The following is a 68,791-nucleotide window of genomic DNA, read 5'->3' as shown; positions in this document are numbered from 1 at the left end:
GGAGTTATTTTATAGTTAACATGTGACTGCATGTCCCGTCACATCATTAGAAGATGGAGACCACAAACGAACTGGCTTCAAGCTTTCCTTCTCTTCGGATGACAATCTCCTAGTTCACAGATCACAAACCACCAATGGATTGTCACATGGACGAATGTGAATCATCAGGAAAGATTTTACCGAATACCGTCCAGTATCGAAGGTCACATAGAACGCTGATTGGAAACTCAAGAACTCCCAACTAAAATTTCACCTTTAATTAACTATTTTGACGATTTCTTAGGTTTGAGCTTTATAGTGAAGAAACACTTCAACATTTCGAACTTATACTTTTTCACATCACGTTCTTCCTGAGTTTCAAAAAGCACACCGTGAGTATCCTTGATCTGCAGGGTAGAGGACCATGTTTTTCTTAATTGCTGAAATTCATTTGATGCAATTTCGCAGTGAACATGTAAACAGTTTCTAGTATCATGTCATTATTTGTGGTGTTAATACGTTCTTTTCTGAATTTGATACAATCTTCAAGGAAATAGGTATAGCGATAACTTTCTGATGGACGGTTATAAAGAAACAAGGAATCCAGTATTTACAATGAAAGGGAAATAAAACCCTTTATATATTTTTATGATTTTTTAAGGGTTCTTGGACGTCAATAGGCTACCAAAATATGCAAAAAACAGGAATTCATACCAGCTTACACACACCCAACTGACTATAGAGTTATGTTTGACCCGAACGCCCTTCGATTACTAGGAAAGCGTGCAAACTAGCGAGTGTAATAAGGTGGTCTGCATGAATATTTGGGCTGCTTGTTCCTAACATCTAGGTATTTTAACAAGTCATCTGTTTTTCGTTTGTTTTAACACATCATTATACCTACTAGTCTCATAATCTATTCAGGTGCGCTTGTGAAAAGTTTACGACATTTCGCTGTACAAGTTACAAAACAGTCCAATCAGAGGCATCATGAATGCTGGTAACATCCATCGAAAATAATATACATTAATCGGATGACTTTTCCTGAATTGCTAACATTTGACTGGCCGCCACTCAATATTTATCGCACGGATTGACCAAGAAATAAGTGACGGAAACTTGTTGAAATACATTGCACTAGGAATTCTAGATTGTACCGAAAATATGATATTGAATAAAGCCGCCAATAATAATAAAGCTAGAAAAAGGAAGAACAATGGAAAAGGGCGAGGCTCTAATTTATGATCGAGCCGATCAGAAGCGTTTGAGAGAGTTCAAGGTCACGGCGCTAACTTTAGTACTTAGTGCTAACGTATGATCGGTTCACAAGGAATTTTGTACAAAACATGATAATTGAGCGGCTATAACAAATAAAACGGCGAGATTATAATTTGTGGACGAACCAATCAGGTATAAGATAACAGATCCCAGATTTTGGCGCAAAAGCCTTACATCCATTTGGCTAAATAGATTTTTGGCATTATAGCTGATGTCATTTCGTGATGAAAACCCTATATATAATTCCTAGCTAAGGCAAATTATGACAATTGTTGAGAACTGGATAACAAAAGCACCCGTAACACTGGCTGCAGCCAGGTACTACAATATATACGGATGATTGGAGAGCATACAGCCTCGTACACAGGTTTGGTTATGTGCGTCGTGTCGTTACCCACAAGTGGAACTTTGTATACTCGACAACCGAATTGCACACAAACAATACTGAGGATATGTGTTCGAGGCTGAAAGAGTTTTTGAGACCTTATCATGGCTCTAGAGGCCGACTATTCTTTAGCCATGTAGATGATTTCCTTCACTGCATGCATTACGATTTTAGAACCTCTGAACCTCTTTCTAATCTTGGCAAGTTTTTGAACCACATATGAGAAGTGTATCTACTTTAATTTATTGGTTTTATATAATACATTTTCACTCTGTACTGACTGTTTGTTGATTGGATGACATTTCTCAAGGTCACTTACAATTCTTTCAAAGGTCGTCCATAAAATATTGTCTCGCCTGGAAAAGAACTGGTAACTCAGCAGGTACATAAAATGCACTTACTTTTATTAAGGAGAACAATGGTCAACAATTAGCAATAACGTTAAATATTTCAGTTGTGAAAATTAGAACGACACAAGTAAACGAACAATATTGTTTCCAATTAGATAATAATCAATTTTTACTCCAATATACATGAATATTTATATGGGTCTATGAAAGAGTTAAACCGATTAAGACAAATTATGAGTGAATTAATACAATAATTAGACGATATCACAGGTAAAATGTACAAATTGATGGTAAAAACATAGGTTTACTAGTAGTGATATGAACAACGAAATAACAGAAGCTCTAGTCAGTTGGTCAACACAGGGATTAGGTCGAACTTGATTAAATAGGATTTAAAATAATTGTCATAAACATCATTAGAATTAAGTGATGAGAAGTGTGTAAGTAATTAGATAATGAAGAATGAGCAGTGGGAAGATGTGAAAAGCAACAAATAAATACAATGTGTAAAAAAATTTATAAAATCATTTATTGAGTTTTATTCAGCGAAGAAAGGGACAGGGTTGTCATGGGTTACTTCCGAACATATTAACCAGAGTTATATGTTCAGATCCCTATAACCTACGCTATTTGTAGGAAACGCGACCGAAACCCACTGTGAAATGATAAAAGTATATGATCAATCACTCAAAATGTTTTGGTTTTATCTGTTCTATGGTCACTGCCAACCAGGTTACCAAGATGGCCGAATGTATTGTTTCAGCCTTGCCATTTCTAACCAAGCAGTAAGATGCTCATTTATTCGTTAATTCAGTTGCCTGATAGTAAACCCGATATAGTTATCTCTGCAGGCGCAACTAGATTTGTAGATGCACATGGCAGAAGTGAACACATGTGACTTATTACCTCTCTGAGTAGATATCAGTGATCTGTTAGAACATTTCAATGTAAGATCAGCTACATAAAATGTCCTATTGACTGGCATTTATTCTATCGTACAGGACATCTCTGGTCACATTTCCGTCGTGGTGTAGTCATAGGAATAGGAGTTCCTTACGAGCGGTCAATATCTCCAACTTATTTTTCAACACATTCGTGTACTTCTTTGAAAGGTTTTTGGGGAAACCTATTCCCGCCTGTATATTATTAAAAAACTCCAACTACTTCTTTATGAAGTTCTGTGAACAGATATTTTTTAGCTCTGCTTATAAGACATCTGACCAGATTTCTTTTGTAACAGGTGGTTGTGAAACTATAGAAGTGTATGTGATGATAAACGAGATCCTCATATACACCATTCCGCTTACTGAGCCTTTATCTTGTCAACTTAATAATTCCTGATTTTCCTGAAATTTTACTAGTTTTGTCTTTATCAATAACACGAACGTGAAACTACAATATTCTGATAATGGAAAATAGGAGTTGACAGAGTAATGTTTTGAAACCTTTACCCGAGACAAGCCATTTCAGATATTAACGAAAGAAATTCAGGTATGTGCCAAAATCGTATTCCATCCCTTATTTTATAACATTCTACAACTTAAGCTGATTCCAACCTATGATGAAAACGCCAGTTCCTTTTGCTAATCATAGGTGTGTCTAAATTCACATTGAACACGTACAGAAACCGACTACAACATTGAGTGTTTGCCGTCTTAGTCCTGACTCATAACGATTTAGCGGTAATGCTAAGTTACAACATTAAAATTATGGCTTGCTGGCGTACTTTTGCAGCCAGTTAGTTCGGAACCCTATGGATATTAATAACTTGACCAAGTTATGTCTGTCACCATACACCCAACCTTAGTGCAGTTCGAACTTAAAAACTGAGTTCATGTTGAAATTGCCCGTATAAAAGGCGGCTTAGATATCTTAGAAAAAGGACAGAGAACAGTTACCTGTGCAATTACATAATTCCGTTTGTAACGGCAAATAAATCCCCAAAATAAATAGTTTTTTAGGTCCTCTATATTGGTGCTGACCTCATTGGTTTTACTAGACATATCGAGCTTACGGCGCCCGACCACGTATTCGCACCATACAACAAGTGGGTAGGCCGTGTTACACATCCCTTGCGACTGTTAGCTAGCCAAGAATAAACGCTTTCCAGTAGTCTTTCAAATCTATCTTTGAACCACACTCCGACCCTGTGTGAAAAAGTAATGGTACAGAAGAGGTTCTGGACAGTTTTAATAGCATTCGACCAGCTATTAATTTCATGGAAGAGGAGGAAAATTATAGCAGTATAACTTACATTGAATTTCAACGACACATACAAACTGTTTATTTGAAACAATTTTAAAGAGACATGGACAGTGAAATTTCGATAGATCAGCTTAAAAGATATATTAAAAGGACATTTAACGCCGCCGAATTAAATGCGATTTTCTCAGATAAGTCAATACTTACACAATGAATCAAGGGTAGATTACCGATGGTGGGATACTCAGTGTCTACACAAATTTAACTGCTCCTGTGAGGCTAGTAGACATATCTTCAGAACCTAACTAAGCTTACTAACAGACGTTCGCTAAGTCACGGTGCCCCAACTACTGACGAAGCCGATGGGATAGAGTTTATGGAAAGACGAAATTTGAAGCTCATATAAACACCTAAGTCTCTCAACACCAATGACCTGAACAAAAATACGTTAAGGATCGTAAAAGTCAAGTTGGATATTGAATCAGTGTGTTAAACTAACATTTATTCCCTCAGTAGGTACTTTAATCATAAGACATTGGAAGTTATCACTACTGTTTAACATGTAACATGAGGGGCCACCGGAGCTCCAGCTTCTACTTTAAATTTACAAGCTTCACCACTCAATTGAGGTAAATAAGGACTGTAATGTTTACAAAAATAAGGAAACAAATAACTAGCTTCCATCTACAGTACTTTTGTCCTAAAAGCATATTTTTGACTGACTATAAGTTGCTTAATTTGTTTAGCCTGTGTGGTGTTTTATAGCAATATTGTTTTATACGGGATAGGGTTGCCGACTTTACACCCAACCCTCTTTCTTCGCCCATGCTCGGGACCGGCAGTACCTCTAGAAGAGCTACAAGCGGAATACAATGGACAACTCGGAAAAGTTAAAAGATTTTGACTTCACAAATGACCTGGCTCTTCTATCCCATACACATTAACGAACGAAGATGAAGATGAATTGTAGTAGCAGCCTCTGCATCAACAGGCCTCAACATACTTGAGGGAAAATCAAGATCTTCAAATACAATAAGGAAAGCACCAACTCAATCATACTTCATAGAGAAACTATGGAAGAGGTGGGAAGTTTCACTTATCTGGGTAGCATCATCGATAAACGAGGAGGATATGATGCAGACGTAAAGGCAAGGATTAGAAAAGTAAGGGTAGCATTTGTACAACTGGAGAACATATGGGACTCAAAACAACTGTCTGCAAGCCAATACTAAAGTCGCAACCCACAATACGAATGTCAAGACAGTTCTACTGTACAGAGCTGAAACTTTCAGAACTATGACAACCATCGTGAAAGAGGTACAAGTATTTATTTACAATTGCCTACGTAAAATACTGAATGTCCATCGACCGGATAGCATCAGTAATAACCCACTGTGTGAGAGAACAAACCAGCTTCGAGAAGAGACAATTAGGAAAAGACGTTGGAAGTGGATAAGACATACATTACGGATATAATCAAAATCCGTCACAAGACAAGTGATAACTCGGAGTCCTGAAGGGAAATGTAAAAGAGGAAGGTTGAAGATCACACTGCGTCGGGAATCGGAAGTCGACATGAAAAAGATGAACAACAAGTGGAAAGAACTGGAAAGGATAGCCCAAGACAGTGTTGGATGGAGAACTTTGGTGACCGGTCTATGCTGCTCCATGAGGGGTGACAGGCGTAAGTCATAGTTACCTGCCTTTGTCAACCACAGATGCACTGAAAAATACAGTAACCAAAAAGATGCTGTGGTTGGTTTAGATATGGTTTATTCCACTATCTTGAGGAGTCTCATTGGTGGAGATACTCCTTTTAACATTGCAATCGTTTCTAAGCATTGTTCGCATCATTTATTAAAGCTTACTCCTGACATCGACGTTGGAAATAATACATCCAAACGGGAAGTTTGATAAGGTTGTTTTTTGAACAAAAGTGTGTTAATCAGGCAGAATCAGACTACACTGGTCACAAAATCATTCAAATACTGTACCTAAAAGACAAACGAGAGATCAAACGATCATCAGTGATAGGAATGATGTATTTCGTCGTAGAAAGAGTTAGACAAAAGCTAGTTCGCTATAGTGGCTATCTAAAGGGCTTTAGGAAAGTCACATCAACTAAACTAACTGAATCAATCCAGCTGATTATATGTGTTAAGACTAACTGGGTCATTATGGTCACTGTTATTTTAATATGTAGCATGTATTTACCACGAAATGTAACTCCTCAAGAATGGTTCGGTTTTGGAATTACCCCGAGTCTTTTAGGCAAAAACGCGATACAATTTAGGGACTCAATATGATACAAACCACTGTAACTCATTCGAGATCTTATTCTACTAACTTCTGGTTTAGACTGTTAAACTGTCCAAATCTTACGCCTGTGATATTTTCAATATGTATTGGCTGTTTTCATTATTAAATGTAAGTAACTCTATGGGGTCACTAAGTCAGTTCATTTTTTACTTTCCCGTTTTTTGTCCAGATTTCCTCACACACTATCCCAAAACACAATGTACCTTCAAACCTGACACGAAATACTACTTGTTCGCACTTCATCTGACGATCTACTCTGAGGGTGATTTCGGTCATATATAATCAAGTTGTGAATCATTATACGAAAGTGTTTTTTAAAATTTGACTTGTTTTCTTATATCTTATTCTCTACTTAGAAAAATTGGCAATCCACTTCTAACAGACAAGAAATTCAGCAGATCAAATGATTCTCCCATTCCTTTCATAAACATTTGAAACTGAGAATGAAAATTGAAACATTGTTAGTTTATTTTCTGTTGCAGTTCTTTTGAGTTAAATTATCCGGCGGCTAGTCAAGTGGTCTGTTTAGAAGGTTTCAGATGGAGGACGGTTCTCCGGCTCTTAATGTAGTACGTTTAGTTTGGTTGTCATTCAGTTTATGCTAGAATATAACTTCATCGGTTGACGAGGAGCTTGAAAGCAAAATCAAGGCAAAATATCCAGGTCTCAACAAACAAGGTGTTGGCTCCCTGTTATTGCAAAAGCGATTGAATCGTGGGGTAAGCAACTTGTTTATTTTGTTATTTTTTAACAGTTTACTATGTAAGTAGCTGTTTAGGATATTGGAAACTCCTCAAAATTAGTATGTGGGACCAGTCATATACTATAGATGTCATGTTTGGATTGTTTCATATCAACAACTTATACAGTGGATAATTATCAGGACTTAGAACCAACATTTTGTCTCCTCCCTTTAGTATCTGGTCTTTGTAAGGCACCATGTTTGCTAACTGATAATTGATGAGTTAGTCCAAACAATGAATTGACTAGAGGTAAGTTTCTCGCTACTCCAAATAGTTTATTTCTCTAGACTTAGTTTTCCATGAGCGTCTATCTAACACTCAGTTGCATCCTATCCATGCCTAAAATAACAAACCATCCCACCAGATCTCTTTAAGTGCCTTATTCTTGCTAAGCATGGGAATTTTAGTACCAAGATATCAGAGAGACTAAAATGTATTGACGAACCATGAGATTTAAGATATGTCTTGGGTTTTAGCATGAAATTCATCCACTCATTTGGCTAAATACTATTTTGACATTACAGCTGGTGTCAGTTCGTAATGAAAACCTTAAATCTAGTTCCTAACCATCATTTGTAAATCATAATTCTAATTCCTCGCACTGGTCTATTACCCTCATTTAGTCCTAGTTAGTAGGTGGACATTTTTAAGGTCATTTTAGCGTTGCTCAAGGGTCCTCCATAAATTATAATATCATCAAGATATCTATGTTAACTGAGCTCTAAATCTCAGTATAACAGTCCACCAAACGAAATCAGAGGACAGTTCATGACTTGACGAGACATCGTTTTGTGAACTAGCTCCAATATGTTGGTTAAAACTATGTAACAGTGATATCCTACCAGTTTGATAACTCGAAGTGCAGTCACCAAAATTTGAAGCGTATAAAGGAATTAAACGACAATTGGTTAGATGCAAACTAATGTTGCACATGGGCTCCAGTATCCTGTGGGAACAAATGGCGCATGAACCAATTTTCGGTCACCGGCTACCATGGGACTGCATCTCCTTACGATCACAGCCCACACACAAATTTGACAAGATGACAATAATTACTGAGAATACTATTCTTGCTCCATTTAAAATTCAGACAACTCACATCCATGTGATAACATTCATTTCTATTTTTTATGTACGACGTCACTTATCTACTTCTATTCTCACTTTGTGTATCCTTATTTTATAACTTATACAGTTGCTCGCCTATGGTGGAAATTCGACTCTGTCTAAACGATCTCAAGTCTGCCTGGTCGAAAGTTGAATGTCTCCACCGAATACGAATACTGAAAGTCTTTCTGAAACCAAATACTCCATTGAAACTGGCTGCCTTCAACGTTCGCACACTTATGCAGGTTGGACAACAGATAGGGCTGGCTATGTCTTTAGAAAGTCTTAATATCGATGTTTGCTGTCTATCCGAGGCCCGTATTCAAGACTCTGGTGTAGTACTACAAATTCGCTCTCCATCTGTCGCTTAGAAAAGCTTGTTTATGTGCGCTTATCCGGGGACCCTGTGGCATCTTCGTCTGGTCTTGCTGGCGTTGGTGTCGCACTAAGCGCTAGAGCTGAGGCAGCACTAATCGATTGGGTCCCCATTAATAGTCGGTTATGTGCTGTTAGATTAGAGAGTTCCATCAAAGTGAGAAATCGGCGTGAGAAACGATGTCTTTTCGTCATCTCTGCCTATGCTCCGACAGATTGCAGCCCGGATGCAATCAAGGATGAGTTTTACCACAAGCTATCTGTTCTTCTCCAGAAAGTGCGTTCGACAGACATTGTAGTACTAGCCGGAGACTTGAATGCTCAGGTCGGGCGTCTAGGCCGAGAAGAGAGTCGTTTAGGTGACCGATGGGGACTTGTTGGTCGCAGGACAGATAACGGGGATCGTCTACTGCAACTGTGCACAGACCATAACCTGTTTCTGGCTAGCACTAACTTTCGGCACAGTCATCGCCGATGTGCCACCTGGCGTCCTCCCTCTGCATCTCAAGCCTGGACTCATTGATCACATCGCGATCAGCTACCGCTGGCGTGGTTGTGTACAAGACTGCCGCTCCTTTTGGAGTACCTATCTGGACTCTGGTCTGCGCTAATCTTACCTTACTTTTCAGTGGACAATGAAGTGATCGTCACCATAGGATTGATGTCAGCTAATTGGTTGCAACTTCTGTTGCAAGTAAGTATCGATCCGAGCTAGCTTCTAGGCTAGCTACCATTCCACTGAAAAGTATAGATGAGCATTGGTCGCAATTGAATGACGCCGTGAAAATGGAGGGTACAGTCAGTTGTGGGTTCACGAAACGTCCCGCTTATAAGCACTGGGTTTCTTCAGGCTCCTTACAACTCATTGAAGCCCGTCAGTCTACTCCAGGTGACCGTGAGTTGGACCACAAACGAAGGATGTTACGTAAGGAAATTGGGCAAAGCTTGCGTAAGGACCGAGAATCCTTGTGGTCGGAGCGTGCTAATGAACTGGAAGCAGCAGCTGCATCTGGTAACTGCCGGAAGCTTTTCCAACCCATCCGGGCCACTGGCAGCAAAAAGTCTGGTGTGAGTGAAACAATCTGCGACGATGATGTGATGCCAATCACTAACATCCATCGACGTCTTGGACGATGGGCAGAATTTTTCGAAGGGCAGTTCAACAGAAGCCAATAGCTTGGACGCAATTGGAACTAAACGAATCCCCCGATGTTAGTGATTGGCATCCCATCATCGTCGCAGATTGTTTCACTCACACCAGACTTTTTGCTGCCAGTGGCCCGGATGGGTTGGAAAAGCTTCCGGCAGTTACCAGATGCAGCTGCTGCTTCCAGTTCATTAGCACGCTCCGACCACAAGGATTCTCGGTCCTTACGCAAGCTTTGCCCAATTTCCTTACGTAACATCCTTCGTTTGTGGTCCAACTCACGGTCACCTGGAGTAGACTGACGGGCTTCAATGAGTTGTAAGGAGCCTGAAGAAACCCAGTGCTTATAAGCGGGACGTTTCGTGAACCCACAACTGACTGTACCCTCCATTTTCACGGCGTCATTCAATTGCGACCAATGCTCATCTATACTTTTCAGTGGAATGGTAGCTAGCCTAGAAGCTAGCTCGGATCGATACTTACTTGCAACAGAAGTTGCAACCAATTAGCTGACATCAATCCTATGGTGACGATCACTTCATTGTCCACTGAAAAGTAAGGTAAGATTAGCGCAGACCAGAGTCCAGATAGGTACTCCAAAAGGAGCGGCAGTCTTGTACACAACCACGCCAGCGGTAGCTGATCGCGATGTGATCAATGAGTCCAGGCTTGAGATGCAGAGGGAGGACGCCAGGTGGCACATCGGCGATGACTGTGCCGAAAGTTAGTGCTAGCCAGAAACAGGTTATGGTCTGTGCACAGTTGCAGTAGACGATCCCCGTTATCTGTCCTGCGACCAACAAGTCCCCATCGGTCACCTAAACGACTCTCTTCTCGGCCTAGACGCCCGACCTGAGCATTCAAGTCTCCGGCTAGTACTACAATGTCTGTCGAACGCACTTTCTGGAGAAGAACAGATAGCTTGTGGTAAAACTCATCCTTGATTGCATCCGGGCTGCAATCTGTCGGAGCATAGGCAGAGATGACGAAAAGACATCGTTTCTCACGCCGATTTCTCACTTTGATGGAACTCTCTAATCTAACAGCACATAACCGACTATTAATGGGGACCCAATCGATTAGTGCTGCCTCAGCTCTAGCGCTTAGTGCGACACCAACGCCAGCAAGACCAGACGAAGATGCCACAGGGTCCCCGGATAAGCGCACATAAACAAGCTTTTCTAAGCGACAGATGGAGAGCGAATTTGTAGTACTACACCAGAGTCTTGAATACGGGCCTCGGATAGACAGCAAACATCGATATTAAGACTTTCTACAGACATAGCCAGCCCTATCTGTTGTCCAACCTGCATAAGTGTGCGAACGTTGAAGGCAGCCAGTTTCAATGGAGTATTTGGTTTCAGAAAGACTTTCAGTATTCGTATTCGGTGGAGACATTCAACTTTCGACCAGGCAGACTTGAGATCGTTTAGACAGAGTCGAATTTCCACCATAGGCGAGCAACTGTATAAGTTATAAAATAAGGATACACAAAGTGAGAATAGAAGTAGATAAGTGACGTCGTACATAAAAAATAGAAATGAATGTTATCACATGGATGTGAGTTGTCTGAATTTTAAATGGAGCAAGAATAGTATTCTCAGTAATTATTGTCATCTTGTCAAATTTGTGTGTGGGCTGTGATCGTAAGGAGATGCAGTCCCATGGTAGCCGGTGACCGAAAATTGGTTCATGCGCCATTTGTTCCCACAGGATACTGGGGCCCATTTGCACCTTGACGCAATAGTCTGACCGCCTTAATCTTGAGGCTAGTATGCGTGTATTCGAAGTTAGTCTAACTTGTTGGGGTAGAGAGACGAAAACTATTCTATGGCCTGACTGGCTGCTAAGCACACGACTGAGAAAGGAGTCAACTGGAACACCACTTGATTTATTCCCAATTCCAATCTCGTTACAGATTTCAGATCAGTGTAAAATGATGCATGAATATATAGATGACTAACCAGATAACAACGCACAACATTTAGAAAAATACAATTATGTCCAAAACTAGAGATTAGCGTAGAAAAATAGAGTACAAAATTACAATAGCTTTGCATTAAAAAGGGCTATGACAGTGAATCATACATCAAACGAAAGCTTATGATCTGTATAATAGACAAAAATAAATGTTACTGTTCTTTCAAACTTTAAATTAAAGTTAAATAACGTCCCCGAAAAATAGCTTCCGTAGTTCGTCAAGGCTTCTTGTTTCTCTGTTCATATCAGGTGGTTACCCAACATATGCAGGTAACTTGGTGTAGGCGTTTAGCTCTACTCACCAATCGGTTTCAGTTTAAAGCTCTCCATGTGTCTCATTTCTTCCAGTCCCAAAGTTCAACACACGAGCCTATACTTAGTTGTTGGGTTCCATCAAATAACTTAAAAGTAATTCATTTGTGACATTTTGCTTCTGTGAGATTTTATGAACCGTTCTCCTGGGGTCTGTTTGCAGCATCTGTTTTTTTTCAGTAGTATCGGTAATGAATAATGATATAAATATCATTGTTTTATTAATGCAATGACGTTATAACTAGTTTGCGTTTTTGTTTTTGTTTAAATAATATTTTATACAGCATAAATACTTTGATTCTGGAGACTATAATATGGCAAGAGCAAAGATTTTGCAACAGCAAAAGCATGTACTCCCTCCTCAAACAGAAGAAGCTATTCTTCATGAATCGACGGGGGAAACTATGGCTACTCCTGACAGTGTACCTGCAGTTCGTAAAAAATCCATTCTATCTCCAAATGGTGTAGAGTCTGTGGTTAATCCTGTCGCTGTTTCCGCTGCATCGAAGGCTTCATTATCCCATCCAACCGACAGTTTAAGTCTCTTATCAACATAATTACAGTGCAGTGAAAAATGAACAATTTTCTATTTTCAAATAACTACTTGTTCAAAAAGATCAGTCCTTTATTTCATGACAGTACACAAAGGTAACACATATGTCATAAAGTAAAAGGCTGTTCTTTTTGAACAGGTGGTTGTTTGAGAATAGTGGGTCGTCGTTTACTTTCGTTCTTGTCTATTCTTCCTCTCATGTCCTCTTCTTTTCCGTTACTCAATTAACTTTATGAATTTGTAAAGACCTATCTACTCTATCTCTGCCTTCTCTTAATTGTAAACCCTTTATCTATGTTTTATTTATTTGCACAAAGAATTACCCAATGCATTTGTATCTGGTTAGCAGCACAAATCCCTAAAATCAAAAAAACTGTTGATAACTGTGTATTCTGTGCTTTTCCTTGTTTTTTTCTCTAGACCAGTTTAGATCTTATCACTATTATTATGTCAATCTCCTATTCATGTGATTATATGCGTATATGACAGATTCTGTTGTTTTTCCGTACAGAATTGATGTGTCTCTTTTCGTAACTTTAAATATGTAGGCGTTAGTACGTTCACGTGTTCGCTTATGACTGATATGTGACCTGGCTGATATCATTTCACAATGAATATATATTCGTAATAATTTACTGCAATCTCAGCTTTGTCAACTCATGTTTTCAATCACTTTTTTATGCGCATGTTTTGCGTAAAGCAGTTCACTGATGAATCTAAGTGTACTCGTTTCCACCTTTTCTACTGCGCAACATATTTAAGCTTTTCTATGACTCTAAGTATACAGATACAGTAGCATATGTGATATATTAGGTAACCATCTAATGAGTAACGGTAAGGTTAGGTGATGACGTGATTAAATTTGGTTAAGTTTTGAACTATTATTGGCTGGATCAGATCGGACTCAAGTTATTCAAACCAACTCGTCCCTCATTGTTCCTCATCGGCTGGAATAAAAATAATATCATGTAAGCCTTGTGATGGCTACATCGGATTATACCGGTGGTCCGTGAAATAATTGTTTTTTTAATCTGAATCGTATGAGTTAGTGTTGACAGTTCCTAACATAGTAGGAACTGCCAGCCAAAAAACTTTGACGATATGGTTTTCGGTCGATGATATTGCCTGGGATATCTTTTCCTACTCTAACAGCAATTATGCTTTTATTACTTCAAAGGTTTCTCTACCCTTAATCATTCTTATTACTTCTGTGAAATTACGCGTGCGAATCCCCAGTTGTAATTTTAAGGTCAAATGAACAGAGTCAGCTACAACGTAGGACGAGGCACATATATGCATTGGTCCAAGTTGCCACACCTCATCAACACAACAAGATAAACTCTAAATTCATAAAGTAGTTTCTTCAATGGTAGTAATATATAAAAGAAAGATTGTGCATAAATATACATAATATAGGAAGAAAGAATTAGTTGGTAGAATAAGATACGAAGCGATATTAATCTCAGTTTAAGGGAAGATAAAGGGTGTACCACTAAGCGATTGTGAGCCATGTCACTCAGAGTCTCCAACCATTGGCTATGAGTCACGCGGACCCCAACCAGGTAGTCTGCATCTACCAACACGGCTCAGACTAGAAGTTGGTGACTTTGTGGACTAGTGTCACGTTTTGGTTTGGCCTCCCCTAACTTCCGACCATTCCCAACACTAGTCAGCATTGCACGTCGTGGTAATCGGTGTTCAGGCATACGTAACACGCGGCCCAACCATCTCAGTCGACGATTCACAACCTCGTCAACTGGTTCACCATCATTCCCTAATACTCTGCGCCTAACCTCACTATTACTTACCCCGTGATCCCGGCAGACGGCAATATTTCTGTGACATTTGTGATCAGGTAATAGTAACTTGCGAGTATCGTCTACCCTTAATAACCACGTTTCGTAGCCGTAAAGTAGAACAGAACGGACTGCCGCGCCGTATACTCGTCTTTTTATTGATAGATGGATATCTCGTCCTTACTATGGGTGACGTAAGTCGGCAAAAGCCAAGCGAGCTTTTTGAATCTGTGCTGAGATTTCGTCAGACACCAAACCATTAGGGCTGATCAGACTCCTAAAATATGTGGAGTTGTCTACACGTTCGACTACTTCACTCCCTATCCCTAGTTCAGGTGTTGACGCAGACCAGTCCTGAAGCAATAACTTACATTTAGAGTAGGAGAAGCGCATTCCAAACATTCTGGCATTGTTGCTCAGTGCTACCAAAAGACTCTGTATTTTATCAGCGTCTTCACCAAACAGGACTATATCATCTGCGTATTCTAAGCCAATAAGTGGACCTCCATGATGAAATTAAATAGAAATGGAGATAGTAGATAGCCTTGCCGTCACATGATGGAAGGTAATTTCTGAATGATTAAGACTATGTTTGGGAAAGCTAACCATCCTGTATTCGAGTTAAAGTGACTATTTCAGTGGTTAAGTTAGTTTTTCCAAGTATAATTTTAGTGTAGCTACATCAAATAGTCTTTTCAACTTCGAAAATTACTTCAGTTACGGGCTAGTATACAGCAAGACATAGTTGAAATCTAGAAAACCGTTTTACCTATGGTTTAAGACTCTTCACTTCTGCATAACCCTAAATACTTATCATCATAAATCGTCGAGAATAGTTCCTGGTTATTTAGCTATTCAATTCTAGATCGAAGATATCAATTAATCACAACCGGCGTATAAAGCCTGGGACAAATATGTATCACCCCCATTTTCCCATCTCAACACCCTAGCATGAAATTAGCAAGATGAGTAACAAAGAAGTCAAAATATCAGTAATATCAGCATTTGTAAGAAACAAAGTAATTCAGAAAGTATTTATGAAATAACATTAAAACCTGAGATGTGGGATGAATTGGTCCGTGGAGGTGACTGATTCTAATCCATGTCACCCAACACCAACCACTGATCTCATAGGCCTCAACCAGTTAGTTTACACTTATCAGCATAATTCAGTTTTTATCCCGTATATTATCTATTGATTCCAGTATTTGTGAACGTTTCAATTAACATCCGTCATTTACTGTACACATTCTTCAAGAAATAACCTTATCACAGACCAACAAAAACTAAGATGTTTGAGTAATACTGTGACGCATTAGTCACTAAAAGTTATGTAATACTAAAAAGCCAGTTTAGTAAGTAAATAATTCTTAAGTGCAAGAGTAATAGAGGAGTTATGAAGAAGCCGGTTAAGGAAACAAGTAGCGAAGTTGCTCCCTAATTGTTTCTATTTTATGAAAAAAAGTTCTGAATATAAATAGGAAAGCCGAGTTCCTGTTTGGCGCAGTCAAAATAAATTTATATTCAGAACTTTTTTCATAAAATAGAAACAATTAGGGAGCATCATGAGACAAGCCCTAACTTGGAATTCTGAAGGGAAGCGAAAAAGAAGAAGGCCAAAGAATGCATTACGTCGGAAAATAGAAGCAGATATGAAAAAGATGAATAACAACTGGAAGGAGCTAGAGAGGATTGCCCAGGACAGGGTTGGATGGAGAATGCTGGTGAGCGGCTTATGCTCTTCCACGAGGAGTAACAGGCGTAAGTAAGCGCCAAATAGGATTACTGACTCGAAACTTCATGTCCAAAAGATAAGTCGGTGCTCTATTGTCTAATGACTTGGATTGGAGATGGTAAATAGGTTTCCAAAATCCCTTCATCTTATTCAATGGATTGTTAATGTTGGTTTTAAATATGACTAAATGGAAATGCTAATTGAATTCATTTGATTAGATTTGACAGAGTAAATTATTTAAACTGTAAATAAACTTCAACTACATTTGATTGATCACAGGGTGGTGATCAATGTCATGTGCGTCAAGTCCTTCTTAGTGCAGATCGACTGCTATCGACCAAGTTGCAATATGGCCACTAGTCTAGGTGACTTAACATTGTGTGCACTATGTTAAGATAAGATGGTGGTTGGAGGTAGTCAACATGGATCGAATCCGTCAGGGAGCACCGGTTCCCTTAAGATTACAGGTACACCTTGCTGACGAGTTCCAAGTAGCACGAAACCCGGATCCAGGGTTTACTATTAACTACCTCCAACCACCATCTTGTCTAAACTTCAACTACATTCCTATGATATAATCTAAGTGAAACTTTCTGGCTCTACCTATATATCTCTTATTAGGTTTTTATTTTATTAAGTGGCTACAAAGCTAGAGGAATGCATATATATATATATATATATATATATATATATATATATATATATTTACACACAGACAAATACTTTCTTTACACACACCTCTATAGATCGACCTATTCGCATTCTTTATTAACAAACATATATACAGGGTGTTCATAGTTAAATTAACTTAGTACTTATCCCTTTCCTAATACTGTAATCAATAAATATACATATATCCGTTGATGTATGTTTAACTTTTCGATAATCTTTTTTTCCAAATCTATTTATTAATTTAAAGTCAAGTAACATACATCCCAAATGTAAGCGGACAATACAATTTCATCATTTTACATTTAATATTTTATTTCAATAGTTGAGATCATGAGTCAATTGAAGCTAGACTATCATGGAAAACCCGGAAACACTGGACAGCTATTTCGTCTTATTGTGGGACTCCTCAGCAATGAACGTCTACGATCCCGCCCCGCGAGATTTGAACCCAGGACTTATCCGTCGAATCTCGCGGGGAGCGATCGTGAATGCGCACTGCTGAGGAGTCTCATACGAGAATGAAACAGCCGTCCACTGCTTCAAGGTTTTCCATGGTGGTCTAGCTTCAATTGACTCATGAGTTCAATTATTAAATTACTACAATCTCCACAAAACCCCCATTAAATTATAATCTACTTATTGTGCTGCTATAAAGTCTAGGATTTCAGTTATATAATTTTATGAGTTTTGATATCATGATTAAATAGAGTATAATAGATGATTGATTCGTTCTCTTTGTTTTTTAATTGGACATTAAGCTAGGTGTAACCCGAAATATAGTAAACATTTAGGTCTTGAACGTTATTCATTGGTCTCTGTATCATTTGGTAAATAGCCCACTAGTCCTACAAGCGACAGAAGTGAATTAATCAATAGTCGAACTAAACAATATAGTTTTCAGTCTTCAGTAATAAGAATAGGAGGTCTATCAATCTATATTAATCTTTGCAGTTTGTAACACTTTGAAGGTCCAATCTCGTTTTGAATATATCAACAGAATGTGCTGATATTACATGTTCTGGTAGAGAATTCCAGTAATTCACTACTCGCTGCGAGGAAAAAAACTCCAGACGTAGATGATTTGGTCTCGGTTTTTGAACTTTGTTCGAATATCCTCTCAAATGATCAGTCCTAGACGGAAGGAAAATATAATTGCTACTTTACTAACAGCCTAATTGTTATTATGCAAGCGAAGGTTAAATTATGGTTAATACCATATTATATATATGCTTATTGTATAATTGTTAAGTAAACAGATTATGAAAATCTATATTCCTCTTATTATAAGCTTTTATTTGACCTTTTGATTACTGTTAGATGATTTACTATTCTTAAATGATACTCAGTTTATTAATTACAGTCTTTCACAATCACAGACACTTTTGGCTTGATCTTGTATAATCGTTATTTTCTATTTTATGGTATGATGTGATCTGTTTGGTTTATACATAAACCAAGTATGTTTGAATTGTATAAATCGTATCGTAGAGGTTGATATTGATGTCCTGGAATAAACTGGCTGGATTAGGAGGAAGGCTGTTGTTTCGGTGGTCTAATAAGGACTCTACGCTGTTCGTATTAGTTTATGCATCATTAGTCTGGTCGTATAAGTCGGTATCTCTGATTGACTGTCGTATCACGTGATATAATTGATTGGGTATAAAGACATAGCACTAATCATACAGGTTACCAATACAATTCAAGTACCTTTTTCTTCTTTTCGCTGTCTTATCATTTCCTTTCCTTTTGTAAATCATTAACTTAGATGATCTATGACGAATTATTGGGGGCCTTCTCAAGTTAGGCAGGATTAGTGTCACGAAGAGCTAGCATCGAATTTACATGGCGGTCAGCACCTAACGTGGTTCACCCCTTCGTGGTATCAAGGTACTACTGCTGCTTTGAAGATCGTATAACACAAAGGATCTTATTACAGAAATATACTAGTTAGAATAGGTACAAGCGAAAGTGTGACCACTATCTCATGGTTCATTCCATGGCGTACGATTAACTGATGTGTATTGATTGTGCTTGATCTTGCCAGAGATCGTTGAACTGTTCAATATTTAGTGACCCAACTGCAGAATGATTTGTCAAGGACTTAGATACATTTCACTTGTCATACACTTTGTTTCTTGTCTTATCAAACGATATATGTTCATACTAATTTCTATGTTAATTATGACTGACTTTTTCTTCCATTTATAACAAGTTTGCGTCAAATCTACTTTCTCCTTATTTCATAATTCTATAATACATAGTAGTAGATTTTAAATTATGTATAGATTCAATATTTGGTTACATAATCATTACACTGATTTACAATGGAACTAGATATTATATTCACCTTGTATAACCTGAACATTACAGTTTAATCATATGACATAATCATACACACATACATGTACTTAGAACACTAGTGGATCATATCACATAGTGTTTTAACCTACTGAGGTTAATTCAACTACCTAGTTCTTATACATTGAGCAATACTTAACACTTAAAACATGATAAATAAACTTGTAGGTATCTGTCTTAAGTAGTTTACTTCATTAATTCAAAATGTTGTTGTTATGTAGATTGTTGAATGACTTGTTATTAAATTTACATGAGAATTATAACACATGGAAAAACACTTCATGTACATAGTTCCCTTTAGTATCATTAATAGAGAGCAAGAACGAAGATTGGTGCAGAATAATAAATGGATTCATTTTATTTCGTTAGGTCCTCATCAGTTGCTTACAGTCGATCAGATTTTGAACTCAATGTTATTACAGATATTCACAGTTAGTTATATAATGTGTACCCTTGTGGGCCAAGGTAATTTTACATTGGTTTTCAGGAGAACCAGACACCATCCAGGCTTAAACTTTATAACCCGAGTAGTATAGCTCAATCCCGCTTCACAGGATAACTAGACACTATATAGGCTTTAACGCTACAATCTGCATAATACAGCTAAATCTTGTGGCGCAACCACACAAGTATCAAACACCCTGGTGGACCATTTGCACCATTCATATACACATTCACGTCACATGTATAATTATTCCGATCAATAATCGAGTGAATCAATTCTGCACAGCATGAACAAGTTGACCAATTCCGCTTACATGACAGTCAAACTCATTACATGTTTGCAATGGCGACATGCCTTCCAATGTCCTAATGACAATGGCCCTTAATAACACTGAAAAGCGACTACCAGTATGAATGAAATCAGTTAACCAGCAAACCAATTTTGTGCATGAACAGTCGGCGAAACCATCCAAAAGATCAATGGCGAACCTCCAGTTTCATACGAGACCTTCAGCTCTACATAACCGTATAGCTTATACTACATACAACACATATGTAGGGTAGTAAACGAAATATACTAGCTTGAAGTATTAGAGCTTCAAGAACGCCTAAAACCCATTGCCTCGTGTCGGAATACTATTACAAGACCACCAAGATCATTTTTATCGTATTTGCGAAATTTTCATTTTTCAGACCCCGAGTTAGGGATAGTATCCCTATTACAGATATTGACCTCTTTATAACAAATACGAAGGTGATTAGAGATGAATCTATGTGTATTATAATGTAGTAAAGATTCCAATAGTGTTCATTAGGGTCATTAAAAATTGTTTGTTTCGGATAAATGAATAAAGTTTGGGAGGGAAACTTCCAGAACATTGAAATAATGAATAGAACTCATGAAGTTAACAAACATTAGATGATTATGTAATGAAGTAACTGAAGATAAATTAATGATAATGAAGAAAGATGATGTAATGATGATGTAATTTTAAACTTCAGAAAGAGTTGAAATAATGAATGACGTAATAAATAAAGAAGAGGGGGGTTGTAATGTTATCAGCGCAAAGAAAGATTTATTACTCCTTCTGTTTGCATCCATAGAACAATGTATCGACACAGGATATCAAATCGATACACTGAGGTCTATCATGATCATTAATAAAAAATAATCAAACTCTAATCTTCTGAAATATGCCTAAATGATAATGATCAGATGTCTGATCTATATCCTACATCATAATAATTATCGATTCATCTCCAATCACCTTCGTAATTACTATCAAGATGTCAATATCTGTAATAATATTGATCTTAAAATCTGATCGACTGTAAGTAGCTCATAAGTATCTAACGTAATGAGTCCATTTATTATTCTGCATCAATTTTCATTCTTACTCTCTTTAACATGAAATAAAGTAAGTTAAATGATTGGTTCATTTAAACTCTTGTTTATTCCTTCATTGGATGTGAATTGAACATATTAGTCACATCAGTATAAGGTTGTGGAGATTATTAAGTTTTTGATTAAGATCATGAATCGATTGATATTAGACCATCATTGAAAACCTGGAAGCACTGGACAGCCGTTTCATCCCATTGTGGAACTCCTCAGTAGTGAGCATCCATGACTCCGCTCGCGAGATTCGAACCCAGGACATTCAGTCTCGCACGCGAACGCTTGACCCACTCGACCATTGATCCGGCATCCAATGGTGTCGATGTCTAACCTCAACCAATCCACAACATTGCGCAACCATATTAGTCACAGTTTTACTACACAAAACAATTATATATTTTTTGTGAAATCATACAAAATAAACTCTTTAATAATTAAATTCACAAGGCAATTGAACCTGGACCATCATGGAAAACCTGGAAGTACCAGAGAAATTCAGATCTATCATGAATTATATCTTACTATTTGGTACAAATCTATAGGATATTACTAACTAATCATTATGTAGTAACCAATATCATATTCATCTAATCATTATTGTTCATTGAATTCTACTAATGAAATTTCAATCTGATCACTTGTCTAGATGAATTGACATTCCAGAAATGTATTGCAATATTGAATAACCGATGCTGAAGATTCTTCACTATCACAAAATTTAACGTATTAAAAAAAAGCTTTTATTATTACGATTGATATTATTGACATTTTGAAATTTACATAATGGTGATAATGTTCAAACTCTGAATGTTCAGTAGAGTATAATCAGTTTTTTGTACAATCTATATAGGTAAGAATAATGTTCTCTTGCGCTAGACTGATAGGTCCTGGGTTCGAATCTTGCGAGGCGGGATTGTAGATGTGCACTGCTGAGGAGTTCCATAATGGGACGAAACGGCCGTCCAGCGTTTCCAAGTTTTCCATGGTGGTCTAGCTTAAATCGTCCCAAGAAGTTTACCATTAAATTAATATAAGTTCCACAGACCCTCATTCTGATAATAAAAATAATAAAATATACAAAGTTACATACACTTTATACAAGTTTAATAGTTACAAAATTTACACTTGTAATTGTTGACATTTTTTTACTTACGCATTTTAACCCTCATGGAGGAACATAAACCGCTCACAACCGTTCGCTATCCAACTTTGTCCTGCGCAAATCTTTCCAGTTGTTTTCAGTTGTTATTCATTCTTCAGATGTCTGCTTCCAATCCTCGACGCAGAGCCTTCTTTGGTCTTCCTCTTTACCGTTTCTTTTCAGGATTCCATGTTAGCGCTTGCCTCGTGATGCAATTTTATGATTTCCGTAATGTATATCCTATCCACTTCCAACGTCTTTTCATAATATCCTCTTCATTTGGAAGCTAGTTTGTTCACTCCCACAGTAGATTTTTGTTGATGGTATGCGGTCAATGGACATTCAGTATTTTACGTAGGCAATTGTAAATAAATACTTGTACCTCTTTCACGATGGTTGTCATAGTTCTGAAAGTTTCAGCTCTGTACAGTAGAACTGTCTTGACATTCGTATTGTGGATTGCGACTTTGGTATTGGCTTGCAGACAGTTGTTTTGAGTCCCATATGTTCTCCAGTTGTACAAATGCTACCCTTACTTTTCTAATCCTTGCCTTTACGTCTGCATCATATCCTCCTCGTTTATTGATGATGCTATCCAGATAAGTGAAACTTCCCACCTCTTCCATAGTTTCTCCATCAAGTGTAATTGAATTGGTGTTCCCTGTGTTGTATTTAAGGATTACTGACATAATATCATTGAATCTTAATTCAAACAAATCGTTTATACAATTTAACAATCCTAGACAGATAATAAGTCTACATTTAAAGAGGGACATATCATACTATTGACGGTATATCATGTGACAGGTAAACTATCATCTCCAAGTCGGATTCATGATAGCCATTTAGTCAAATAATTACAGTAGTGAAATCGACGTCTGTTCAACATAAATGTTTGTCATGAACTGGAATAAATTTCTAATTAGTGAACTCTGTAAATTGTATTCCATATGTATATATTACCGAAATATACATCATCAACGCATGAACTACCTCTATTATTATCTTATTATAATAAGATCAAATGAGAAGATAGGGGAAAGTATATGATGAAATTAATCTATTGTCCAATAAGTAGATCATATAAAGATACAATCAATTTATTAATCAATAATAACATTTTGAAAATACTCATAGTTACTATGTACTCTGTATGTAACTCTGTATGCTATGAAGATTATTAGAAGTATATTAAAACAAGACGGTTTAGTGCGTTATAATAATAATAATACCATGGATTGGTACTGCAGTTTTACCATAACGTCATGGCACAACAGAAGAACTCCAAAGAATCTTAAAACAACACAAAATTAAAGTATATTACAAAACAACGAACACACTTCAAAATACTTTAGTTTGCTTAAAAGAAAAAATCCCTTTCATGTCCACACAGAACCACGTCTACAAATTAGGTTGTATCGATTGTAATGCCTTCTATATTAGAGAGTCATCTCGAGAAATGTTGACTAGAATCAAAGAACATATTAGGCACACAAAGAAACCTCCTAACAATCCTGTAGAATTGGATCAACTTCAAATTAAATCGGCAATAGCAGTTGATGCCAATTTCAACGACCACCAAATAGATTTTAAAAATATCAAAATATTGCAAAAAGGCTTTTCCAATTACAAAGAAGGGGAGAGCAGCTGAAGTGTTCCATATAATGCTTAATTCTATTGCTCTCAACAGAAAAGAAGGTCTTGAACTATCTATCCAAGCTACCATGTTTAATATCATTTACATTTCACACTATTATCTTACAAATTAAACTCTATCCTTTCTTACCACTGAAGTCACACAGTTTACATCCTTAACGGTGTACATATATACATACACATTTGCATACATGTCGCTTATGAACCACCTTGACTGAAATGAAATGACATTGACTTGTTTAGACCTCTTTTTTTTTTACTGATCGCACCTAATATTCTTTTATTGGTCCGTTGTACTATTAAAATTTGGATTAATTTTGATTTGATTATTTATTTATTTATTCTCTGAAGAAGTAGCTTACACTGAGTCACGAAACATCAGAAATCCTAATTTTTCTTCTTATTTACTTTGTATGTTATGTCTAATTAGAAACTAGTAAACTGAAATGAAATATCTAATGTAATTAGTCTTGTTTATAGAAAAATCAAACGAAGTGAGAACAATGAAATTTACGGATTCTAGAATAAATTCAATAGTGTTATATGTATGATTAGAATGTTTAGCCTTAGGTAGTTGTTAGAAGAATATGAGGAGAACTAGATGAGATAATATAGAAGAGAAAAGAACTGGAGAAAAAAATCAGCTGACGACTCAGGAAACACATAGTATACACTTAAATTTAATAATAAAAACGATCGAAAACAAACAGTCATAACACAAGTATGAGTTTGAAGCAGTCTGATAATCGAAACTATCAGTTGATAGCACAAAGTTTCATGGATGTTACATCAGTTAAACTCAAACATTCAACAAGTGTTAATTTACTTTCGCAAACCTTTTTGAGGAATTATTGAAGTCACCTAACAATATATTATGTACCAACTGGAGTTGTGAATGTAAATCACAAGATTTCAGCTCAGTAATCTGAAGATTTTGAGTTTACCTCGGGAATTGAAGGATTAATGTCAGTCATTATACATGATTTCGTATATACACTGTTACTGAATCTTCGACTTAACACAAGATAGCTGTTCAGTCTTCCTTAATTCTCAATAGTTTACCTATTGATGTCTGTTATGACCTTAGCTTGTCTGTATCCATACTTGATTATAGATTCTACTTATCATTAGTTCACCTTATGCTGGTCAGATCAATAACCTTTTGGCTACCAAAGCATAACTGTTAAAAATTATCGGAAATTCCAACTACTACTGATCCGCGCAGCCCCAGTTGACAGTCAAAAAAACATAGCATGCAGATTTATTGTTTATTTTTTGTAATATCATCCTGACTTAGAGACACACGATAGTATGCACTATTTACATGACCATAAATAAGGGATCACATTATTTACATAACTAATGGATCCGTAATTAACGTATGATAATTTAAAGACGGTATAACATAACAACGGCCACTAAGTGGAACAAAATCTCATAACATAAACATTACAGAAATAACATAAACTAATCATTTGATTGATTAGAGAGAGATTTTGTGGAGATTGTAGTAATTTAATAGTTGAATTTATGAGTCAATTGAATCTAGACCACCATGGAAATTCTGGAACCACTGGACGGTCGTTTCGTCCTGTTGTGGAACTCCTCAGCAGTGCGCATCCACGATCCCTCCTCTCGAGATTCGAAACCAGGATCTTCGTTCTCGTTTGCGAACGATTAACCACTGGTCTGGCCGGCATCCCACAGTGTTAATGTCTAACTCCAATCAATCTACGAAGTTGCACCACTGTCCACCATTGTCATTAGTGACTTACTATCTGATGACAGACTCTCTGATCATAATCATTATATACTCACTAGTGACAGTTTCCAAGAGGCATTTCATGAAGTTCTAGTGAGAAGCCGTGACCAGTGAAGTTCAACCGGGTCTATTGTGAGATAGTAACCCACTGGTAACAATAGTGGATGTGTCGCTCAATTTCGTCGATTAGCTGAAGTTAGACATTAACACCGTTCGATGCCGGCCTGATCAGTGGTCTAATGATTAAGTGTTCACAAACGGAACGGAGGTCCTGGTTTCGAATCTCGAGAGGCGGAATGGTGGATGCGCACTGCTGTGGAGTCCCAGGCCAGGACGAAACGACCGTCCAGTACTTCCAGGATTTCCATGGTGGTCTAGATTCAATTGACTCGTGAGTCCAACTATTAAATTTAGTTAATTCACAAATATATATATATATATATATATATATATATATATATATATATATATATGATAATTCTTCATAGCATAGTTCTAAAAATCCTGCCCCCCTCCCCAACTATTCTCCTCCATTTAAGTATATCAGTTACTGAGGGAACACATATACATATTTATGGTAACCAGTCGAAGTTTTACAAATCAATCATGGATAAAAGTTTTAAAAATTCTAGAAATGTTTGTGGGAGTAAAAATTTATAATAAAAAAAGAAAAGATTTTTCTTAATTAAATAGAATATTGATCATATACTATTGTCAAAATAAGTAAATAATTTCCTTGTTCATACTATGATGAAGAAATAAGAAGAAAAAAATTATGATCTTTCTATTGGTTGTCATGGTAACATAACCCTTTATATTATCTCTTTTAGTGTATTGAACTATGAAATAATATAAATATTTCTATGAAGTTTAGGTAAAACAATAAAGGAAATATTTTAGTTAAATTTAATATTCACTGACAAAGTAGCAGTGAATAGGGATTTTATGTTTCAAGTTCATCATTTATCAACAGTTTATACTTATTACTGGATACAGAACTTTGTATTATTGTGACAGGTTAATGATCTATAGATTATTGAATTGAAATTTTGTGGTTTATAGTTCAAACTTCATTTGATTCATGATAATGATGTAAGGAGACTTTGATATTTCCTTTAAAAAATATTTATATGAGCCTGTAGTGACTCACATTTATCACGAGAACACGACTGGTTTAATAAAAACAATTATTATCATAACCAACTGTACCAGTGTTTGTTTTAATGTGCTTTCGTTTGACTGTGCTAATGACAGCTATATTGTGCTTCCATTCTTATTCTCACACTTTGATTGTGACTTCGCGCGAATTCGGTTACGTTCTGTAACCAAGCTTGTATCCTGGCACGATCTCGGTATCCTTTCGATACCACGAGATCGTCAGTAAATATATCTCAACTTGGTCCATTAACTACCTTCTGATATTTGGCTTCTCGGGGATTTTATGGATTTATTTGGTTACGTTCAACCTACGCCTTCTGATTTACTTAGCACGTGTTTTTTTGGTAGCGGTGTTCATAGTCAATGTTGACTCGACGCCACGCTACAAGCCGTGGAAATGCTCTTTATAAACTATCTTTCGAAGTGAATCTTCTCTTATAAATTCCTGTTATCGTTGGGAATCCAAGAATAGAGAGACTTCTGGAAACTAGCATTCAGTTATAATGTCAGTACATTAGGGCTATAGTATTATACATATCATATAACGTAACAATAATACAGTACTACTAACAATATCTGTTTCATTTGAAATATATTTGAATTCAATCTGTCGCCTATGATTTAGGAAATACTCCTCGAATATGTGCACTCATGAACGTCTATAGAGACCAGTTCAATTTGTAGGAATTTTTTTGTCACAGACGAATATGAGCGTTTATTATGATGGACATTGAAAAATGAATGTAAACTTGTGAAGAGATGTTCAGATACAAATTGATCATACTGACTGATGATATGACTACGGTGACTCAAAGAATTTTACCTAATGAAATTAAATCCTAGTTTCATTTTCTCGCATTAATGATCAACTTATCAAAGAGTCTAATAAATATCAACCATTTGTTTGTATAGCTATTACAGCAAATCAATGTAAAGAAATTTTCCGGTGAGACTATAATTTACGTACAACCTTTGAGTGACACTAAAAAGACCTTAAGAATATTCACCTACATACTATGGCTAAATGAGGGTTATAAACCGATGTGAAGAATTAGGATTGAGACAAACATTAAGTACTGATGAAATTAAGGACAAGCTTTATTATATATTTGTCATTGTCAACTGAACTTATTCACAGTTCAGTAAGTGTATGTAATGATTATCCAATCATTGATTATTAATTCGGAATTCCAAAGTTATTGTTTTACGTAATAACTTTATTTATATGACAAAGTTCATCTATCATTGAATGACCCATATATAAACTAACATATACCCATATATCAATAAATTTGAGTTCAAATCACTAGATATTCTCTGAAGATGCGTAATCAATTAGTCGTTAAATATATTCACTTACTTACTTAATTACTTACTTACGCCTTCAACCCCTCATAGAGGAGTATAGATCACCCCTATCATTCTATATCCAACTCTATCCTGCGCAATTCTTTCCAGTTGCTATTCATAATTTTGGTGTCGGCTTCCAAGTCCCAAAGCAGTTTGTTCGTTGGTCTTCCTCTTTACTGTTTCTCTTCAGGATTCCAAATTAGCACTTGTTTCGTGATGCAATTTCATGATTTCCGTAATATATGTCCTATCCACTTCCAACATATTTTCTGAATTTTGTCTTCATTCGGAAGCTGGTTTGTTCTCTCTCTTCTAGTAGATCTTTGTTGATCATATCCGGTCAACGGATATTCAGTAGTTTACGTAGACAATTGTATATAAATATTCGAACTTTCTTAATGATGGTTGTGGTAGTTCTTGACGTTTCAGCTCCGTACAGCAGAATTAACTGTCTTGACGTTCGTATTGGGGATTGTGACTTTGATATTGGTTGACAGTTGTTTTGAGTTCCATAAGTTCTTCAACTGCAGGAATACTGTTCTTGCTTTGTCAATCCTCGTCTATATGTCTGCATCAGATACTCCTTGTTCATCGGTGATTATGTTCAGGTGTGTGAAATTTTCCACATCTTCATCTGAAAAGTCCAAATCATCTAGTTGCATCCAAACTGTGCACTGTATTCCATGCTTTCCCCCAGACGTGAAGGTCTCCCTAATCCAGTCAACCACCAAAATAAAAAGAAAGGGCGAGAGTAAGCAAATTTGTCTGATATCGGTAGGTGTCGGAAGGCATCTGTATGATAGGCTCCATGCACGACTTTTTAGTTTAGTCTGTCTTATGAATTCCGTATAAACTTGACGACCTACTCAGGCACAACATAGTGTCGAACAACGTTCCATAAAGCCCTCCTATCCACATTGTCAAACGCCTTCTCATAGTCAAGGAAGTTGATGTATAGTGACGAGTTCCATTCAACTGATTGTCCGATAATGATCCGTGGCGTCAGGATTTGGCCCGCCCACGACTTATCCGTACGGAATCCGACCTTCTGATCTCAAGGTTGAGCGTCTACCGAGTCTTTCATCCTGTTCAGCAAAACTGTCAAAAACTATTCTTGGTACCGATAGTAGTGTGATGACCGTCTAGTTCTCACATTTGCTCAGACCACATTTCGTTCGTACTTTGACGAGGTATCCTTCTTTCCAGTCCGTCGGTACTTGTTATTCCTCCCAAAGGTTTGTGATTTTCAGTGCAACCTATATCAGAAAACACAGACCGTGGTAACGCAGTCTACGATATTCATGAATAAAGGTACATGATGCAGCTCTCGGAACATAGAAATATCTTGAAATAACATGCTATAGGATTAGTCAACAAGGATGGATATCCTAGATGCTGGATAATGAAGTTAACCTTCTCTTCTTACTTAATAAAGCTACCACTTATAAGGGTTTTCGTGCCAACAGCTACCAACTGCAACCCACACCCGTCCGGACATACCACATGCTGCAATGATTAGACACGAAGGTAAATTGCGACCGACTATTACACTTGTGTTCTCCCAAATTTTGATCTCCTTATTCCTCCTTATCTCTTTTTTTTTCTTCCCAAATTCATTTCACTGTATTATACTCTTTGAATAACATCTCCAAACGCTAATTTTCCCGATTACTGCTTATACTCTTATTACCTCTACCACTACGGGATTTGAGTCGACCACTGCATCTCTGTGCTAATGTGGTATGGCAACTCGAACTGATGTACGTACGTACGAAGTTCTACGTTGTTACTGACCGACTGACTGAAAAACAAAAATGCGGAAGGTGCAGGGGGTACATATTCAGAAAATCTTGTGTATCTAGGTTTTCTGATCATTCACATAATGCTCGTACAGCCAAACAGGACGAGGACACGGATGTATTTTGAATCGAATGCATTGACTCCCGACGTACGAACGCTGTAAATCTATCAAACAAAATGGGTGAGCGACTTGAACTAAGTAGTTCTAATAATGTTCATTTGATAGTAATATCTGAAATATCGATATCTCGAATAACAGACGAGGAGCTGCTAATATCCGTAACGTCTTTGTCTCACGAAGACAGAAAACTTAGAACGGTGGGAGGGGCAGTCTTGTACCTACGCTCCTGCTTAGTAGCACACCAAGTGTATACTCGACGGTTTATCAGTTTTGATCAATCCGTATTATACTCATAGCAATTGTGTGACACCCTGAGATTTCCAGTTGTTGCCATCTACAGAAAGCCCACTGCTAATACACAGTTATCGACTCACTCTATTCATCTCGGATGCATCTGTAACAACTTAAGTTGTGTCAAGATTTTGTCAGAAACCTCTTGGTGATGTCGAAGGATTATTGCCCAAGTGCTTATTTACTTTCTTAATTTGCGTAAGCATTAATTTCCCATTATCCTATATTGAATGTTGAAACTTTTTCATGCATTAACTAGAACCTCGCGCTCCAACTGTTATATTCCATAGTCTGAATAAATACCTACTACAACCACGTTACAGACCTTTACCATTTATAAAATGAGGGGTATCTACTAACTTCAAGTACTCATATTCCAATCTCAAGAGAATTCTTCTGGAAGACATCGTCAGCACAAACTTCAGATTGAAGTGATGCATTAGAATTTCTGCACATATAACCCATTACCTGTACTGTCGACCTCGATCTCAAATGATTACTGTTGACTCGTAACCATTCATTATCAACCTTTTTATTTTGATTGTATCTCATGTTGACTTGATTTTTGGCTCTGTATTTGTTCAGGGTTTTTCTGATTGATTGACAGATTGAATCGGTTTTGCTCGGTGACTGACATGAGTGCCAAATTTCCGAAATTTCTCCAAGATTTCAATTCGAATGAAGGAGATATAAAAGCCACCAGAGAATTGAAAATAATAGGATTATTTGTAACGTGACACAGTTACAGGGTGGAGAAACACTCAGACGCCGTCATATAGACTGGATCTGCAAAAAACGAATAATTCTCAAATGACAACCTCTCAATTCTGGCTTCCTGTGGTGTTTGAATGAACTAATGATACCTCTGTACTTGTTGAATACTTGATTTCGAATTCTAAATACAGTACATTCGTTTGTGGTTATCTAGTACTTCTTGATCCGATTACGTTACTTCTGGGATTCTTAGTTCGTACTATAATTCAAATACTTCTGATTATCACATTGGCGTCGCGATGAGGCCTGCGATGGAACAGTTAGATATTCAACCAACTTCTGAAGCTTTTGAGAATTATTTGGGAAGGTTTGAAATCTGGAGCATGACCAAGAAAGATGTTAAAGGTGATAAAATTGTAGCACATTTCCTGACATTCGTCGGAAGAGAAGCGTACAGCTTATTAAAAACTTTGGCATATCCAGAAAAATCTATCTCACTTCCTTATGCAACTCTTAAAGATCTACTATTAAGTCATGTAAAGTGTACTAGTTTTGAATGCCGTGAAAGGGCAATATTTCATAAGATGGTCCGTCGAAATGATCGATAGGTTAGGGAATTCATCCTTGAATTGTAGAAACAAGCTGCCAAATGTAATTTCGGTGATCAACTTCATGTGCAACTGAGAGGTCGAATAATTGCAGGGATTGACATAGCGGGTTTGAAAAGAGAGCGGTTAAGAATGCCAAACTGTTCCTTTCAAGATGCTAGAACTGCGTGTATTAACTACGAAGCAGTAAATGAACTTGATATCCAGTCGATGAAGATTTCTAATACTTTGCTTAGTCGTCATGATGAACCTACGTCGACGAAGGTTTCACATACAACTTAGCAGGCGTTTCGGAGGTAAACCTTAACACCTCCCTTGGCCCTAAAATGGTCCGTAATGTTGTACTAAGAGAATCAGCTTCAATATTGACAGGCTCGAAAGTGTAATTTCCTCACACTCACTGTGCCAAATAGCGGTTCTATAAAATTGGAAGCTGGAAAGGATCACACCAATTTCCAAAAAATATCAACGTTATGAACCTCCAAACTGCTGGCCGGTACGACCTCTTTCAATACCCTCAAAAGTAACAGAGTCCTTGATACAAGTTTGTTTTTGCGACTAACTGTTATCTATAAACTCTTCACCCGAAAATCGCAGTTTCAGGAAGGACCAGTCCTGCATTATCAATTTGTTACTTGCTGTGGATAGATAGTAATGATAATAATATATTTCTGCATGAGCAGGTACATGCCATTTTTACAGGCATGATTTACAAATTACAACATTTGTTGGCGCACAGCATGCTTCCCAACTTATTAAATTTTTAGTCGTTACAAAGTAGACTCGTAGAGCAGTTGCTGTAAACCATGGCCTTGAGGAGACGCGTACGTCAAGTTTGTCCCAGACGTCAGTAGTTCCATAGCTGTGCCCTCAGAGCAAGATTCTGAAGAAAGAAAAAAGAGAAATAGAAGAGCAGCAATGAACTTGGATATGAACGCTAAACGTTGCTTAACATTGTGTAGAGAAAGGTATAATAATTAAGATTAAATTCACACTATCTCTTGTTAGAGTGAAATGAAGTCAGAGGCTCCATATAAGAAAATGTAGTAATGAAGAACAATGAGCTGTGATGTTTAACAAGTTGGAGTAAGCTCACATGGAGGAAGTGAAGTCAATATTGGTACAAGGAAAGCGGTTTATCAGAAGGTAGCGTACATATAGAGGGTGAAGTGTTGAGAATACTAGTGACTATATTTTTTGTTGTCTAATTTCCTCTTTCTTTTCTTTTTTGTCCATCCAATGCCAGCCACACAATCCTAGTGTAAAAGTCCGAGTTAGCATGTTATAGGTTGCTATAGTAGAATAGTTAATCCAGCATAAAATTGGAAACATGAGTCTGAGTGGTGAGCGTAGGAAGATAATCTATATCACAGATTGATTGACTCGTTCCCAATCATAAAAAGCCTGATACATACAAAATGTTCTGCCCCACAAACATGGGTGGACTGAAGTCATCGCCCTCAATATCAATGCTTGCTAATCAGTAACTCCACCCTCCCTCCTTTTATGATGTTTGGCTCATTTAAGCTTATTTTTGGATATATGTTACACCTCACACAATCCTCTGTGTTTCACATCTTGTTGAAAAACAATATTTTTACAAGTACCACTTTACAAGCTCATCAGGCAGTTACAAGTTATAGACTGTGGGTAAAGCATCGATGCAGTGCTTTAATTGACTATAGTATGAAGTATAGTATGCCAATCAGAGTATAAGCATTAGGAAGGGTATAATGTAGGATAGCTGCCTATTAAAGTAGGCGGAAAAGTATAGAAGTACATGAGTTGTAGATAAGTTAACGAGTGGAGAAATAATATTAGTTGCTAGTCAAAATATTGTACAGAAGAGGAAAAAGCTAATAAAGAATAAACAGGAAGAAACTCACACTAAATTGGTTGTAACGGAAAGAGAACAGTGAAAATCCCTCTGCAGCTTCTTTGTTGAACAGTATTTTCATTTATTTGTTCCTTCTCCCTTTTGTGTATTCCAACCTTTGTTTCGATCTCGTTTAACCGTGTCTTTTGTTCTTCAGTCTTCCCCGTTTGAGCCTTTATTACGTGATTTTGATTAAAGACTTATTTTTGTTACCTAATTTTCTATTGCATGTTGCCGGACCATTGACAGTAAGGTTGTGTTTGACTAAGCTCAAGGTCACGGCGTGGTTCAGTTTGTGACTGTTAACCTTCTGACTGTCTGCTTGGGAGGATTGCTGCAATCCCTGCGGATAGACATTTGATCCCATCTGATTGGGAATATTTGTATTGATTCTCAGGTATCAAACCCTTTAGTATTAACTGTCTCTTTCATTGTTTAGCGCGCTACTTCGCGTTAGAGAAACTTCTGACTGTATAGCACAGGCTGTACCGTTTGAGGTATTTTGTATTTTTGATGTAATTCGTTCTGTTTTCTTAATTAGAACCGTTTATATTGAGCACAGAGTTTGTGTTTTGATATAATATAATACGAGTATCTCAAAGACGCGTTGTGGGCTATACAGAGGAACTTGGTCTGGTCTAATCGAATAAATTTTGGGTCCGTCAGTCCGTAGTTCCAACCGAATATTGGCTGTTCGGTCGTTACAGTTCTCAAACGAACAGTAATCTCAAGTGACAAATTCTGGAATGCCTGGAAAGTGCAATAAGGCCAACGAAAACTTGGCACTGGGCCACGGAGAAATGCAATCGGATGCACCTACAGAGGTACGGCAAGTCAAATTAGATGCATTTTCATGTCATGGCTCTAATGTTAGTTTAGTAAGTAGACATAGCAAAGTTAGCTCTAGGATTACCTTAGCAGAGTTAAAAGAAAAACAATTATTAGAAATGAGAGACTTGAAAGATAGACAGAGGAAGCAACTACTGTGCTTTCAGAGAGAGTTTGGGTCGTTAAGGCTGAACGAAAGCACGTGTAGTAAGTTATCTTCTGTTTCTAAGTGTGATGACAGAGAAAAGGAGCACGTTCACAGGTTCGTAAGTCCTTCTCATGACCTTAGGATAAAGTCTCTAGAAAAGTCCAAACTGCTAGATTATCCAGGAATGAAGAAGAAGGAAGTGACCTTGGAATCTCCAAGTGTAGGTCTTGAACTTCCAACAGTAGAGCGCGATGTCTACTTCGATGAAAGTTACAATATTGTTCCTTTACCTAGAGGAGTGGCTGAGGAAGACATTGCTGCCTCTGTTATTGGCAATGAGTCTGGTATGTGTAAAGCTGGCTTCACCAAAAATGGTGCTGCCAGAGCCGTATTACCCTCTATTGTTGGAAGAACTAGACATCAAGTAGTGACTGTGGGAATGGATGGAAAGGACAGTCATGTGGGAGACGATGCTCGATCGAAACGTGTTATCCTGACACTAAAGTACCGAATTAAACATGGTATTGCGACTAAGTGGGGTGATATGGAGAAGATATGGTACCACACATTCTACAAAGGGTTGCGAGTGGCAAGAGAGAAACATCCGGTGTTGTTGAGAGAAGTTTCATTGAACCCGAAGGCAAACCGTGAGATGACAAGGATCATGTTTGAGACTTTTAATACACCAGGTACGTGTGCTGCTACTCAAACGGTGTTGTCACTATGTACATCTGGTCGTACAACTGGTATAGTGTTGAACTTAGGTGACGGTGTGACCCACACAGTTCCGATTTATGAAGATTATGCGTTGCCTTATACTGTTTTTGGACTGGACCTTGCTGGTAGAGTTCTTGCCGACTTTATGATGAAGATCCTGACTAAGACAGGTTGCAGTTCCTCTGTCTATTCGTGGAACATACTCAGGCGCAAACCACCGGACATCGTTTTACTCTATAGTAAATCTAGAGTAGCACCTATAAAACAGGTAACTGTGCCTAGACTGGAACTAGCAGCGGCAGTATTGAGTGCTAGAATAGGGGACGTTTTAAATAAGAACCTTCCTCATGTGTTTGACAAGACTCACTTCTGGACGGATTCTATGATAGTACTGTACCATATAAAAAATACAGATAGTAGGTATTCCACCTTCGTGGCTAATCGTCTGGCCGCTATTCAGCATTTAACATCTGTGGACCAGTGAGGGCATGTAGAATCCAATGAAAATCCTGCTGACTGGACATCACGAGGCATACGGAAGGAGCTAGCTTTAAAGAACTGGATTGAGGGTCCTTCCTTCTTAAGGAAGAGGGAGTCGGTAGGAACACTGACGCTTATGTGCAAAAACCCCTCGGAAAACGTTGAATTTATAAGATGCCACACGACCAACGCATTTGCGCTAAAACATAGCTCAAGTCCAATTCTGCTATATCACTCAAATTTGATAAAGCTGATTAAAGCGGTAGCATGGCTCAGAAGATACGTGACCTATATAACCATCATGTACTTCCATCACGATGACAGGTCCCTAAGTGTGGGCTATCTGTCAGTTTATGGATTGGATGCAGCTGAACACAAGGTATTAGCCTTAGTGCAAAAGGAAGTGTATGGGGAAGCAGTGAAAGTGTCTCGATGCAATGGCGTAAGCGCAACTGATATAAAAGAGCTAAAAAATCTTTCACCTACGCTAATCGATGGATTGCTTTGTGTCGGCGGACGATTAAATTACTCGGATTATCCACTCTCAATCAGACATCCGGTAATTTTGCCCAGTCATCACTTCGTAACAGAACTTATTATTAGACACCATCACCACCTAGAAGGTCACACCGGTACATCACAAGTGTTAGCTACCATACGACGAAATTATTGGATTGTTAAAGGAACCAGTGCAGTTGAACGAGTGATAGGTAGATGTGTGAGGTGTATACGCGCGAAAGCCAAATTAGACCAACAGATGATGGCACCTCTCCTCAAGTGTCGAGTGCAGCAAGGCTGGTTTTGCTTCTCCTCCGTCGGGATAGACTATTTTGGGCCGTTGATAGTTCGTCGGGGAAGAAGTGAGGAAAAAAGATATGGATGCCTATTTACGTGTCTCCAAACACCGGCCGTACATTTGGAAGTAGCTTTCAATTTGAGTACTGATGCTTTTATAATGGCTTTAATACGTTTCATCGGAAGACGAGGAACTCCTAAGGAAATCTATAGCGACAATGGAACTAACTTTGTCGGGGCTACTTCCGAATTACGGGCTAATATGAGTGTGTGGGACAAGCATAGAATAAACGACTTAACAGTATCAAAGGGTATACGCTGGCATTTCAACCCCCCACTAGCTAGCCATCGAGGCGGAGTTTGGGAGAGATTAATACGGTCTGTTTGAAGAATCTTACTATCTATTTCCGACGGGCAAATATTACACGATGATAGTTTGGCAACTTATTTTGTGGAGGTAGAACGAATTTTAAACAACCGCCCAATCGTTCCTGTGACGTCAGATGAAAAGGATGATTTGGCGCTCACGCCAAACACTTTGTTATTACTTAGAGACTGTGATGGTTTAGGAATGGAGTGTAGTGTTGCGGATAGGTATTCAAAGCGATGGAGACAGGTTAATTGTTTAGCCAATACCTTCTGGCGTCGATGGATAAAAGAGTACATTCCTTTACTGCAAGTGAGGCAGAAATGGTTTTGCAAACACAGAAACTTGAAAGAAGGTGATGTAGTTCTAGTGGCTAACGATGCAACTACTCGGGGCTCATGGCCAATGGGACGGGTTGATAAGTGCGAGACAGACAGAGATGGGTTGGTAAGAACAGTGATGGTGCGAATGAAAGAAGGTATAATAAGAAGAGATGTGCGGAAGCTCTGCCTTCTAGAGGGAGCCGAGTAATTGTAGATTGTAGCTTAGATTTATGGATGTACAGGCGTACTGTTGTAAGTCCTGTACCTCCCATTGATATAGAGCAGTTAGTAAGGAGAGCCATGACGGAAATGTAATCTAAGGTGTCTTTGCGAAGCTGGAGGGATTTTGGGGGCCGGTGTAACGGAAAGAGAACAGTGAAAATCCCTCTGCAGCTTCTTTGTTGAACAGTATTTTCATTTATTTGTTCCTTCTCCCTTTTGTGTATTCCAACCTTTGTTTCGATCTCGTTTAACCGTGTCTTTTGTTCTTCAGTCTTCCCCGTTTGAGCCTTTATTACGTGATTTTGATTAAAGACTTATTTTTGTTACCTAATTTTCTATTGCATGTTGCCGGACCATTGACAGTAAGGTTGTGTTTGACTAAGCTCAAGGTCACGGCGTGGTTCAGTTTGTGACTGTTAACCTTCTGACTGTCTGCTTGGGAGGATTGCTGCAATCCCTGCGGATAGACATTTGATCCCATCTGATTGGGAATATTTGTATTGATTCTCAGGTATCAAACCCTTTAGTATTAACTGTCTCTTTCATTGTTTAGCGCGCTACTTCGCGTTAGAGAAACTTCTGACTGTATAGCACAGGCTGTACCGTTTGAGGTATTTTGTATTTTTGATGTAATTCGTTCTGTTTTCTTAATTAGAACCGTTTATATTGAGCACAGAGTTTGTGTTTTGATATAATATAATACGAGTATCTCAAAGACGCGTTGTGGGCTATACAGAGGAACTTGGTCTAGTCTAATCGAATAAATTTTGGGTCCGTCAGTCCGTAGTTCCAACCGAATATTGGCTGTTCGGTCGTTACATTGGTGGTGATGTTATTTTTTGTTGTCCTAACCAGTTGATGGGTAACATGCTCCATAGATGCATGACCACTGGTAGTAGGCAGTCGATTGTGCGGTTCTCTCGACTATTTAGGGTGGTAATGAGTGTCCCTCAGCGACCGGGTTTAGTTGAACAGTATCGATAGGTCGAGTGAGTTACCTGTTTACTTCAAGTGAAGAAATAGGGTGGTAAAAGTAAATAATACAACTGCAAAGTAGGAAAAATAAGGCAAACTGAACTTGAAGTCCATTTCGGTCTAGACATGGAGAGAGCCTATGATGTTTGATTGAGGCGCAGATGTGTTCGTGCGTGCTAGATCAGTGCAAGTGAGTGCTTGATCAAGCAGTTTTACAAGCGTATGTAATTCATCTGCCATGTGTATTTCGAAGGGAAGACTGTTCCATATTATTGCATACTTGATGAGGAAGAAGTTTTCCCGAGTTTTTGATCTGTATTTCTCAACTTTGACGGGCAAGAACTATCTTACATGTTGAATAAGTAAGGTTTTTGAGTAGTTTGAAGTAGAGAATCAAATTAGACCCAAGCCTTCTCTCTCAAAGGGTTGCGATTCTTAAGATTTGGCATCGTGAGCTGTAGTCAAAAACCATCATTGATCCCAAAGGGAGGGTGGATGTGATATAGCTCGATCTACTAAAAACTTTTAGCGAGGTCAGTCATACATGTCTTCTCGGTTAGCTCAAGCTGATAGGTATAAAGTTACTACTGACAAGCTGGTTGAAGCAATGTATAAATAAGCGACTTTTAAGGTCAGGGTAAACTCACTTCTCTTAAGGCTGCATAATGTCCTAGTGGGGTGCCCTGAGGTTCAGTACAAAGAATTCTCTTGTTAAATTATGTAGATGACGGTTCTCAACGAGTATCGTCTGGGTTATCACTTTTCAATGACGACGTTATACTTTGGAGACAATTTGGCGATTGGAGTAAGAAACTAAAGCTCCATGGGGATTTGATGTGACTTCAAGGTTGAGCAGATGGTAACGGACATACTTTTAACATTTCGAATGGTAAAGCATTTCATCTGAGATATGCTGCGAGCTACGCTTACAACTTAGGTATTGCCTCCTCTCCAAGTTAAAAATGATCTGGGAGTCTTGGGACTCCATGATCTACAATAGAGTGGTGGGTTAGTCCCGTCTCCCTGAACTACCTAAGTTGGCTGGCAAGGTTGGCCACAAAATCCAGCAGTGCCATGAGGAGGCTTAAAGTCGGATTTCGCTGTCCATTTACAGTTCGAAAATATAGTGTTTACTCCCTCACCCCTAAAAGATGGTAATAATCTGGAATGTATCCACAGGTGAGCTACAAGATCAATACAGAGACTGGGATTCAAACCTTATGAAGAATACCTTAGCTAAGTGGGTCTTTTCTAGTTAACATATAGCGGCGTCATTGGTGAGCTCATGATTTTTAGCTTCCTAAACACACTTGGTCGTCCCCTTAAATCCTTACTTAAGCTCAGTTATAACGCAAACCTTAGAAGGAAATACTCAAAAAGTAGAGCCACAACACAGAAGGCTCAAAAAACCCTACACTCACATCTTACGGACATTCAACTTTCGGAATCCTCCGTCGTTTAAGGTAGTACAAGCGACTTTTCACTAGTCCTTCAAAGGAAAACTAGATATATTCTAAAGGCCTCAAGGCAGTATTTCACAGCAATTAATATTTTCTTTCTACTTGTAAAATGTACCCGAATCCACAACTAGAGGCAGTGGTGAACATGAGAGCTCGTTAAGCGAAAGCTTCTTCTAATGCTTTCACAACTATTTGATCCATTTCGCATCTAAGACTTATAAAGCTATTTTTCTGGGAATTTGTTTACGGATGTACTCCTAGTAAGAAATCCAACAAGGATGAATCATAAAATTTGATGCTGACTTTTACGTGGTCAGAATCACTAAATCGTGGTATTCCTTACTCGAGGCGCTAGTAGCGGTATCTTCTGTAGTGACTTACAAGAGGAGGTTCGATGCTTGCTTTATTATGGTAGGTTGTGAGAGGGATCGCCTCAAATATCACTTAACGGTTCCTTCAACCTCTAATAACTGACTTCAGCTTCAAGTTTTTTTAAAAGAATCAGTGAACTCCTAGTTCCTTGTCACATACTTCTGGGCATTTGGAATGAGCCCTTGGTTTCTGTGAGGTATGAGCCTTGTTATACTCCCAAATTGAAAATGGCGAGCAAGGCTATTTTTACGCTTCAACCTTGACGGGGATATAACAAGGACTATACTTTTTGAATACCAAGACGTCATCATATCGCTAAGACTCAGATCATAAGGACGAAATAGTTGGTTAATCCCGCCATGCAAGATTCGAAGTTTCTAAGTTAAAAGTCAGACAAAAAAGAGTACACCAAACGTATTTGTGATAAACTTAAGTTATTGTGAGTCTTATATACGATATTTCATAACTTTTGACAAGTACAAATGGTTCTTTGGATTTTGTTTGTATGGACTCAAATCACCATATTTTTTGATCTGCATTGTTGCGCTACGCTATCAGGGATTTGTTGTCAGTTGAGCTAGATCTATAATCTCTCGGATCGGTTACATAATGTGGAGTACAAATATAGCATAAATCTTCACCCCGGACTTAAAAAGTGTAATGCGGTCTAAACGAAACGATATCAGGTAAATCACTTTAAACTTTAATCCCTGTAGGATTTCCCGTAAATTTGTCCCAAATCCTGGATCATTAAAGACGACAAAAAGGGACAGACATATCCGGTCCATAAGGTACTAATAATACATAACTATTTCAAGTTTCAGCAGTGCAAAATCAAAGTCGAAGAACGATGACAATGATCAGGACCTAACCACGTGAGTATTACTTTTGTCTCATACTAGTTTCAGGACACCTAGAGACAAGGTTTCTGTTGTTAAAGATAACCGTAATTCTGAAAGAAAGTCGAAAAACTCCGCTGCTTCTAACCTGGGATCCAGTCTGAAGTCAAGAGTCATGTCAGATCCAAAGCGAAAGCCCACTGATACAAGTGACAGCCGTCTAGCGTTATCCGAACAGAAGCGTAAACGCTCAGGGGCTGAAAACTATATCAACAAAAGGTTTTTATATGACGTCGTAGAACCTCCTAAGCGTAACCGCCAGAAAAAGTTCCTGCACTTTACAGACCGGTCAACAGCTGCTCTCATGGCTGTTTCCTCCGCCAACCTTCTTAAGAAACACAAGTCGAAACTTAGTATTTCTTCACAAATCCCTAGCGAACGTGATTTATTTCCTCGTGTTAAAAGTCGACATGGTCGACGCCTCAAGCCAAAACATGAGTACAGTCCTTCTCAATCAGCTGATGAACATCATTCTTTTGATCAACCCCTCTCCACTGACAGTAGTTGGAAACCCATCAGAAAAAACAAAATTTTATCACAGGCAACAAAATCACGATCTGAACACAAATCAGATACGACCAACTATCTCAAACATGACAAATACAATAAAGAGTACTATTCGTCCGATGAAGATCGGGAAGGTAATGAACTTGAAGGAATTCTTTCATCTGAGACCTATGTGAGCATCTGTTTTGTTAAACCTTTTTCAAACATATTTTGACACTTGTATTGTTATTGTCCCTTACTAGGTCGTATTATGTTTTAAGCCGTTTCTGTGTAAGATATTTTGTATTTAACACCAAACCTCTTGTGCTAGACTTTTTTAAAAGATAGGTAAGTTTCTTAACACTGCATTGTTTAATTGTGTCTTGCGTAGAACATAGCCATTGGTTTCCGCTAGTTGTTTTATTGGTAATTACCTTTTGACATCAAACCAACAGCGTGAAATCAGTCTGCAAACTGATCACAAAAGATATCACACATGATGCAACAGAATATGGTGATTATATTTAAAATCAACCTCTCTAGATTGTCACGTGGCTTAAGCGAAATGTGTTTCCATCCTATGAGTGTGTTATTATTATTTTTATTATTTTAACACATAGATATTGGTACAAGGAGGCACCAAATACATATGCGCCACACAAATATCATTCGATATGTGTGAGGGCCGTAATACTGCCTGGGTGCCCAAACCGAAGCAGGTGGTTTTCTTAGGGGGCCACTCCCCGAGCCTTCGACCTGAAGGTCTGATCCACAAGGCAATGGAGCATCGTAAGGAGATGCAGTCCCATGGTAGCCGGTGACCAACGATTGGTTCATACGCCATTTGTTCCCACAGGATACTGGAGCCCATGTGCACCATTGTTTTGTGGTCCGGTTAAAGCGCCGGACATTCGCTTTTCGTCCTCTCATTTTTGTAAACAACACCCCCGCCACGAGAAGGCAGTGAGTAGGACTTCCCTGGCAGAGGCTATATACTCGTGGCCATGTGAGAGCATTTCGAGAGGGAGGGCGGACTCTCCCCACTCTCGGCCGTACCAGGGCATTTGGGGGCCTACGAGTGTGTACTCAACAGTCTGTGTATCGGTTGTTAAGGTCTTTCATCTGCATCGACCAGCGTCAGTCAGACAACGTAGAACTTGTATTTACGTACACCGGAGTATGACAAAGTCTACCAACCTTGTTGGTTACTGGGTTGTTGAACGATATACGAACAATGCTTCGAAGGCATCTATGTTCGAAAACCTGTAGCTTACAAATGTCTTATTTTCATAGGGATATTGTAATACAGAGCAGACTACTGAGTACACTCACCCATTGAACTCTGCAACTAAGATCGGTGTTAAAATTACCTAGCCACCGCCTATCTTAGCATGCCTTGCTGCCAGAGTAGGAGTCAAAAGAGTTACAACCACCAATCAAGACTTTGGATCAGTTAATAAAGGTACTACCGACCTGGGTCGTATTGATAAGTGCGGACTACCTGGTTGTAATTTACATGATAACGATCACCAAGTAGAATTGGATGATGGTGCGAAATTGGTCACAGTGACTCAGATCCACTCACTTTCTCTTAGATCGCTGTAGCTGACTGACTAGTTGGAGGATTCATTTTCTCGAATCATGCTGTTCTGTCGTTACTACTATTTCTTCTCTTTAATATTTTAGTGGATTTCAAATCCCCATATTGTGACGGGACAACTCTGAAACATTTGTGTCAGGCTTTATGCTGAATATAGCTAGCTTTATCAGAATATAGTAAATGCATTACAAAAGCTGTTCCTGTTTAGCCTTCAGATTTTCGAACCCAAACTCCCTTGTACATATTTTTCTAATCTTACTGAACTTACTAAAAACACGACATGGATATCTAATGATGGTGATTTCACAACAAAATTGCCAACTGTCATTTAGAAGTCCCAAATATTAATTCATTTTGTTTATAAACAAAAACTAGGGTTCTTATTTTTTAAACTGCAGAAAAGTAGTTAGAACTAGGTTTCAAACCTCGAACTTAGTGGCTAAAGGTTGAGCACTTAACCACTAGCTCACTTCTGTGATATACTTCTAAAGGGGTTACTAAGTGTCTACGTTTCGATTTCCTCTGGTTCCCAAGGATAATATAGGCAAAAAGGTGGTTGGTGATGTATGTATATGCACTCTGTGCCGCTATTATTCATCGAAGCCATAGCTTAATGATTAAATTACTCGCATTACAACCAATTAGTCGCAAGTTTGAACCATCCTTTTTTACGTCGACTTAGGGATTCAGATAGTACCTCCAGCCCTTACACAACGTGTGGCTTATAGCTAAGTGCTAGGTAAACTATTGCCATTAGCTGCTGATCTCGGTTATATTAGTGCGTAGAATAATTGGAGTTTTCAATATGGTCGTGAAATATAGCTGGAAAGGTTAGGTGTTGTCATAAAACAATCACAGATACATTAGTGCTATTTCATTTCTTGATTTCATTCATATTTTTCAAACTATATTTCTTATACCTAATTTCGCATAATTTTGACCCTAACATTCAAAATTGATTTCCGAAATACTACACATGGCAAATCTGACCTTAGTTACAAATATGACTATCGTACATTGAAACAGTGCTATAACAATTAGGATTGGATTTTAACTAATTTCTCGAAAATGATGTTTCTTCATCTCAGTTGCATTTAATGGATTATCAGATTGATTCCCAGTCCGAAGGGGTGACAATTTCATGACCTTTTGTACTATTTCACTGGCTATAAACATTGTAGGATCCCGGGCACAAGTATACCTCAGTCAAAGATGCCTAACAACATCAGCACAATAAGTTGAATTTAAAAAGATGGATAGAAAAGAAACCGAAATAACAATAGTAGCATAAATTATGTTAAGAAACTTAACATAAAAATATGGTTTGAAGAGAAAGGATACAAGCGAGAAATCGGAACACGAGGTATTAATGAAACTGAAGACCTAGGGGAGGACAGGGAATGAATGTATCTGGACCACGGTAATGGAATTTTCGCCAACCACTGATGATTATCGTACAAACTTTAACCAGGTAGTGTGTATCTTTCTGCGCGGTTCAGACCAAGGGTCAGTGACTTTATGAGCTGATGGTATGTCTCAGTTTGGCAGACCTAGACTTCTCCCAACCTGTAACAACTCCGATATGTGTAGGAACAGAAGTTTTGGGTGACTTGTTTAACTAAATCTCAGCTACAGTAGTGTGGCTTTGATGCTTAGATTATTAATTTCGTTTAACTTTTCCATTTTTTTGGTAGTATCCCGATGCGTCGTGTATATCAACTTACTCTGACATGTTTAGTGAACTTCAGAAACCAGAACAGCTTATTCACGGTCAGAACCCGGATACTATGGAAAATCATGGAAGATCGGAATTATCTAGATTAAAGAATCGTTCTAACCTTAGACGTGTACTCAGTCCAAGCTGTAACCAAAAAGGTTAGTTGTTTAGATTATTAACTGTGTAACTGAGTGAATATCAACATATATTTACTGACGTGTTTTGATCATACGAAGTAAGGTTGTGTCTGTTAACCACTTCATTTATCCTGAAAATCTTTGTCTGGTTTTCCTGATGTTGGTGTTGCTTTAAGTTCCAAGGGTGGGACAGTACCATTAATTGGGTCCCCATTAACAGTCGATTATGTGCCGTTAAATTAGAAAGTTCCATCAAAGTGAAAACGAACCGTTGTGATAAACGATGTCCTTTCGTTATCCCCGCCTATTCCAACAGATTGCAATCGGTATGCGATCAAGGATGAGTTCTACCACCAGTTAAATGTTCTTTAGAAAGCGTGTTCGACAAATACTGTAGTATTAGCTCAAACTTGAATATACAAGTTGGGCGCCTAGGAGTCGTTTGGGTAACTAATTGGGACTTTTTCGTTGCAGGTCAGATGACGGTGACCGTCTGCTGCAAATTCGCGCAGTCTATAGTCTGTTTCTTACTAGCGCTAACTATCTTTACAGTCATCGCAGTCGTGCTATCTGGCGTTCTCCATCTGCATTTCAAGCCTTGACTCAGATTGATCACATCGCGGTCTGCTACCACTGACATGGTTATATACAAGACTGCTGCTTCTTTTGGATTACTTATCTGGAATCTGATCATCCCCTTGTTTGCGCTAATCTTACCTTTCAGTGGCCAACAAATTCATCTCCGTAAATGGATCGATGTCAGCAAAATGATTAGGGCTTCTGTTGCAACTAGATATCAAACTGAGCTAGGTTCTAGGCTAGTTATCAACCCACCGAAAAATGTAGATGAGCACTGACTGCAGTTGCATGACACCATAAAAGTGACAAGTAAAGTCGCTTATAGCTTGGCGAAACGTTCTGGTTATAAACACTAGGTTTTTACAGGCTCCTTACAGCTCATTAGAGCATGTCGGTCTACTCCGGGGAGCTAATACTCTTGTAACTCTCGGAAGCTCTTTCAACCTATCCGGGGCACTGGCAGCAAGAATTATGTGAGTGAAATAAGCTAGTGGGATGCCAGCCAACAACATCTACAGATGTCTTGAACGTTGGATCGAGTTTATCGAGGAACAGTTCAGCTGGTCTGCTGCTCTGGCGACATCGATCAGACTGTCCTGTCTTCCATGGCCGGTGACGATTAATCCACCCAATCAGGTAGAGTTCCGCAAGGAACTCCAACTCTCAGAGCTCCACAATTCACCAGGTCCAAATGACACCTCCGGCTTGTTTTAAGAGTAATGGAGACCTTCGGGTTAAGGTATTGAGTTCTCTACAAAGATCTGGCAATTGCGGAGTGTTCCAGCATCATGGAATGAATCGATAATTTTCTTTATCTTTAAGAAGGGTTCATGTCACTTATGCAACAACTATCGAGGGATAAGTCTTTTTCCGATTGCGTCCGAATTATTGGCTTCCGTCATACTTTGTTGGGTGGATTAGTTTTTATCGGTCAGGCTAGTCTTACTGTCCCTCAAAACTGTATGATTAGCCAAGAAGGATGGATATCCTAGATGCTGGATAATGAAGTTAACCTTCTCTTCTTACTTAATAAAGCTACCACTTATAAGGGTTTTCGTGCCAACAGCTACCAACTGCAACCCACACCCGTCCGGACATACCACATGCTGCAATGATTAGACACGAAGGTAAATTGCGACCGACTATTACACTTGTGTTCTCCCAAATTTTGATCTCCTTATTCCTCCTTATCTCTTTTTTTTTCTTCCCAAATTCATTTCACTGTATTATACTCTTTGAATAACATCTCCAAACGCTAATTTTCCCGATTACTGCTTATACTCTTATTACCTCTACCACTACGGGATTTGAGTCGACCACTGCATCTCTGTGCTAATGTGGTATGGCAACTCGAACTGATGTACGTACGTACGAAGTTCTACGTTGTTACTGACCGACTGACTGAAAAACAAAAATGCGGAAGGTGCAGGGGGTACATATTCAGAAAATCTTGTGTATCTAGGTTTTCTGATCATTCACATAATGCTCGTACAGCCAAACAGGACGAGGACACGGATGTATTTTGAATCGAATGCATTGACTCCCGACGTACGAACGCTGTAAATCTATCAAACAAAATGGGTGAGCGACTTGAACTAAGTAGTTCTAATAATGTTCATTTGATAGTAATATCTGAAATATCGATATCTCGAATAACAGACGAGGAGCTGCTAATATCCGTAACGTCTTTGTCTCACGAAGACAGAAAACTTAGAACGGTGGGAGGGGCAGTCTTGTACCTACGCTCCTGCTTAGTAGCACACCAAGTGTATACTCGACGGTTTATCAGTTTTGATCAATCCGTATTATACTCATAGCAATTGTGTGACACCCTGAGATTTCCAGTTGGTGCCACCCATAGAAAGCTTACTACTCTTGTTCGGTAGTTGTTAATTACTATCTTGTTCAGGGCTTTCATAGCGATCCATTTTTTATGAATAATGATGCTTCTTGCGGTCCATGACCTCCTGACACGTTGAAGTTAATGCTTCTTTGATTCTTTTCCAGTTGTGCTCCATATTAGTTTCCCCTTCTGTTAGTAGATCTTGTAGAGTTTGGTACCTGTTGTTGAAAGCTATCTTAAATTCCTTGAGTTTGTTAACATATCGAAGGATGGGTGTATTAAATCTCATTTGTGCAGTTTCCCCACTTGTTTAGTGTTTCTTTAGCTTAACTTTCATCTTGGCAACTGCCAGGTAGATGGTGATCTAAAGTTATGTTAACTCTCCTCCTGGTTCTCACGTCTTCCATTGACTTTGTAAATTTTTTACTGATGCAAATATGATCGATCCGATTCTCTGTAGTGTATGCGAGACCCATGTAACTTTGCTGGGTATGCGTTTGTGGGGAATATATAGTGCCGCCTATAACCACATAAATTTGCAAAGGTCACCAATCTAGTACCTTACTCTCATTCAGTTCATCTCGTCCCATGATATCTCCATATCCTGTGTTTTACGTTCCGACTTTGGTGTTTAGATCTCTCAGGATGTTCAGGTCCTTTCCTGAGCACTTCCTTATCGATTACAGCCTCTCAGAACTGATCTTTATCATCTTTATTACTATCATTGGTGGGTACATAACATTCTGTGACATTCATTGTGATCCCCTCCTTCTTTTTTGAATAATGCCTTAATGATTCTGGATCCATGAGATTCCGTATAAGTGATTTACGTGCTTCTTTGGACATCATCTGTGAAACTCCTTGCTTGCGCGAAGCATTTTCTTCATAATCACAATATAACAGCATCTCTCCCGAATCTAATATTTTCTGTCTACCGTGTTTCACTTGTTTTGAGAACTACAGAATTGTATTTAATCATTTCTGTAACTATTTGACTGGTCCTCCCAGCCTCCCGCATTGTCCAAACATTCCATGTACATATATTAATTGTTGCTCTGGTTTTTAGAAGGGGCATCGGCCTCGCGAATTCGGAAGAATCTCGACTTTCAGCATAACGCGACATAATTCTCCCTTCAACTCCCCGGGCAGTTTTAATGGTTTAATTTGTTTATTCTGGTTGACGTGTTTTAGCGAGATTGTTTTCTACGGAATGTTGTTATTGACCCCATACCAAACCCCCTACTTTACTCGGTCTTGGGACTGACAGTAACCCCAAAGGGGCTACAGGCGATGTTAAGTAAACTTTAAGAGCTTTAGAACTTTAAGTCAAATGAATTACTGCTATTTCAAATGTCACTTCAGTGAACTTTTATTACGTTTTTAAGATAATGTTTGCTTTGTTTTTTTGCAGAACCTACCAATACATTTTTACGGCAAACTATGTTTCGTTCTGATGAGATTTCTCCTCCTATTGATCGACACACCACTAATATTCTTGATTTTTGCATTAGTTCGAATGTTGATCAATTTGCACATTTAAGAACCAATTTAGATAAAACTGCTATACATGAAGATGATCTGGAGTCTGCAGAAGCACATGGACTCGTTAATAGACGAGTTCAACAGTCTCAAGAGGAACTGGAGGAAGATTTACTTGCTCCAGAACTTTCCATCATTACGGGCTCAAACACTGCTACCAGTTCTGATGGCGTATTAGTCTCTACATTGACAGATACTGGAGCAATGTTATCCTGCAATTCATCTTCAGGTAGCAGTCGACGAAAATCTCCTGTTAGACCAATGCAAGTGCTGAGAACAAAAACCACTCATACTTCTACAACCGCAGCACCTAATAATGCATCACCGACTATGTTAGTCACAGGTTCTGATAATAAGTAAGTTTAATATTTCGATCACTGCGATTATTAGGATATCATGTAATCATCATCTGATAATTCAACTTGTGTTTATTAATTGTAGCCCGTTTGTCTTCACATCACCATCGGTGGTTACAAATACTGTATATACCAGGTCGTTATCAGACTTAGATCTTGGCCATGATGGAGATGTGTTAACATCTGGAATGTGCTCTGTTTTGTCTGGTAACAATTCACAATCGCTTGGCGAGTCTAATCAGCCCTTAGAAAACAGTTATGTTGTGAACAATTCGGAATTAGAAATTCACTCAATCAGCGATCATTCACATCAAATTTTGTCTTCTGGATCACCTCTAACATTGACATCCATTAGTTCTGTTAATCAAGTTCCAGTTTGTATTGATAGTCCGAATGTATCAAAGGGAAATACAACAGTTTCGTCAGGCTTATTGCCATCACTTCTTACTCAGTCTACTACACGCCCAGGTAATTGTGAACTATATATTATATAATTTCTTGTTATGTTTTCCAATTTTTAATTCGCTACAATTCTCTACCGATAGAATATTTTGATCCACCATATAATGAGGACGATTCTCTCAAGTGCTTCATATGGCCGAAGTGAATTTCACAGTTTGCCTATCCACACTATCAAATCCTTTCTCATAATCAAAGAATGTGGTGTATAGTGATGAACTCGATTCAATTGATTGTCCAACAATAATCCGTATTGTCACAATTTTGTCGAAGCATGGTTAATCCTTGCGAAACCCAGTCTGTGAGTTTCGACATTGAGCACTCTCTGAATCTTCTATTTAGTTCAGCAACACAGTCAAAAACTGCTACATCAATGTGCAAATAGTCTCTTAATCTCCTTTTTTAATGATTAATGAAATACCAACTATCTTCAATTTCATTAAATAGTAAATTGATAATAAACATGGATTCGTATAATAACCAAATATCTTAAATTAAGCAACTACATAAAATCCCTACCTTTTTTATATATAATTAATGAAAAATTATTGGCGAAACTACAATTTATGGCCAAATGAATCAGATTTGGAATAGCGCGAAACCACCCACTTAGGTAAATGGAGTTTTGGCATCATAATTGATGTCAGTTCGTGATGAAAATCCTAAATCTAATTCCTAACATTAATCATTAACTGTAAATCATAATTCTAGTTTCTCATACTGGTTTATAACCCTTATTTGGTCTTAGTTATTAAGTGAATACTCTCGAAATCAGTCTAATATCGTCCATAAATTATAGTCCCACCAAATCACTAGGCAAAAGAGCTGTGTCAAAAATTATGTATTGTTGAACAATCAAGTTTTTAGATTATTCCCAAACTCTTCCATATAACTAAAATATATTTCCTAATCATATAGATTATAATAGATTAATATAATGTAAATCCAGTTTCTCTGAACTTCCTTTTTGACACTAATGTACTCCAAAAATTTTATACTGTTAAATATTATAACGACAGAATATTGTTTACCTGTTCACTATCACTAATCACTTGTTTCTATTCATCAATAGTGTTCATCTCTTCGCAAGGATATAATTTAATAATCCCCATCTGTCGAACTACATATAGTACCTAGTATATGAATTAATATCTAATTACTGCATCAGGATGCATAACTTGTCTTAAATGGTTGGTAAAGCAAGATCCCAAACTCTACAAACACCGAAGAATATTTATTGTTGTGCTCCATAAAAGTACTTACATAACCAAACTAGATTTTTAAAATACAGTTATAACAGAGATATTAGTGTTGATCCAGTAGAGTGTAATAAAAAAACAAATGCCCGTCTATCATGCATCGTTCAAGCAATTATATCTAGTTATTCAATTTCCATAATTTCAATGTTATAAATTTCCCTAGAAAGAAATGATTACATACGACAATTGTAATGGTATGCTCTCTATAATTCAAGATAACACATTACATATAATAACTGTTAGTTCCAGAAAAATGTCATTGATTTCAACTATATTTCACAGAGTAACGAACAAAAGTTTTCTTCATCATAAGAATTGCAATTAAAGTTTCAATACCAAAAAGAGAAACGTCTGATCTATTTTTATAACCTATAAGAGTTTTCCTTTAAAACCTTTAGTTAGTTCAGATGCTTCAGGTTGTTTTACGAATATTCAGATTTTATATGTTTTAACCTGGTCATATTAGCATAGTGATCATTAGTGTATTTGATTTATGATAGTCTTCTGTTTTCTTTTCTAGTTCCGGTCGTTCAACAACCCATCATCTCTCGTGTTTTTATGGCGCCAAATACAACACGTCCAGTCACAACTCCTGTAACGAAGCCTGTCATGTCAGTTCCTCATTCTACTCTTGGTTCGGTTTCCTCTCGACGACGTCCTACTATTTTAAAGCGAACACTAGGAACTGTCAACTCGACAACCTCCAATTCACTGGTCGCTTCACGACCAACAGGTAAGACCTAGTAGTTTTTCTAAACAATGAATTAAGGATATATCTAATACCTCATTTATCAAAATGATAAATGGTCAATAAACACTTCTCACTTTTATTTGGAGCGGGAATTGTTTCGATTATAATCGACCACTGGTTTACTTGACTCATGGGTCACGTGTATTGGAACTACCAACTTAATAGTAGTGTTTAGGTTAGGTGCAAATTGTTCAACAAGGAAAGAAAATTAGTCAATTGAGTGGCGTTAAGCATGTACTAATTGAGGTTGCCTGGTCATACGCGAATTATTATCCATGACAAAACACTTCCCATCCAACATTCTATAATAACTGGACCAAAATATTATACCGATTCCTAAATAATATGAAGTAATTACTTTGGGTTTGGGTTATTCCGTAAGTATTTAGGACTGAGTTTTGATCATTTTTTATTGGCATATGTGTGTGTGTTTATTTCAACACATAAATATTGGTACAAGAGGGCACCAAATATATATGCGCCATGCCATATTTGTGTGTGTGTGTGTGGGCTGTGATACTGCCCGGGTGCCCAGACCGAGGCAGGTGGTTTTTTTAGGGGGCCACACTCCGAGTCATTGACCTAAAGGTCTGACCCACAAGGTAGTTGAGCAACGTCAGGAGATGCAGTCCCATTGTAGCCGGTGACCAACAATTGGCTCATACGCCATTTGTTCCCTCAGGATACTGTAGCCCATGTGCAACATTGGTTTGGAATCCGGTTAAAGTGCTGGACATTCGCTTTTCATCCTCTCATTTTCGTAAACAACACCCTCGCCACGAGAAGGCAGTGAGTAGGACTTCCCTGGCAGAGGCTGCATACGCGTGGCCGTGTGAGAGTATTTCAAGAGGGAGGGCGGACTCACCCCACTCTCGGCCATACCAGGGCATTTGGGGGCATATGTGGGTTCTGCTCTGATTACCTTGATGTACCTATGATGTCATAAGTTGTTTGGAATAAATAGATTTTGATTAACTGAAGAATCCAGGGCATGCGTTTTTTTATATTTGGGAATCTGCAGTATGGACATCTACATCGGGATCTACGTACTACATCCAGCTGACAATCCTCAAATAGGACGAAACTGAGGTCCTCAACTGAACTGCTGCTCACGATCTAAGTATCATCTGAATGGTTTTTAGGATCATTCTTCAGTCCTCTTAATATATAATATCTATCATATAAGGCGAAAATTGACTAGCTATCAGTTCTTCAACGGTAAGTGAAATAATGATACAATGACTTTCCACAATAATGGTTTTGAGTTTAATCACAAACTTTTAGCAAATGATAATTTCCAGTGTTTATGGTGCCTTTTTCTTAAATTCCCATGTTATTATCGTAATTTTCAGTTTTCGAAACGTCCGATAATGATGTTGATCTGTCAACATCCTCTAGTCGCACTATTAATGTATTTAATCCTGGCAGTACTGGACAGTTACAAAAACCTATCAATTCCATAACTACGGAAGAGTCTGGATCTTCTGGGAATCTGGCCAACACATCTACTAAGTTATTACAACTAGTTACTACTACTACAACATCAACTCCTTCAGATCGTTTAAATCCTAATCAAACTGCTAGTGATCGTTTGTTTGGTAAGCGTCTTATTGCTTACAATAGAAACACATCACATACTCCTAATAATACAGTGTCAAATACCACTCAGAATTCAGGGACAACTCATCACCAGAGTCCAGCGCCAACAAGTATGTTGCGTGTATTGTTTCTATTTGAAAAAATGTTCTTAAACAAATGCTTATCTTTACTATCCACACTCACGACACTTAACCCTAACCAACTAAGAAGAAAGAGTAGAAGTTAAGACTCTAAATGTAAACATTATTAACGCTTATAGATGACCTCACTGACCCTGACAATAAAATATGAGATGAGCTTAGCTAAACAAATAATTCACTTACCATAGCTCCGACTTACCTTTCAGCTGTATCGGTGTTGAACCTAACTATTGACCTGGTCATGAATTTCATTTTATATTTCAAAATAGCCAAACTCTACCGATGAGGTGTATATTATAGAAAAAATCCACGTAACAAAAATTGTCTCACCATACTAGTTAAATCAACAATTATATTTTCGGGATAAATATCTGTATACCGACTTTCATTCAGTTCTCAGTTATATGCAGGAACATTAGTCATTGGATTACATCATGTGGAGCGGTGGAACACATTGATCACTAACTGTTAGCGAAATTATTTGTTGTATCTAAGACGTTAACCGATATGAATTGCTAGATTCTCTATTCAGAACTGTGATCATTATTTATCTACCCCGTGTATACCCGTCTATAGCCTAACGTCCTTAGCTTTGACCAGTAATGCGTAAGCTTAACTCCTATTGCCCCACCAATGCCCTAACATTTAGTTCGAATGATAGAAGACAACAGCTAAGCTTCTACTGTTATATTTCAACCACCCAGCTCCTATCTCGAACACTGTTATCATATATACTTGAACTATCAGACCACAACATATCCCAAATATTAAATCATGCTTTATATATGATGTCATAAATGGCAGAGAGCGAAGCAAATAGTTCATAAGTATTTAGTAATAATTAAGGAATGGTGAAATGCACAACAATAAATAATAGGTCCATTGACGGCTTACAATAAAGAGAATATAGAAATACAATAATACAGTTACCTACTAATCATACAGTAAAAATATAAGCAACGGCAACCCTTGGATTAGTCCAAATAGTTGCACTTCAATATCCACTCTTCCATAACACAACTTATCAGTACTATCTCGAAATACACTATTATTTTTGTTTACCTTCACCGAGACAGTAGTCTGTTGTAATTGTTCAACTACTTGTTGATCAGTGAAATAGGTTTTCAGAAAAGTGCTTTTCATGAAGTTGCATAATTTGTTAGATTGATAGGTTTTTAAGTTGACATCTTATATCTGGTCATTTATTATTTAACAGTGTGAAAGCCATGTTATATAGTCACTTCTAGGATAATGATCACACAAGTTCCTCTATATTAATCAACATTTATGTTGTTGTAATACTAATTTTAAACTGTTGCTCATAATAATTGAACCAGCCAACAATTTATGTGGGAAAACACGATTTTTCTCTAACACTGATATGCCGGTTCTATTATTTGTGAAACTCATTTTTAGATTAATAAATCTTAAAATGCACATGTTTTATTATAGATACAACAATTAATACTGCAACTCCTTATCGATATGCTGTTGTTCGAGGCTCAGCAGACGGAAAACAATATGTTTTAATCAGCAACCCTCGTATGGTTGATCAGACAGTAAGTTGTAATGCTTTTTGTGTTGTCGATATTCAAAGCGATAGGTATATGTAGTAAATCTCTCAGTCAGACTTTAAACCTTCATTGAATCAAGTGGAGGGGACATGTGTTACATAAGTTTATTTGTTATTTATTTATTTGAACACTGAAATCGATGTTTCAAGATATACCAATTGAATTATCGTCACTGTGCCTGAGCACACGATGCCGAACCTCTGTATTACTAATATGGTGTTGCCACTAGATATCAACAGTCTTTCGAACAACGATGATCCTCAACACAGAGGCCAGGTTCCACAAGTATATAACAAAACTTCTCTCACCGACGCGTTGTCGACCCGGACTTTTACAACCAGACTAACATCACGAAGGCGCCAAAGATGGTCCAGATTGGCATAAGCCGCTCTGGTTTTCACTATACGTGCATTGACCTCATCACTCACGCCACCACCAGCACTTATGCAGCTACCTAGATACACGAACTTCTCGATTACTTCTATCTGCTCACTACCCAGGGTGAGTGCATAATCAAGGTCCTGCCAGTTTTGTAAAAGTACTTTGCACTTCGAAGGTGCAATGTAATAAACACACTTCTGGCCCCCAAACGCCCCGATACAGTCGAGGATAGCGGAGAGTCAGCTCTCTTTCTCTTGAAATTCTCTCACATAGCTACGCGTATACAGTCACTGCCTTCTCGTGACGGGGATGTTTTTTTTTCGAAATTAAGAGGACGAAAATGAATTTCCGACGCCTTAACTGAGTTGATAGATATGAAGGATCCACGTAAGGGAGTTGGAAAACCCTGATATCAAACCAATGGTGCACATGGGGCCTCGGATCCTGATGGAACAAACGGCGTAGGAACCTATTGTCGGTCACCGACTACCATGGGGCTGCATCTTTTGATGTTGCTCCACTACCTTGTGGATTGGGCCTTTACGTCAAACGCTCGGGATGTGGCCCCCAAAGAAAACCACCTGCTTGGGATAAGGAGCCCGTGCATTATTCCAGCCTTCCTACAAACCGAATGATGGAGTATGGTGCACATATATTTGGTACCTCCTTGTACCAGTGTCTGTGTTTAAATAAATGAGGCGTTGCATAAACCTAACCACCATTTACCATGGGGTGATATGCTGGTTATTATAATAGTATGTTGACTGTGGTAGATTATGATCGTACAAATCAAACATATCATTAGTCTGTGTTTAGATTGTATTTAAAAGGTTGTGAAGTAATTCTAATGTATGTTTAAATTGTTAAGTTGATTTGGTTCCAAATCATTTTTATTATTTATTAACTTCTAAATGTTGAACTTAGTATTCATATCTTATTCTAACCTTATTCTCACCGTTAATTATATTATGTCATTGTCTTTTGTTGTTATTGTTAATTTCATCTGACTGTACTGGTGCAAACTGTGACCCCTTAAATTAATGCAAATGACAATAGATTAAAAACTGTTTATGACTGGCTGACATTTAGAAATTTAAACACCATCATTTTTAATCATTTAAAATGTTCATGGTTTAATTTCAGAAACATGAACTTGATACTTATGCCTATAAATTTTAATAACTTACGCCTGTTACTCCTCGTTGAGGATCACCAGCACTCTCCATCCAACCCTGTCCCAACCAATCCTTTCCAGTTGTTATTCATCTTTTTCATATCTGCTTCTATTTCCCGACGTAGTGTGTTCTTCGGCCTTCCTCTTTTGCACTTCCCTTCAGGACTCCAAGTTAGGGCTTGCCTCGTGATGCAGTTTGATGATTTGCGTAATGTATATCCTATCTATTTCCATCGTCTTTTCCTAATTTCCAATTCAGCTGGATGCTGGTTTGTTCTCTCCCACAGTAGACTGCTGCTGTTGGTATCTGACTAATGGATGTTGAGTATCTTGCGTAGACAACTATTTATAAATACTTGTATTTTCTTGATGATGGTTGTGGTAGTTCTCCAAGTTTCAGCTCCGTACAGTAGAACTGTCTTGACATTTCTACCTATTCGTAAATTAAATCCAATCAGTTAATGAATATTCTATTCTTCAGGAGTAATTGTTACTAAATATTCTAAGAAATTATTCAGTTTCCCAGTTCAGTATCTTTGTTTGTTATATACACTAGCAAATTTATAAATACATGAAATTTTGTATTTCATTATGTAAATACCCTAGTGAGAGACTATAATTTATGGAAGAACCAATCACTTATAAGATAACAGGTTTTGGAGTTTGACGCGAAATTCACTCATTCATTCGAATAAATAGAGTTTTGACATTATAACTGATGTCATAATTTTAATTCCTCACATTAGGTTGACACACTTAAGGTCAGTCTGGCGTCGCTCATAGGTCGTCCATAATTAATAGTCTCATCTACCCTAGAATCAGAATAAGGAAAAATTGTTAATATAACTATCCAAATATCTCAATCTTTATTGTATGTTGCCCCATATCTATTTCATACTTTTATTGTTTACTTCGATATATTTCTATTTTGTATCTAAATTTCTTTCAAGAAATCTTACATGAACTGATGAAATTGTGTCAGTGATTACATATAGATGACTATACACCACTTTAAGCGTCAAGTACCTTGTTACTATTAAAAAAACAACTGCCTTTTCAACCAAATTTCTGTAGCGCTTCTCGTACACACACAATACTCACCAAATTTTATTTTGTATCAATTAGACAGGTACAAGTTACAATTTCTAGAGTGAAAATTCACATTTTTCTTAAATTCTACAATAAATATGTAGACCCAAGTTTTTGTTTATTGTCATGTTTTTTTTCATCCTACCAGTAACTGATTTCTACTTACTTACTTTCTTGCGACTGTTACTCCCAATAAAGCATAGGCCGTCGACCAGCATTTTCCAACTCACTCTATCTTCAGCCTTCTTTTCTAGTTCTCTCCAATTGTTGTTCATTCTTCTCATATCTGTCTCCATTTCTCGGTGTAGTGTGTTCTTTGGTCTTCCTCTTCTCTTCCGTTGGCCTTGAGGATTCGAAGTAAGGACTTGCCTTGTGACACAGGTGCTATCCTCAATGTGTGTCCTATCCACTTTCAGTGCTTCTTCCTCCTCTAAAATTTGGTCTGTTCTCTCACAGTAGGTTGTTGCTGATAGTATCTGGTCAACGGATCTGAAGTATTTTGCGTAGGCAGTGGAGTTAAATTAATTTCTAACTACTGGTTAATCAACACATTTTTTTCTTGTGTGCTACATTTTTACCAATCATTAAATCGACTAAACACATGTTTATTATTCTCATTGTACAAAGTTGTTACAGTTATTGCATATGGAATGGTTGTCCTCATACTTAAATAACTGGAATTAAAATTGTGTTTCATAGTTGTATCCAACATGGATTAGATGCTTGTTAAATCATAGTCATCCGTCACAGAGTATTAGTTTTTTTATGTTCAAATTTATTGGATTATTCAACAATTATTCTTTTTCAAATCAAAATATTTGCAATCGAGAAGTTATTTGTTTATTATAGTAATTAAGTGTAAATCATAAGATTTGTATGATTCGATGCTCAATATTTCTAATCATTTTCATTTCTTTCCACTCAAGGTTCATGAACAACCGGTTGCAACATTGACTACAGCTGTAAATGATTCACCCCTAGAACCCATCTACGTTTCAACACCTACAGTTGGTGAGAATTTCAATTCTGAACAACTTTTTTCTGTTGATTCCTGTGTATCAAGAGCTTTCAAAGTTGAAATCAACGGTGCCCATTTAATTCGAATGAATCCTGAAGGGCATTCAATATCGGGAAATGATCGACAAATCAGAACAATTTACACTACCCCACAAGGTGCTACAACTTTGGCAGCTACATAAATCATAAACTAAGTGTTATTTTGTTTCATTTCATTACCATTAATAATTTTACTGTCAAAATTGTTTTCAGTCCCTGTTATATCAGTTCTTTTAACTTCACTTCTAAATATACCACAACAGCATCCTGAGTAAACAAATCCACCTTATATAAATCTCGTTTACATCCTAGTCCGGTATTTATACCTCTACCCTTCCAATGCCTTCGCTTTCGGTTCAATTCCGGCTATATTCATTCATCATTTATAATTAAAAAAAAACAACAAATGAACTCATATTTTTTTGTTCGCAAAATTACTCATTTGTCTTTTTCAAAGTTGGATTTCTACAAAGACACGTCAATTTTCTTGAATATACATGTAATCTTGTAAAACTTAACTTAGTGTCTTTTTTTAAAATCACTTTCATTGCGCCTTCATCTTTTTGTCCTTTAGTGTTTGTGTATGTGTTTTCGAGCTTATTTTCTACACTGAGAAGTTTCTAATTTCATAGGAGCTTCTATCTTAATCATACTATTCAAGTTGATGAAGTGAACTATTGTACTTTACCATATGTAAACACCTTAAAAGCGTTGTAATTCTAATATTATTGATGTGAATTGCTATTATCAATATCGGTATGTGATATAAATCTAATATACGTAAAGCAATTTTCCAGACTTGTAAGTTATCTGTTTCCTCGTCGTTTAGCTAATAAGAGTCTTTCTGAAGTTGCACGGCACGTACTTGTGTCTCACTCGGCTAATGATGAGTGTGCTGTTGGTGAAAATGACATTAGCTTGGTTCGGTGTAAGCATCAACTCTACAATGCAAGTGTATTCGTTCTCAAGTAAGTGTATCTGTTGTTCCCAATATCCACTTCCAGCATTATATCGATAAAGCGCTCGCTCTCAACTTGTGGTTCTAGGATTGAGAAACCAAAGACTACAGTTTGGAAATCTGTATGGTATCAACAGCAGTATGTCATTACTTTGGTCTATTTCATTCGTAAACTAAGGTTTATACAGATTATCTCGAAACTAACATTTGCTGTGTGAGGTTCGTTCCCTTGCAATATTCATAAGTTCGGTTTCCAAGTTTTTTGACATGATTCGCTTTAGAGACATGGTCCTAGACTAACATGGAGTTCGTTTACTATTCAGCAGGCGGATTACTAATATCGTGCCTAGTGAAGATACGAGGTGAATGGTTTCGAACTTGTCTCCCAGTTATTTCTCCACTATGGTAGGTTACGTTGATTAACCATTGAAATCAATAGTCACAGAGTGATTGCTGCGATATGATCATGTGCATTATAGCGCTCACGCATGTTTTCCTTCTGCGAGACCTTATCTCATCCTTTATCAAATTGGACTATTATTAATATAAAGATGTTGTTGATCTATGTATTTTGGTCCTGATTTATTGAATTCAACGTCCACTAATCAATCTTCCAAGGTAACACGTCCGGCGCAACATGGCATGACTAGGATTCATTGTTTCCTATTGATTCTACATATTTTCTCGTAAGTATAGCATTCTTTTTTAACTTCTCCCTTCAGAAACGACGGAGTTTTGTTCGCAATATAGTTTAGTAACCACCTAGCAATTTAAAAATTATTCACATTTTCAACCGTATCTCTGAACATACAGCGCAAGTAGAACAGGTAATTGAGTGTATCTTGAGGTAAATAAGTTTCTGATTATCTCATGGTGAATAACACTAGTGATTCTGATGAGGCCATAGGTTTTGAAAATAATTACTGAGTATAGGCTGGTTTACTGGTATGACAAAGTTGGCACAAAATAAGTGGTAACTATAGTAAAGTGGCTTAGTCTACGAAGATACAGTCAGTCGGGTACAACGTAGAACCAGGCATATATATTCATCTGTCCAAGTTGCCATACCTCATTAGCAAAACAAGATGAACACGGAAATACATTATTTAGTATTGAGTATTTTCAACCGTTTTTTAGCGTGTAGCAAATCTGTGTGTGCATATTAAATTACTTCATGACATTCTATTATCAATTTTATATAAACCATACCGAACAGGATTCTTACAACCATTGAGTTGTGAACATATGACAACTTTTATAGCTGAGCGAAACTCTGATATGATCGTTCATTATAATTTCGGGGAGTCAGTTATTTTCTTTTTTGCTGCGCATATGTTATCACACTCTGTGTTGTGTGCGGATTTGGTGCCTTCTATAGGACAAATCATTCTCAGGACTCGTATTTCAGGATACCATTTTCCATTTCAAAAGGCTACCTACGACGAAGAAATATGTTCACTTATACCTTTTTGAATGGCTTACCAAAATAAGTAGCTCTGAGGATTATAGATGTCCACCTTGTTAGTGAAAACCAACACAACTCGTTGAAAGCTTCCAGCCAGGCATTCTCGTCTTATGCCAAAACAATTGGTGTAAGTTTATTCTCTTCGATATGGTCAGCGGGGAAGTCACTCGGTTAAACATTTGCTGCGTTCAACTGAAATTTCTCAACTCTTGACACCTTTTTCCTTGTTTGTCTTCAAGTTATCGTTATTAAATTATTGTGATGTTAGAATCGTCCGATTATGTCGTATCCACAGTATTTTCATAGGCGAGCCGGTCTTCTGAAATTGAAGACCACTTCACTAGGTGGCTCTGTCTCTTTTTATATATTATGTGCATATGCATTACTTTATTCTTCTCATATTTTCGTCATTTAAAAACGATGACCTTACGTGAAAACTTCTAACCAATCGATAGCAGTTAAATGAAATTTTGTGCAACATATGCTTAAAAATTGTTTGATAGTTCATTGATATAAGTTACATCAAATCACATAAACGAATAGAACTACTAAACTACACAACCTAAAGAGTTGTTTGAGCGGACTTAATAATTAAATAAGAAATATATTGGATAGATAAACTAATAGGAGGTACAAAGTTGTCATTTATCAAAGAAAAGGTGATCCTGCTGATTAAACTTTATTTCCCTCCTTCCTGAATAGATCAGACTGATCAGTTAGAAGAACAGTCGTACTGAGGAAAACAAAGATGTCCTCCGTCATGATTAGGAGCCAAGTCAAACGAAACTAACTTAAACCGTAAAATTCACATGAACTAGGTGAGATATCCTGAAAATCAATGCTACGATTAAAGAAAATGATCACAGTCTCATTTATATCCAAAAGTCAACGGAATTTCAACTTAAGGTGTTAAAATTAACAGTTTTACATTCAAGAGTAACATAAAGGGTTATAGTCAAAAAAAGTATCCATGGAAAGACTCTTCAAATGAACACATGCTTACGTACAAAACATTCGAAACCGTGATCGAAAGGATTGTTTGGTTCAGTCGTATTAAATTATATCCAAACACAAATTCTTTGCCTCATTTAATTGGCTCTAAGTTTACAAGGAAACCAATTTACACCAAAATACAAAGTACCTCAATCGGTACAATTTTCGCCAAACACTTAAAGGTTTCTCGTACAAGGAAAAGCTCAGTAAACATCCAAAGGTATGGTTAATAAAGAGAAATCAAGTATCAGAGAACCAATAATTGTATCCACGACAAAATAAGGTCGAAAATCTACCTTCAAGGATCCGCATAACCGTTTCCAGCAGGTGGTCAAAGGTTAACAATTCTGAACTAAACCACTCTGTAACCCTGAGTTTAGTAAATTACGACCTTATTATCTATGACCCGGCATTATACTACAATAAGTCTTTAAATCCTTGCTAAGGTTAAATGATAACGGTCCAGACAAAAAACATTGGGAAATATGAAACATGGTCCCAAGATTTATAAGTAAGAAGTTTAAGTACAAAACAGAGCGAAAGAATAAAGGAATAACAATATATTCTAGTAGAACATTTCAAAGCGCTCTTCAAACTATTCCTTCTGTTAAACAGGTTTTGGTTAAGTTTGGACAAACCATTTCACATGGGATGATTATAACCACTGACTGCAAATTTATTGCTAGCCAAATAATACGTCTAAGCCTTTCAGTTTTGTTAAAGAAATCTATATTAAACAGACATTGATAGCCACATAAACCTTTTTTTAGTACTGATGCGTTTGTGGTGTGGCGTCGAGTCGCCGCTGACTATGATCACCACCACAGGAAGACTATGTGCCAGTTAACCGATAAGATCCCCCGTAAGCCAAATATCAGAAGGCAGTTGATGGCTGCAGTCGAGATGTATTTGTTGGAGATCTCGTAGTATCGAAAGAATACTGAGATTGTGCCAGGTTACAAATGTGGTTGCTGAGCTTAACCGAATTCGTGCAAGGTCACAATCAACGGAAGGATGTGTGTGTTTTGGTACAGTTAAACAAACAAGTACGGTAAAACAATCCGTGGTACAATTGGTTACAATAATAACAATTGCTTCCATCACACCAATCGCGTTCTCTTGATAGAAGAAGTTCACTACACATTCGTATCGGTTATTTTGATCTCGGTAATTTTCAGGTCCATCATGTGAGGACCACCTCGATATTGCATTCTAAACAGTCGGATGGTGGTTAACAGTGGAATCTAAACTGCGCCTCTCGTCGCAGTCAGGACTCGTAGGGTGGATATACCTGCATTCCTGAGTTTATTTTCTCTCCGGAACTCTAACATCGATCGCTTCAAACACCATCGCTTTGTCCACTTAGCTGGTGAGTCCAGAGAACCGTACTGAGCTGAAATCACGGGGCGAACATCTGTAGAATTATGGTCTACAATGATATTAGTAGTGATCTAATATTAGACCTAATCCTAACATTGTGGATTTGTCATAATGTAACTGCTTAATCTATGAGATCCTGTGTGGAAGTCACATCATCCCAATCTCCCAATTTGGGGAAAATTTAACCCATTTTGGGGAAGCAGCTATAGTAAACTTTGGGGAAATGGCAATAAAACCCCAAAATTTCTCCAGACCTGGGGAATTTCCCCAGAATCTTATTATGCTTTGGGGAAGTCGGCTTATATTTATTAGTAAATCCCAAAAAATTTTCAGTTTGGGGGAAATTTTGCTCTTTTCCCCAAAATTTCACCATAATCTTATTACAATTTTTGCAAACTCGTTTTAAGGCAATACTTCTCAACAAATTTCCACAGATATCACGGAAAAGCCAGGCAAGAATATATACGTACAGTTTTTTCTGCGATATTCCATTATTTTTAGTCAATTACGCAGTGTCAAAGAAACTTAACGTTAATCGATCTATCGCTGTAATTAAAACAGCGATATATTCGTGAATATTTGATCACATCTCAAGATGAAGTAGGTCAAAGCACTAATCAGCAGGCCTACTTACTGCTAAAAATATTACATTTGTGACAGTCATTGAGAAATGATGTCATGTTATTGATATGTATGTCCTAGGGGAATGATTACCTTAAACAGCTGTGTAGGTATACAGATACACTTACAAAGTATATCTGCAGGTGTAATCTACGTACATTCGTAGCTTACGGTAGAATGCCTGAATATGTCTATAGTACTAGAGGGAAATGGGTCAGTAAAAAAATCTAACGGTTTATGAAATGCTCAACCCTTATCCTGCTTCCATCAATAATTTGTGTTATCAACCCTGGTTTCCCGTTGGCAATAACAACATTGTCAGGTCTGGTGGTTGTTAGCTTTTAGTTTTTGCAAGTGATGGCTCCATTACAAGGATCATAACTAACCTCAGACTCAGTCAAATTGTCTTCCATGTCCTGATTCAGTGCACTTTGAAAGTAAACTTCTTCGGCATATCGCTATACAGTTTGTTTAGCCGCGGAAAAGCCGCAGTGTGCTGAACACCTAATTTTTGGCATACAGAATCCAAAGGGATATGCAGAAAGTGACACTAAATTCCCGTGCTCGATAACATCGTCAACAATATGCTTTAAACTATGCACATTATAGACTAAGTGTTCCTTACCGTCACAGCCTTCGTAAGCCAACAAGTTGTTGACAATCTATAGCTTATTAATAGATAAAGATGAACCATACGGTTGGCTGTAATGGCTGGACACTGCAGTAACTACATGAGGCAGTGGCTGATTGTGAGACAATACTGTCACACTGCTCTGCAATCGCCGTGCTCTCAACTTCTACAACAAGGGAACGATGGTTTTCACAGCCAGTGGTGGTTAAAAGATACCTTTTTAACAAAGTCAGCTCTTAACTTCCTAAACCTTCAGCAAAAGGTTGATTTGAGACATCACATTAACTTTAAGTCTCTAGCGGCTTTAGCCCGCTTTTTAGCAATCATATCAAGCTGTAAACTATTATTCTGGAAGAGATAACTAACTTAAGTTACACTGGACAAAAACAGTAATCAAGTTCTGGACAGCACAATTAACCCACCTACATGGCGTGAGAATTTTGAAAAATTTAAAACAATTAGTCCCTTTGATAAATTTCGATAATGCAATGAGAAGACGAAGTTTATCAGAATTATGTAATATATATGCGCGATACATTTCGAACAGTCTGATCACATATATACTTGTTAAGAACATTTATATATGAAAATTAAAAGGTCAACTAGATGGGTTAAGGGTAAGCCATAAAAAAGGGGGGAAATCCCCAAAGTTGAGAGCTTGTTGTTGCCTAAACCAAATCATCGTATCGTAACAATCATCAATATACGGTGAAGAACACATTTAGGCTGGGGATGGAACAATATATTTAACATGGATAAAAGGTAAATAACAACCCTAAACAGTGACCACGCCTGCAAAGCCGAGCCATGCCATCCGATCAATTCGAACTAATTCAATTCATAGTTCTCGCATTCTCCATCGTTCGGGTTTTTCTCCGCGTTAAATATTGAACATCTAGTTTCCCAGTTGTCTCGTGTTCAGCTTTGAGGATTGTGCGGTTAGGGCCCACTGCCACTACCCATCAACTGTAGGGTCCATTAATGTCAAGATGATGAGTCCTAGGTAAGAAGAAACTCACTCTGTAACGGAAAGAGAACGATGAAAATCCCTCTTCAGCTTCTTTGTGGAACAGTATTGTCATTTATTTGTTCCTTCTCCCTGTTGTGTATTTTAATCTTTGTTCCGATTGTAAGATCCATTTCGAAGGTTTTCTGTGTGGGTGAAAATCCTTCCATGTATATACTTGTACTTTGTTCCTATTGATCCCCTTAGTTGTACGTTGTTGTATTTTGATTACATTTGAATTGCTAATACTTGTATTTTTTTATTATAGTTTTTGTTTTCTTACGCATTCACTAAGTTTGTGTTTCTTCCTGAACTTCATCTGTGTTGTTTTACTTGACACTTGTTCTTGGCGGTAGCCATATTGATTTGCTCCTCCTTTTGTGTGTGTTCTATCCAGTCAGGATAGAATAACGTTCATTTGTTTTGACTGGTAATTTTCCCTCATCTTCTATCAACTTCTTTATTTACTGTAATTTACTGTAATTTAGATTTGATTGATTGAACAATTATTGGTTGAATAGCCGGGTGGTAATATTTGTTTAGGTAACGATTTACATTTAAATTTATGATGAATTATAGAACCGCTATTTACCCAATTACTTGTTTTGATTTCGACGGGAAAGGGCGCGTGTCTAAAGTCCCCGGTCGGCTATTCTTCAACATCCAAACCGAAGTTTGGATTTTACAGTTCTAAACAATTATTACTTGGCCGAAATCCTTTGGTAATCGTTCGCGGATTTTCTGGAAATAATTGGTCGTTTCGCTTATAATGCCAGTTAATCGTCGAAGAAAATCAAGCTCAAAGTTCGTCGATGTTAATGAAGAATCCCCTATTGTCAAGCAAGTACCTTTTGACGTCCTTAAGGGTCATGGTTCAGACTCAAATAGGGTTGATGATCATGGTAGTGATTCTAGTCTTAATTCGATGTCAGATGACGTAAAAGGTCTTAGTTTAAAGGAGAAGCAAAGGCCTGAATTACCAGGAAAGAGCATGTTGCCTATAGTTCATGTTGTTGGCCCAGAACTACCAAAGGTTGAACTGAGTTATTTCGATGTAGAACCAAGAGGATACTGGAAGTTTATAAGGCAGTTTGAGACGTATGTAGCATCAAGAGTCACGGATGATAGCCAGCACTTGCTCTATTTGATACACTATTGTAAGGGCAAGGCTAAAACAGCTATTGAAGGTTGCGTCATGATGGAGGCATCCTCTGGCTATAAAAGAGCAAGGGAGATTTTAAAACGTTTATTCGGACAGACTCACGTAATTGCTCGAGAAACACTAGAGGACTTATTCAGTGCTGTGAATTTTGAGTATATTGACGGGGACCAACTATCAAACTTGGCTATTAAAATGGAAAACTGTGCTATGGTCTTGGAACAGATGAATTATACTTCTGATCTAAATTCCTTAGTTACCTTGGAAAGAATAGTGAGACTCTTGCCTCAACCTATGCAAGCCCAGTGGGCGGACTGGGTGAATAAATTGACTGAAGATAACAGGGAGCCGACCTTCGACGAGCTCACTCAGTTTATCGCATCGCGTGCGAGAGTGGCTTGTAGTAGATTTGGACGGTTAGCAAACCGTTCAAGAAAAGGGCGTAACGTAAAGACGAACTGTCACGTGCAGTCAGAGCAACGGAATAGTTCGACAACGAAAATTAAATGCAGTATGTGTTCCTACGACCATCCCATTGATAAATGTCCACAGTTCTTAGCGCTTACAGTTCAAGACCGATGGTCTCACGCTAAAAGCAAGGGTATCTGTTTCGTCTGTCTTAGACAAGGACATAAGGTTAATGAATGTAAGATGACAAGGCTCTGTAAGGTTGAGAGTTGTGAGAGGAGACATCACGCTCTGCTGCACACTGACTCGACAAGCAACGTCGTAAATGATAAGCCATCATGCCCGGAATATAGGAAAAGAATTGTTAATCATACCAGTAAGATACAGACATTAGAGAACGAAATACGTAAGCCTTATGACGTAGAGTTTTCAGATGCTTATTCAAGTGATAAATCATTATCAGTAGACGACAAGGTGGCTATAAAGATTGTGGAAGGTGGCATGCGCTTCGACAACGGTCATTTTGTAGTTTCTATACCATGGAAAAAGAATCCAGATATGAAAGTGGATAATTATGAAGTAGCAAACCGTAGATTACAAAGTTTGAAGGGTATGTTGTCGAAGGATGTCAGTCTGCACATCAAGTATATCAAAAGTACTGAAAGTGATTTTACTAAGACTTATGCGGAGAGGGTCTTTGAAATATATCTGCAGTTTTATTATCGCCCTCGATGGTATTTACCTCATCATGCGGTATTAAACGTGAAAAAACCAGATCTTAGAGTGGTCCTTGATTGTGCCGCCCAGTTTGCAGGGGTTCCCCCAAATGATATGATTTATCAAGGGCCCGATACCACCGCTGAGTTAAGGTGTATATTAATAAGTTTTCGCAAGGAGGCAGTTGCAATCCCTGCAGATGTTGAAGAAATGTTCATGCAAGTGAAGGTCACTGAGTCTGATCGAGGAGCTTCAAGATTTCTGTGGTGGCAGGAGGGAGACATGTCGAGGGAACCATCCGAGTTTCAAATGACATCCCATCCATTTGATGCCACATCATCGCCACTTTGCGCGAACTTTGCCCTGAATAAGACGGCCCAAATATTCTCTGACGGTTATGATGGTTATGTTGTAGATGATGTCAAGAATAATTTCTATGTTGATGATTGCTTGATATCCATTCCCACTTGTGAGCAAGCAAAGAGTTTCGTTAAGCATATAAGTGAATTATTATGTA

General features: G+C 37.8%; 3 protein-coding genes across 4 annotated transcripts; all 3 read left to right on the top strand.

The window, feature by feature from the left end:
• Nucleotides 1-6,668: 6,668 nt before the first annotated feature.
• MS3_00007176 (uncharacterized protein) lies at nt 6,669-15,504 on the top strand. Its single transcript, XM_051215430.1, has 3 exons — nt 6,669-7,082; nt 7,119-7,232; nt 12,462-15,504. The coding sequence occupies exons 1-3, from the start codon at nt 7,053-7,055 to the stop codon at nt 12,732-12,734; spliced, it is 417 nt and encodes a 138-aa protein (XP_051065932.1). The 5' UTR covers nt 6,669-7,052; the 3' UTR covers nt 12,735-15,504.
• Nucleotides 15,505-34,171: 18,667 nt separating this feature from the next.
• ARP1_1 (centractin- actin- protein of the dynactin complex) lies at nt 34,172-38,186 on the top strand. Its single transcript, XM_051208157.1, has 2 exons — nt 34,172-38,002; nt 38,045-38,186. Exon 1 carries the CDS (start codon nt 34,358-34,360, stop codon nt 35,786-35,788), a length of 1,431 nt encoding a protein of 476 aa, XP_051065931.1. The 5' UTR covers nt 34,172-34,357; the 3' UTR covers nt 35,789-38,002; nt 38,045-38,186.
• Nucleotides 38,187-40,616: 2,430 nt separating this feature from the next.
• On the top strand, nt 40,617-60,509 carry MS3_00007175 (uncharacterized protein). Of its 2 annotated transcripts, XM_051215428.1 has the most exons (15): nt 40,617-40,984; nt 41,015-41,089; nt 41,126-41,173; nt 41,207-41,876; nt 44,978-45,158; nt 48,971-49,454; nt 49,540-49,922; nt 51,693-51,905; nt 53,276-53,632; nt 55,115-55,221; nt 58,807-59,904; nt 59,941-60,033; nt 60,073-60,138; nt 60,176-60,299; nt 60,334-60,509. In XM_051215428.1, the coding sequence occupies exons 1-11, from the start codon at nt 40,959-40,961 to the stop codon at nt 59,077-59,079; spliced, it is 2,817 nt and encodes a 938-aa protein (XP_051065929.1). In that variant the 5' UTR covers nt 40,617-40,958; the 3' UTR covers nt 59,080-59,904; nt 59,941-60,033; nt 60,073-60,138; nt 60,176-60,299; nt 60,334-60,509. The 2 variants fall into 2 exon arrangements, with proteins under 2 accessions (XP_051065929.1, XP_051065930.1); XM_051215429.1 differs by lacking the exons at nt 59,941-60,033; nt 60,073-60,138; nt 60,176-60,299; nt 60,334-60,509 and having other exon boundaries at nt 40,617-41,089; nt 41,123-41,173; nt 58,807-59,733.
• Nucleotides 60,510-68,791: the final 8,282 nt, after the last annotated feature.

The sequence above is a fragment of the Schistosoma haematobium genome, chromosome 4 (assembly GCF_000699445.3).
Source record: "Schistosoma haematobium chromosome 4, whole genome shotgun sequence".
Lineage (NCBI taxonomy): Eukaryota > Metazoa > Platyhelminthes > Trematoda > Strigeidida > Schistosomatidae > Schistosoma > Schistosoma haematobium.
This window is presented reverse-complemented; position numbering and strand designations above follow the sequence as displayed.

What these genes read in the sequence shown, in the direction of transcription:
- MS3_00007175 (XM_051215428.1), top strand. Translation starts at nt 40,959, where the DNA reads ATGCGGTCTAAACGAAACGATATCAG. An exon ending in GGTCGCTTCACGACCAACAG is followed by an intron (nt 51,906 to 53,275) that starts GTAAGACCTAGT and finishes CGTAATTTTCAG; the next exon opens with TTTTCGAAACGTCCGATAAT. An exon ending in CTCGTATGGTTGATCAGACA is followed by an intron (nt 55,222 to 58,806) that starts GTAAGTTGTAAT and finishes TTTCCACTCAAG; the next exon opens with GTTCATGAACAACCGGTTGC.
- MS3_00007176 (XM_051215430.1), top strand. Translation starts at nt 7,053, where the DNA reads ATGGAGGACGGTTCTCCGGCTCTTAATGTA. An exon ending in GTTCTCCGGCTCTTAATGTA is followed by an intron (nt 7,083 to 7,118) that starts GTACGTTTAGTT and finishes AGTTTATGCTAG; the next exon opens with AATATAACTTCATCGGTTGA. An exon ending in AAAAGCGATTGAATCGTGGG is followed by an intron (nt 7,233 to 12,461) that starts GTAAGCAACTTG and finishes TATTTTATACAG; the next exon opens with CATAAATACTTTGATTCTGG.
- ARP1_1 (XM_051208157.1), top strand. Translation starts at nt 34,358, where the DNA reads ATGCCTGGAAAGTGCAATAAGGCCAACGAAAACTTGGCACTGGGCCAC.